A 72,089-nucleotide genomic window follows, 5' to 3' on the forward strand; every position below is an offset into this window, starting at 1 on the left:
GCAGTCGAATAAAATATAATAATACTAGCTGACCCGGCAAACGTTGTGTTGCCATATAAATAAAAAAATGTTAAGGGTGAACAACCCTTATCACTTAGGAGTGTAAAAAATAGATAGTAGCCGATACTCAGACCTACTGAATATGCATATAAAATTTGGTGAAAATCGGTAAAGCCGTTTCGGAGGAGTACGGTAACATTGTGACACGAGAATTTTATATATAAGTACTTTGCTAAAATAATTCTAGTATTACTATATTATTTGCAACTACATCAGAAAATAATGCTTAGTTAGGTAGTTAAAGATAGAGTCTATCTTTTATAGATAAGTCAACACTACCACTGTACCTATCTAAATATCTAACCCTAAATAAATAATCCTTAAGTGTTGATTACAAAAACTATTTTACACTGAAAGGGCCTCTGTTATACCAGATAAAGGTTTTCGCTTATTCAAATGCCCAAATTACAATTTTCAATGTTATTATGAAGGTAAAAAAGGGGTAAATTTATTTTCTAACGGTACATATTAAAGGTTGGTTAACGGTAAAGTCCGGTTTCATACTAGACTATTTTTAGGGTTCCGTACCCATAGGGTAAAAACGGAACCTTATTACTAAGGCTCTGCTGTCTGTCCGTCTGTCACAGGACTCTATCTCCAGAACCATACCAAATACCTACATAAATACTTGCACTTTTTAATTGTGTATTATCTATTGAACCCTAACAGGTAGACAGTTTAAATTTTCACAATGGATTTACTTCTATGGCTGCAATGATAACAAATATAATACTAAAATTAAACAAATGGAAATTTGGAGGTACGGAACCTTCTGTGTGCGAGTTAGACTGGCACTTAGCCAATTATATGATTATAATGTGTAACCAAAAACATATTAAAAATGAATTTTTCGATAACTTTATTTTTTAAGTAAATTACACTCGCTTAGACTTCTTTAAGATTTTTCTGTAACAGTTTTCCCCATATTTGCAGCCGTTCCAAAAATTAGGCCGACAGAAAAATTTCGAATCCGGTTTTATCTGGTATATTCCGGTTTCGTGTAAATGAGATAAAGTTAAACAGGATTTAAACAGACGGTCCAATTTGATGGAAAGAATTGGAAAATTCAATTATTTATTCTCCATTACGATAGTACTGAATACAGTTGAGTAAAGAAAGAATAAATGTAAAGAAAAAATAATAGAAAGAAACTCGAGTTTCAATAAGGAGGTCCAGAATTCGAATCTCAGACCTCTGATATTTCAAAGTTATGTGCGAATTTATTAATAATTAATTGTCATTTACTTTAACGGCGAAGGAAATCATCGTGAGGGTTATGACCTAAGGGTTATTTAAAAAAAAAAAACAATATATTTTTTTATAATATAGGAGTAGCAGAGGAGCATGCAGTCCACCTGATGGTAAGTGGCTACTCCCGCCCATGGACATCTGTAATCAACCCCAGATAGGATTAGATATTCCTATCCGAGGTCGGCCACAGATGTGCCGCTACCCCTGAGGACTAAGCTGGAACGCCTCGGAATAGTCTGTCTCCCTTACCACACCCTTCAAACCGGAACACAGCAGCGCCTAACACTGCTGTTATTAGGTAGAAATAGGTGTGGTAGTACCTACAAATTTGCGCTTAATCTAGAGAAGACCAGCAAACAGCATATCGGTTGACCTGCAGAGTGTTCCGGATTCGATCCTCGGCCAGCCAGATGATGATTACTCCTGATTGATTGTGTCGTCTTTATGTGGCTAAATGTTATCTACATAAAAAAATCCTAGATAGTCCTAGACTATGAGTGCAAAAAGCATTATAATTCAACAAATGTATTCAGTGTTGAATAAGCACGTTCGCGACTATTTTTGGAATGAACTCGGTTTGTGCATTCGACTGTGGTTGAAGCTTTGGAGAGCTTATAAAGTTCCCCGTTCGCTTTACCCACTGTGCATTGACAGCTTTTCAATTTTAACCCCAAAGCAGTGAATACACAAGCAAACAATTCACGGTGTAAATAAAATAATTTTGCCCGCGGTCACTTTTTATAAGCTTCTATTTAACTTGTAGTGTGTGTGTGTGTGTGTGTGTGTGTGCGCGCGCGCGCGCGCGCATGCGTGTGTGTGTGTGTGTGTGTGTGTGTGTGTGTGTTGGTGTGTGGTACGACTTTTTGTTAGTTCGCGTCAAACCTAAAATTAAATTTGACCCTCGACCCTCGTAAATCTGAAGACAAATGAATACTTGATTCGTATTAAGGTAAACAATACGAATGAAGTATTAAGGTAGGTAGGTAGATAAGGCCATAGTCCACCGCGCTGGCCAAGTCTCCTATGGTAGACGTCATATACCTTGAAATTAATAATTATCAAAAAAGTTAAAAAACAGCTTTTATTTACATTGAAAGAAAATTTATAATTTAATGGAACTTATCTTCTAGAATAAGAATATAAGCTTTACGTGTCTATACAGTATTACTTAACTATAAACTACTATAAGTTTTTTCCCTTCAAACACAATATTTCCTTTTATATTTGGACTTAGAATATTTACCCCTCCTGACCCAATGCAGTATTATCTCGGACTTGGTATAACTTTAACTGCAATAAATTATTCAAGAAGTCCGACTACTGTATTCTGAACCGAAAGTAAACAGGAAGTTTGTCTGCATTGTAAGAAATAGATATTGTACTGATCGCTTTGTTTCAAACTTTACCGTATCTTACTTTCTTATTTATGTAATTGTATTAACTTCTGCTTACAATTGGCGAATATACTTAATATTACATGATCAGTGGAATAAAAAAAATTATACGTTAATGATAATGTATCTACTGCCTTTAATTTGTAATCATCATCGTCAACCCATTACTGCTGGGTACGGGTCTCCTCTCTGAATGAAAAGGATTAGGCCATGGTCCACCGCGCTGGCCAAGTGCGTATTGGTAGACTTCACATACATTTGAGATTCTTTTTTATAAATCTCTTAGGTATGCAGGTTTCCTCACGATCTTTTCCTTCACCGCTTAGCAAGTGATCATTAATTTCTAATACGCACATAACTTTGAAAAATCAGAGGTGCCTGGGATTTGAACCTCGGACCCCTCGATCGAGAGGCCGAGTTTCTTAACCACTAGGTTATCACTGCCAATTTGTAATCAACACCAGATAAAATAAGATTCCTATCTTAGGTTGGCCTAAGATGCAAGCTAGAACGCCTCACATAAGTTCGTCTTATTTACCACACCCTTCAAACCAGAACACAGCAGCGCTGAACACCGTTGTTAACACGTTTTTATTAGCTTGGGTTGTATGTATGTATGCATGTATGTATGTATGTATGTATGTATGTATGTATGTATGTATGTATGTATTTATGTATGTATGTATGTATGTGTGTATGTATGTATGTATGTATGTATGCATGTATGTATATATGTGTAACGGAATCTTTGAACTCGATTTGTACCTACTTTAAAAAATTTTGAACAATTATCAAAAACCGACTATACACGATTTTCATATTTTATCCCTTTTTCCTTATCAGGATCGCCAGGAATCAGGATTAACGATTTTCCTTGTGCGATTTTGGCGTAGTTTAAAGTAGTAGTAAAAGTGTAGTTTTTTTTTATTATATAGGAGTAGCAGATGAGCATGCAGTCCACCTGATGGTAAGTGGCTATTGCCGCCCATGGACATCTGTAATCAACCCCAGATAGGATTAGATATTCCTACCTGAGGTCGGCCACAGATCCACCGCTACCCCTGAGGACTAAGCTGGAACGCCTCGGAAAAGTATGTCTCCCTTACCACACTCTTCAAAACACTGCACTGCAGCACCTAACACTGTTGTTTTATATTATAAAACCAACCATTAAAATGTATCAGAAAATTCAATTCAAATCATAAATCTAGCGAATATAAATACTATCGTATTCATAAATAAAAATCCTATTTGAACCCCATTACTTTCCACGGCTCACAATGAAAGGGGTATGAAACCCATAAAATGGGTCATAACGATCTCCGGAAGACCATAAATAACAAATTTCAACATGGTGTACAAATCATGTAATAACAAACGAGATTAAATATATTTATCGTATTTTGTATGATGTATAGCGAATTGTTTCTATTGTCTATTTGGGAAAACCAGTTAATTTTTAGGAAAGATAATGGAATATAACAATTTATAACAGAACAACTTTGATGAATTTTATGTTTTTACTAGCTGACCCGGCAAACGTTGTGTTGCCATATAAATAAAAAAATGTTAAGGGTGAACAACCTTATCACTTAGGGGTATGAAAAAGATAGTAGCCGATTTTCAGACCTACTGAATATGCTTATAAAATTTGGTGAAAATCGGTAAAGCCGTTTCGGTGGAGTACGGTAACTAACATTGTGACACGAGAATTTTATATATAAGATTTATGAGCGATGTGTACCGCTTTCACCTTCGTTTTAAAAGGCTACTGCAGAGATTTCATGGGTTTTTCATATTTTATGTGGAACCCTAATTCCTTTTCTTAAATAAATTTCGCTTGATAAAACACGTGGTGAAGCGGTCACCATACCGGTCTGACCCGCGGAGGGTTCTGAGTTCAATCCCCGGCCAGACAGATCTCTGAATGATGATTCTAGATTTCTGTTCTGGGTATTTATGTATTCGTCTATATATGAGTCCATGACACCCACGACACAGAGAATCCTAGTGTGGGGTTATAAGTGTAGAAGGCGTCTTTCTTTAAAGTTATTCTTTACCTTGAAGCTTTATACATAACAAAGTCGGTATCATATTATTATTCACTATTTTTTTAGCTCTTAAAAGCAAAAACATCAGTCGAGTGCTAAAAAATATAAAATATTTTGCTTAAAAATATCAGGTTTTGCTACAACAAACAACAACAACGACAACAAAACCCATTTCCGATTACCAACAAAAAACCCCGTACGGAAATTTTTTGAATACTTTGCGCATTGAATCAAGGCTTAAGGCGCTTGTTGTATCCTCCACTGGTAGCCACAAGCGATATACTCGTTCGATACCTACTTAATTCGCCAGAATCCTTACTAATATTATAAACCCGAAAGTAACTCTGTCTGTCTGTCTGTCTGGTTGTCTGTTCTTCACGCCTAAACCACTGAACCGATTTTAATTAAATTTTGTACAAAGATAGTCTGAGACCCGAGAACGGAATTAGGGATGGCGATCTAAGATCAATTAATCGGAGAATCGATCTTTTAGACCAAAAAGTCGATTATTTTAATCGATATCCTTATTAATCCTTACTAATATTATAAATGCGAAAGTAACTCTGTCTGTCTGTCTGTGTGTCTCTTCTTCACGCCTAAACCACTGAACCGATTTTCATGAAATTCTGTACAAAGGTAGTCTGAGAACCTAGAATGGACATAGGATAGTTTTTATCCCAGAAATCCCACAGGAACTAGGGATAGCCATCTTAGATCTATTAATCAGAGAAGCGATCTTTTTGACCAAAAAAGTCGATTACTTTAATCGGTCTCCGGTAATGGATTCTACCTACGTTTGTGGGTCTTTTGGCATACTCTAAATAACCATGAGTTTAATGAGTTCTTGCAATCGGAGACGGTTGCAACATTATATTTGTTTATATAGATTTATTGGGATTATAATAGGGGTGGCAATTCTTACCGAAAAAGATCGATGTTTGAATCGATTCGAATCGAAGTGCAATAAATCGATTCACAAAAAATCGAGGCCCTAAGAATCGTTCTATCTACGATATTTTTTCGAGGATAGCGAAAAAAAAGGTTATCAGGATCAAACAAGCACTGAAATTATGTATCCGTCAGCAAATCCTTACTTCCATACTAATCCTTACTAATATTATAAATGTGGAATTAACTCTGTCTGTCTGTCTCTTCTTCACGGCTACACCACTGAACCGATTTGAATGGAATTTTGTACAAAGATAGTCTGAGACCCGAGAAAGGACATATGATAGTTTTTATCTCGGAAATCCCACCAGAACGGACTCCAGTAATGGATCGATTCAGTGAATCGATCTTTCAACCCAGAAGATTGAAATTCGATTTTCGATTTTACCTACAGTTACTTTACTTATCCATTAGTTGATCATCTATCTATTTATATAAAAATGAATATTTGTCTATATACATTTTATAGAATCGGAAACTATGCATTTGATCAAGTGATGATCTTTTGCAGAGTTGTTGTCCAAGAGCCCACGAAGGTTTGGGAGTTGGTAAGACTAAATTTCGACAGATGGCACCACTGTCATTCCAATGAAAGTACGAATTTTCTGTTTTATGTATGTCATATTATATCTTTAAAATGCGGGCGAAGCCGCGGGCACCACTAGTTAAAAATAAGTTTTTTGTTCTTATTATACAATTCAAAAACAAAAACATTACAACAATTGAAATAAAATAAAAATTATAAATTATATAATATAACAAAACTTTAAAATTGCACATCCAAATTGTTATCCCTGGGATGACAAATAAAAGATTTGAACAAAAAAATACTGATTAAAATAATTAACTGAAAAGAAAAGTAATGTATGCCTCATATATTTAAAAAAATTGTCAAACCATTTGGTCTGTAGGGCATGCCAGAATATCCCTGTAGTTCCGGAATCAGAATAGGGCTACGGTATCTCCTGCCTGTCGTAGAAGGCGACTAAAAGGGGGCTTCCGGGATTGCGGGCGGCAAGAGTGGGAGCTCGAACCGTCCAGCAAGCAACCCCGGAAAGGAAACGCGGTGTGTATGGCCGCATTCCGTCGTATACACCCGACGGTGTGGTGATACAAACTCACCTGGGCGGAGCCCGACGGGGCAGTGTGCTGAGAGGACTCCGGTCGCCTTCCTTTGGAGATCCCGGAGTCCTCTACGTAGCGCCGAGGTCAGCCATCGGGGGGTTTTATTGCGGTAAAAGTCCCACATAACTCCGTGTCGGTCCCACGGCACCGGGTACCTTTTGAAGGTTCCCCCTCGAAAAAAGGGCATGCCAGAAAATGAAACATACATAATACACTCCAATAATATTGCCCTCCGCAGTTGTTTTTAAAAATTGTGTGTTGAGGATCAAATTTGAATTCACCATTGATCCGGTCCCATTGTTTAAAAAAGATTAACTGGATATTTCCTTGAAGTTAAGAAAGCTACGAAAATGACATAGTATAGGTAGCTGGTAGGTACTCTTTATTTTTGTGAAATGCGTTGCACGTTGAATAATTTCATTTAATAATTAACACGAAAAATATTTAGTGAATAGGAAATAAATTAAGTATTTCTACTGTCATTTTCAAGAGCGGGATAATCGCTTATCGTTTTTCGCTTGCAGTACGGCAAGCCATCAAGCTATATCCTGCGGAAAGGAAGGAACAGTAAATACTTTCCACATATTGAACTTCCAGCATTTTTTTTTAATTTAGAAAATACATCTACATTACTACTAAAATATTTCCATAATATGGTAGGTACATGTTGCTTATGTACCTAAAACCCTTTTCAGTTCGACTTCGAAGATACCACCGCTACACTGTTTTCTTCATAATAACAGTAGGTAAACGCTACAGTGTTCAGGTTTGAAGAGTGTAGTAAAAAAAAACTTGCAAAAGGGCATTAAAGGCCTTAGAATACCCTTCAGATTAGCGCCGCAATTGTAGCTGTATTTGGGCTTGATTACAGATGTCCATGGGTAGCAATGACCACTTACCATCAGATGGATTGTATTAATTACTAGTAATTTATAAAAAAAAGTAACTCTTCCTTATCACATTCAACCTGCTGCTAAAAGAGATAAGTTTTACGGTTCCTTTGCATTCGAAATATAATAATTTCAAAATTACCTGTAATTAATCAAAATTTAACTTTAGGGTTAAGATCCGTGAGCGTAAACAAAGTTTCCCCATTGTGAGGTCCATAAATCTCCCAAATAGGGGCCGACAACCTTTGGCATCTTTGGATCGTGTGAGGCTACGCACCTTGGAACAATGGAATCCATCCTGTGGGTCATAATGACCCATACACGATGCGTGAATTGTACAAAGTTGATAGAGACTGCAAGAAAATTCCTGGATTAATTGTTCGACATTTTTTGACCATCGAAGAGAAATAGTTGCATCCTACTCGTATTTATATCCCGCTGCTGGACTGGGTCTTTCCCTACAAATGGGGATCGGTTAGTAAAGGTATAGATTAGTAGCTTACTCATCAGATTTTTTATTAATAACATGATTTACTCAAAGGTTTTATTAGTCTTCTATTTAACCGTAGGGTTAAGTTCCGTTCATACTGTAAAGAAACTTTCTTCATTTTAAGGGCTATAAATCTCCCAAATAGAGGCCGACAACCTTTGGCACCTTTGAATCATGTGGGCGGGGTACGCACCTTGGAACAATGGAAGCCATCCTGTGGGTCATAATGACCCATAAACGGTACGTCATTTACATTATGATTGAGGCACAAGAAATTTCCGGGGTTAATTGACCCAGTTTTTTGATCATCGAAGTACAATGGGATGGGATCTCTCTTCATAAATGGGAGTGGTCGCAATCATTGCAGATTGGTAGAGGTTAGCTAATTTAACCAGTGTCAGATATTTTTAGAGTTTTTCCGAGTCAGATTCTAACCGTCCATAAGACCATGGAAAAAATGAACAGTTTCTATGCAATGACGAGCTTTTGCCCGCGGCTTCGCTCGCGTTACGAAGTAATATTTTCATCCCCTTGGGGGTAGAATTTATCAAAATCCTTTCTTAGCGGATGCTTACGTCATAACATCTACCTGTATGCCAAATTTCAGCCCGATCCGTCCAGTGGTTTGGGCTGTGCGTTGATTGATCACTATGTCAGTCAGTCGCCTTTAAGTTATATATATTTAGATAAGATAACAATCAGAAACGCTTAACGTATTCGCCAATTATGCACATGTTACGTCACTGACGGTCACCCATCCAATTAAGGACTACGGTTGACTTTTTAAATCATATTCGACAAACACAAGTTGAATGCAATCGAAGTAAATCTAGAATTGTTAATAACCCGCGTGGCGGAGCGGTCAGCATACCGGCTGACGTGCACAGAGTTCCGGGTTCGATCCCCGACCAGACAAATATCTGAATGAAATTAGATATCGGTTCTGGTTCTGGGTGTTTGTGTATTTGTCTTTATGTGTCCATGGTACCCACGATACAAGGAATCCTAGTGTAGGACTGTGAGTGTAGAAAGCGTTTATTTATTATTAACATATATTAAGAGGCTTAGATTGCGCTTTGTAAAGTGTTATTTGTTTCTGTAAAATAACTTTGGGTTTAAATATACATAGAATTAGGTATACTAACAACAGTCAAAAGCACTTCATTTACATACAGTAAAAATCGATTCGAAGGTACACATGCGGTCCTAAAAACCTTTCATTTGAATAAAATAAATAGAAAGCCCTTAACCTAAGTTATGAGGGTCACATCTGTTGAGATAAACACGATAACAGCGTTTGTTCTGGAAGTCGAAACGCTTGTTAAATGGAAAATGAACAGGTATTACTGGCTTATATTACGAAATTTGTAGGTTTGTAATTCGAATAGGAATGCCGGCCAAACAGAAACAGGTTTATTTCATTTGTCCCTGTAGTTCCGGGACTAGAATAGGGCTACGGTATCCCCTGCCTGTCGTAAGAGGCGACTAAAAGGGGCTTCCGGGGTTGCGGGCGGCAAGAGTGGGAGCTCGAACCGTCCAGTAAGCGATCCCGGGAAAGAAGGCGGTATGTGTGGTCGTATTCAGTCCTAAACACCAGATGGTGTGGGACGAGCGAAAACTGTTAAGTGCGCTAAAATCGCTAAAAATAAAAATTGTAGGTTCCCCCTCGTAAAGAAAATAGAAAAAAAGAATGAAAGAAAATATGAGACAAAATATTTATTTCGATGTAGATTGGATAAAAAAATACTATACAGTTCGGTACACAATAATGGGTTGACAAATGATCGATGGATCTTTCTACTAAAGAAGCCAAGAATTATTTCGACTACTTTGTTAAAAAAATTGACAAAACCTTCCACGGTTTAGCACAGTGGTGAAGCTGCGGAAAACTAAAAGTTAAATAAAACGAAAAGTTCTTCAAGAAAAGTAAATTTAACACAATTCGTTTTACTAGATTTTACGTGATAGACAATTTAAAGAGCACTTTCTTACTTAATGTATAGTCCGCGTAAAACTGCTAAGTAGTCTGCTCTGAATACAGAAATGCATCGCATCGCCATAGCGAATTGTATGACTACACCTGCTCGCAACAACTTCAGAGTGGACTAGCAGTTTGGCGCGAACTATACACTATTAAGTATACCTTTTGTAAATAAGTAATTTTAAATTAACTGCCATTTTTATCCCTCTGCGCATTTTAATGTTTTTTGAATCCACCCTACAATCCAAACGACTTCACGGATTTTAACATATGTGTCGTTGGATTTTTCTGAACTGTGGAGTGAGGCAGTTTTTATGTTTAAGCAAACTTTTTGTTTTTACACCAAATATCTATTTTATTGAATATGATTTATTTTTACGTATAGCGCCTACACAATTTTGAATTAAAATAATGTTACTGGTTTATACAAATCGAAATCATATACAAGAATTCCAACTGATTTTAAATACATATTCCAGTTAAATATACATCTGTATCAGTTAAACAATGTTATACAGACATACATACACCTATATATACATAAATACTCTCGATACATTACCCTCCGCAGTCAGGTAAAACAGTATAACATACCACATAGTTTCATAACAAAAAGGTAACGCCGAATCTAAGTTTCTATTCACTTCATTGCTTCGGACAGAAAAGAAATGGATGGGAAACTTCTGGAATTGAATCATTGTCACCGTTGAGCGAAATTCCGTAATTGAATTCCCAGTTGTATATGTTTAGTTGCAAAGTTTTGAGAAAGGTATTTTTATGTAACTTGTAGTTAACAGATCGATTTTAGTTTATTTTATCGATTTGTGCCTCAGTTGAAGCTTACCTCTTTAGGGGACAAACTTTCAAATTTTTTTTTAATAATTATAGAAAGGCATAGTCCGCGCCAAACTGCTAGTCCGCTCTGAATATAGAAATTAATCGCGTCGCCATAGCAAATTGTATGACTACACCTGCTCGCAACAACTTCAGAGCGGACTTGCAGTTTGGCGCGGATTATTCCCTTTGGGCTTTGTGATTTGAATCCAAAGACACTACTGCCGCAACTTCGTCTAATAACAGCAGTGTTAAGTGCTGCTGTGTATGCTTTGTAGTGGTAAAGAAGACTTATCCGAGGAGTTCCAACATAGTCTTTAAATGTAGCAACACCGCTGTGGCCAACCTCAGTAATCATTCTAATTTTACGTGGGGTTGATGCCATACCATCAGGTAAACGTGGTAAGCGTGCACGCTTCCTTGATATTTCTATATTATTGATTTCAGCCTTTATCCTTAAGTTTTAGAATTTTAGCTCTTTAGGGGATATACTTACATTAAAAAATATATTTTACCATTATTACCCACAACGCTTTATATCTAAATGTAGATGAACCCTTAATCTCGTGAATAATACTTGACATACTTTTCTTACTTGTGGTTAGTATAAGATAAATACGTTCCTACCACATCGTTACAAACTTACAAAAGCTAGCAGCTAGAACAGGAACTAATTAAGCTAAAGTGAGTGGATTGCAGCTAAAATGAGACTCTTAGTTTTAATAACACTTTCTGAGTCCACATTTATATCTCGTGGAAGTTAATTTAGTCTTTCTTCTGTCTTAGGACGACTTTGAGGACTAGTTCTAATTTTGTTTGAATTTAACAATTAATTATCATTTTAATTGTGTCTGTTTTGTTTCGTTTTCGTTCCCTTTCTAGTCTCTTTAAGTCCTTTATTAACCCATTGTCTACTATCACTTGAACGATAGTTGCTAAAGCTACCTTATTCTTTACTACTTTTAGTTAATTTGGAAACTTAAGCAACTGAATAGTTGCTTAAGCCGCTGCCGCTCAGGCTTCCAATTTGTTGTTTGAGCGACGATTACATTTGGACTACATTTTAAATTTGGGTTGAAGAGTGTGGATCACTTTTAGAACTCAAAGGTTTTAAATTACCTAAGAGTAAGTCACCTAATTAGGTTTCCTCACGATGTTCCTTCATCGTTAAAACATGTGAAAATTAATTTCTAACACGCCCATAATTTCGAAAAATCAGAAGTCTCTTGACCTTTTCCGGGGATATACCCTTATACATACCCTTGTTGGGGTTCAAGTGAAGTATACTTCATTACGCCTCAATGGGGTTGATTGGGGTAAGTACAACCTAATTGGAGTTTTGTGTTTTAACTAAAACACTCAGTTATTGAATAAATCCTTTAAACGCACTCAAAATGATTATTGCTTCAAAGTGGGTCAAGTTTTATTTTTCCAATCTTTTTCTAGGTTATGAAGCTCATACATAATGCAGGTGTATGAAGGACATACATACAATTTAGTGTCTGTGTACTGTACTGTCTCTTTTTATAATATATTAGTAGAAGAGCACGCATTCCACCTGACGGTATATAGCCTCTGCCGCCCATGGACATTTGTAATCGACCCCAGATAGGATTAGATATTCCTTCCTGAGGTCGACCAAGCTGCGCCGCTACCCCAAGGCCTAAACCGAAACGCCTCAGAAAATACCACACCCTTCAAATCCGAACACAGCAGCGTAAACACTACAGTCAATAGGCAAGAATACGAGTAGGTAGGTGTGACGGTGGTGCCGCCGGAGTCGAACTACAAAATGTTCTGCCACCTTCATGAACATGATTCTCTTTCCTTACGTTGATTTGTTTGTCCACCCAAAGTGTCCATCTGTCTGTCTATTGGTCTTTCATCACCGTCCGTTCTTTTGTCCATCTTTTCATCTTTCCATTTATTCCAACACAAATTTAGATTGTTATTTATTCGGGAATTTACCTATTTTTCTTGTGTTTATTCCTTATAAATATGATTTCTAAATTACTAATACAAAAAATTCCGAGCACTTGTAGCCTTAAAATAATAATTGCCCCAGTTTTTCAACAGCCTTACCTACATTTAAAGCACCAGTGGTATAGAGAGTGTCCAGTCATCCATTAATACAGATACTTAGCTTTAGGTAAAGCTTGGGTTACATAGCGCTGCATCCGGAATGATCCGATCTGGCTTTATTTTGCTGGATTAAAATCGGATCTTCAAAAACGATATCCGATATGCTATTTATTGATTTCCATTATTAATTCTCTATATATCCATTCTAATGAATATCTATCAATTATAATGCTTAACAAAAATCATATTAGTAATAAGGTAGGCAAAACATTGAATACATGGATTATTAATTACGACCGTTAAAAATATTAACCGAACATACAAACAACATAGCCAAAACTTATGTAGTACTTAGTTGAGAAACTACGAGAGACTCTTTAGTTACTTTGGAGAAGTTAAAATTTATCATACGTAACTAAGATAAACAATAAGAAGACATCTATTGAATTTCAGTCCCTTAGGGACCAAAAAAGTGAAGGAACATTTTGAAACGTGCGTTTCATAATTGGCCTCTTAAATTCACTAGTGGTTTGAATTAAAAAAAAAGTGTTAAATAATAAACCGATAAATTGTTCATGAAATTTAATTTTATATTATTAATTTTAATTTTATATTTTATAATTTCATTTAGAACGTGACATCGGTTCTCCATGTAAGCTGACTCTAATGCTTCAAGTTACAAACTTTTTGCCATATTCTCTTACTTAGTAAAAAGAAAGATGTTACGTGCCTACTCTAAGGTCGAGTGCTCTTTTGTTTACTGCAAAAAGTTTGACTAATGATAATTTATCTGTCTTCAACGAAACTATTTTTTGTAAAGTCAACAATGGGTGAATTGGATAAGATGGATAAATTAGCGAGTCCAAATCGTAATTAGTACGTGAAATGAATAAGGTTTGCCCTAATGAGTTTTGTTTGGTACCAATATGCTGCTTAGGTTAGGTTAGGTTAGTAACCTACGTGAAATGGTTTTGAGTAAGTTTTGATATTTTAAAAAATATATATATGTAAAAAAAAACAATAAAATTTTGCTATGTATGTAGTATAATATTTAAAAACAGCGTTATCATTATAATGATGTATTATTATTCTATTCTTTGTTTGTGCTTCTGAATTATCTCAGAAAATTTTGAAAATGTTAAATACTTTTTTATTTTATTTTATCATTACAATTTAAAGCGGGCCTCTTTGACAGACCTAGCCGCCATTTTGTAAAACTTTCGTTTTAGCAATTTGTTATCAAAATGGCGGACGGTTGAAATTGCTACTTTTATATAAAAAGTTGAAGCTTTTTCCTCGTTTTATTCTTTTTACATTTGACATATCTAAGAAACAAAAGCAATTCCAGATCCAAGAATTTTTAGGAATGACCAAATATATTTTTTTCATCAATAAGTCAGTTTCAGTTTCACGGAAAATACTTCCGGTAAGAATATATTTTGTTTCGGTCCACGAAGTAATAAACAGGGGCCACTAAAAAGGCTTAAGAAATTCCAAGTTAAAATATTTAAATTAAGACGGGTTAGGCCATAGTCCACTGCGCCAAGTTTTGGTAGACTGTGCAGTCTACCAAAACTCACACACACTTAAAAACTTTTTAAAACCTGTATTTCCGTTATCAAATCCTATATTTTCAATAAATAAAAGGTTCAGTCTTAGTATCCGAAGTGACTAAGAGGCCAAATTTAAGCTACTGCGCCATTATTGCTTAGTAAAATGAATCTTATAAATTAATATCATCACTAGCTTTTTTAACTATCAAATAAGTAACACATCTTAGATATTTTTTATGCCTGAGAATTTTCAAAATGTTTGTAACATCTATAAATCCGTACTTACATGGCATAAAGTCTATGATAGGGGATTTGTTTTATTAGTTCGCAGTGGTTTATTAGGGGTTGATACTGAATAAAGTTTTAGTACTCTAGTTTAAAATCATTTCGATTCAACAATCATGGCATTACTATGTAATTTATAGTCAACGCTTCTAACATATCGCTGTTTTCATGGCCTCATAGCTGTCACTACCCCGACTCACTTACAAGAAAGCTATTTGTTACCCGTCAATTTGTTCGACAATGTCACCGTTAAAGAATCTTTAGATAGTCTACTATTTTTCGTGGACTCTTGACGAGATATTTTATGGAAATAAGGAACAAAGGAGTGAGCAAATAGGCCAGTAAAATAGAAACAGGAAAGTTGTTTGAATACTATACTCCCACTCATTCTATACTAATATAATTAGGTACTTTGAAAAGGTACTATTCGGTTCTATATATAGTACTCTATGTACGGCGTATGTACTAAAATACAATTAAATCGACTGTATTTTTTTATGACAATACACGATTTTAATAATGTTGTCCCATTCATCAAGATTGTTAGGATTAACGATTTTCTTTGTGCGATTTTAGCGTGGTTTTTAGTTTTTTAACTAGGTATAATTATTGTTTAATATTTCTCTTTTTTTTTATTATTTAGTTAAATTTTCAGGCAGTCAGTGAGTCAGAAAGACAGTTCAGTAATTATTATTTTGTTTTATACTTTTACTTGACCGCAGAGGGTAATGTGATCTAGAGTATGTGCGAATATCTTCGACTATCGCATGTCAAACGGCTTGACAGATTTGAACACGTCATATGCTATCGTTGGATCCGTCTAAATTGTGAAATTGACATAGGCTACATACATAGATTATTAAAGATTACTCACTCCTTACAAGAAAATGTTCCCAGTTTTGAGAATTCAAATAGTTGCGTAAAAAAGTTTTGCCACGTCTCCGTGCGAAAATGTGCCTAAAATATTTGAAATAATTATTTATTTCAAACTCTGCGTATGTAAATTACGCAGTATTAGTTATTTATTCGTAAATTGTCTCTAAAATGTTTTTATTTGTCAAAAATTCAAAAAAAGAACTTACTAATAAGCCGTTTGTGGCTTCGTTCAATTTCAAGGCAGCAAGATCTTTACTAATCTATGGCTACATAACGCCCCTATAAATTCAATTATTTTCAAGCAACCAGGTATTTTCGTTTTGTTTTTAAAATAATTACTACTTATTATGATTTTCAGTTTATATACCTTAAATTTTCTGAATAACTCGAACAGTTACGGATCTAGCCAAAGCCCTTCATAATCCCAGCGATTACGAAAGTTCACGGTGACTTTAGTAATAAAATAATTATCTTGCCTTAATGATACCTAAAGGCTATAAAATTTACATTACTGGGAGCTCTATACTATTGCTAAGGCTATAATGAGACTATCTAACTCAGGTACAGTCCGCACCAAACTGCTAATCCGCTCTGAAGTTGTTGCGAGCAGGTGTAGTCATACAATTTGCTATGGCGACGCGATTATTTTCTACATTCAGAGCGGACTAGTGGTTTTAAGCGGACTATAGCAAATAACCATGCAACCTGATGGTAAGTAGCCACTGCCGCACATTTGCATCAGTAATCTTCACATAGGATTTGGAGTACTAAGATCAATTAATGATCTACGTCTGAAGACTAAGTTGAAACGCCTCGTACGCTCAAGCTGCGCCTCGTATATTATATTTTTAAACGAGAATAAATACAGAGTTTTTCTAACATTCCTATTATAAGGCAGAAATAGGTGTGTCTTCGTTGAACTACCCAAGGTACTACCACTAATACCTGGTCAGCTTAACAATAATGTTCTTTACACTCTATCATGCTATCTACGTTCATTGCCCCAAACTAGGATTTTCCTGTGTCGTGGATGCACTAGACGCACACATAGACAAATACACAAACATCTAGACCCAGAACAAAATCCTCATTTTAGATAATGTCTGTGCAGGGATCGAACCCGGAACCCTCTGCGTGTCAGACCTCTATGGCAACTGCTTTACCACGCGGCTCTTCTAATTACGGCTTTCCCCTTAACCCTTCTTAAAAATGTTTTTTCTACGAATATTAATTCGTAAGAACAATTCTTTAAATTAAGATTTGTAAGAAATTTTTCTTAACTAAAGCCAGCAATATACTCTTCTCTTTCTAATTATCCATTATCTTTTTCATTAGTTCACTTAATGAAACAATAAGAGACTTATCTTATGACAATACATGAATAAGAATAGAAGAAATAAACCTTATCTCCGTAATCAAGTATATGAAAAAGCGTATGGCTAACAGACTTGTCGTACTATAAGCGAATAAATAATCAAACGATTTACTCGCTGCATCTCTAGCTAAGGGGGCGGTGGAAGTGGCAGGCCGCCCCAGGCCTCCGATCCTGAGGGGCTCCCAAACAAAATTTTTAAAATCGTCGTAAGAACCAAACAAAATAAAAGATCACCGGTATCATACGTATTGTTTGGCCAATAAGTTTAAGACACATTTGTAATTTTACAAAATCAAATCAACTTTTTTCACTGGGGGGTCTCCATTCAAATTTTCACCCGGGCCTCTAACGAACTTAGTCCACCACTGCCCTGCATAAAACAAGTTGTTAGCCTGTGTATAATAAAAGAGAGGATAATAATCTATACTAATAATATAAAGAGGAAAACTATATTTGTTTGTTTGATTGTAATGAACAGGCTCAAAAGCTACTGGACCGGTTTTAAAAATTCTTTCACCATTCGAAAGCTACATTAACCACGAGTAACATAGGCTAAATTTTATATGAAATATATTTGATAAATAGATTTTGAGGCGGTACAAAGTTTGCCTGATCAGCTAGTTATTAATAATTGCACAAGTGCGACGAAATTTTCGATTTTTGTTTCAAGATTTTTTTATTACGGTAGTTATAGAATCAATAAATAAACCGAAAAACATTGAAAACTAATAGTTTTTGGTATTGTAACCACCGTTAATTTTTAACTTTAATATTTTTGTAGCTGCTGTTATCATACACTGTAAAAATATCAAATGTCTATTTTTTACGGTTCAATACATAGAGTAGACAGACGGACAGACAGCGTGGAGACAGTATTGGGGTCCTGTTTTTACACTTTGGGAATGAAATTCTTAAAATATATATACTCGAAAATTACCATAACGAATAAGTTAATATTGATTATTACTATTATAACATACGCATATCTATGACAACGACAGTATTATTATGTTTACTATCTCATGATTTTTTATCTGTACTTAATTCTAACAGAAATATCGCTTTACGATTTTCTCGCCACTAGTTGTCTCTGAAACAAGTGTCTTAATTCTCAGATAACTCAGCGTAAACCCTTAGGACATAAATAAGAATTTTGCTAATCTTCCTCTGAAATACATTCATTATTTACCTTTAAGGGCTTAGCTTTGAGAAGGCTTTATTAACGTTCTTTTCATAGGCGATAAATACAGGGGATTTATTCAGGCTTTCTCATCATTTTCACTATATTAAAGTGTTTAGCTATATTATATTAAGTAGAACCTTTGTGGCACCACCGTCACACCTATTTCGGCCTAATGATGACATTGTTAAGCGCTGCTGTGTGTTCTGGTTTGAAGGGTGTAAGGGAGAGTTATCCGAGGCGTACTTCAGCGCGTGGCTGACTTCAGATAGGACTCTTATCAAAATTTACCTCTTTTATGGGATTACTACTACTCTAATTTGTTCCACTCACGAAATATTACTATTATGCGCTAACAATAAAACCAACAGTATCAAAAACTAATCATTTTTAACCTAAGTAAAAATATATGTCCTATTTTTTATATTACAATATTATCTTATTATTAAACATAATATATAATACTATAATAGACTTTATTTAACAAACCAGGCGACCACAGATAAGAGCGGATTCTCCTACCACAGTTTTATAAAAACTTACTGGGAGAGATCCTATGTATTGTATTGTATTGTATTATATTGTAAATTACCTTAACTTTGTTTTAATAAAGGATTTTTTTTAATAATTTTAAATCTAAGTAAAAAAATATTTGACTTATTTTTATATTACAGTATTCTTGAAAGTAACCAAAAATCATCTTTGTTCCAGAAAATGACATCGCCCACCGATATCCGGAACCACCGACAAGTTTAGTCCTATGATCTCGACATCAGATATAGAATTGATAGACCAGTTACTAAAATGGAACACCACACAGCGAATACAAACAGAATTGTACATAGAAACTATAAGAGACGAAAACACAACGAACGATGTCTATCAAATATTCCCTACAGTAGATAAAAAGCCAGAGACAAAATGTGATGTAAATAGCAGTTTTCATAATTTGTCAATTAATAATTGTACAGTGACGGATTATGACGTGTTCGAAGTGTCTGTAGTGATAGTACTTTTCCTGTTAATAGTAGTGACGGTGATAGGGAACACGTTGATCATATCCGCGGTGCTTACGACGAAACGGCTGAGGACAGTGACGAACTGTTTCGTGACGAGTTTGGCAGTGGCGGACCTGCTCGTCGGGATATTTGTGATGCCCCCGGCTATTGCTGTTCATATTACTGGTAAGTTTGTATAAGGATTATTTTACGTGAGGAAACCGTTAACGTGTATAATCCGCGTCAAACTGCTAATCCGCTCTGAACGAGTCGCGAATAGCAAATTGTAGATATTAGCCGGACGAAGATAGCACGGGACCCTTCCTAGCATCCGTTCGTTGCCCGCTCTCGCCCACAGGTACATAACTGCATTAGCATGCTGTTACGTTGCTACGGAATATATACTTGTAGTTGTACGCAATAACTTTAGAGCGGAATAGCAGTTTACTAAGAGTCTTTATACTACATATCATTATCATCCATCTATTAATTTAAAGAGTTCTTCTTCATCCTCGTCAACCCCTTACTGTCCCACTGCTGGAAGGGTGTTTTTCCCATAGTGAGAGATTAGGCCGGAGTCCATAATAGTGGCCGAATGCGGATGTGTGGACTTTTGAGAAGAGTTTTAAAAGAACTGTCAGGCGTATAGGTTACTTCATGATGTTTTTTTTAACAATTAAAGCAATTGATAGTGAATTTAAATACAAACCTAACTTAACTTGACTAATTTATTTTTCAAAATAGACAAAAAAATTACAAAGTTCGATCTTTGATTACCAAAACAATGGATAGATAAGAAATAAAACGTAAGACAGAATTACAGATACTTCAATCTTGCGATATTCTCCAATCTCATAGCAAAATCGCGAATAATCTTCGACGAGGCGACGTAGAGAAAAAGTGCAAATAAAATATCGAGTTCTTTGCAAACTCTCGGAGCTATAAGAGGTTTTTATCTTCCATTCTTTAGAACTATTATGACGAGCCATAGTACATAGCTGTTCAACTGTCTTCTGATAAGTAATTACTTTGTTTTATGCAGAATATTTTTTAAAATGAAGTAACAAACAATAATGTCCTGATAGTACTTTGTTTTATCTAAAATATAAGCAGCATACTTTTTAACACGCTTTTATTAGCTGTATGTATGTGAATATTAGAACCCGATTTCTATCCACTTCGAACGTTCAGTTTAATTCAAAACTTTTTATAATAATAAAAACCTATGACAATACACGATTTCAATAATTTTGTACCATTGTCCTTATCAACATTAACGATTAACGATTTTCGAGACGAGATTGTTCGAGCGCCTTAGAGAAAGTTCATCGCAAAGTTACTAGATTGCAAACAATTATTGCTTTTTAGTTTCAATAACTGTTATAGCGTGATTTTTAGTTTTGAAAATAATAATGATATTTTAATTGTAGTAGCAAACGATGTCTTGATGGTAAGTGGCTTATGGACATCTGTAACCAACTCTTTATAAAATAGGTTTTACCTGAAGTCGATCACAGATGCCTTGCCACTTTTTCTTTGCGTCAATTATTTATAGACACTTATTGATACAATTTTGGTAATTACCATCATTTTAGTGTCCATATTTTTAAGTATAAAATAAGACCTACTTTGTGTTAGTGAGACTTCTATTTCCACTTTGATAACATAAAATCAAAATGGCTTCCATATTGTAATGGGTGGTGAAACATAACAAATAATTTGTCAATCAAATTTATTGTATTTTACCCTATTTTACCCCACTAAAAGCTCCAATGACCAGACAACCTGTATACAAGAACTTGAGAAAACCTCAATAGCGTGATTCAGGAACAACAACATCAGTTTCAATATTAAGGAAAATTCCTTAGCTACACGTAAATGATGATTTCCGTGGTCTTCGGATCTCGTAACTACACTTTTTCCGGGACCCTCTCATTTTCCGGGATAATATTTTCCCTAAATGTTAATAAGTAATATGAGGCAGCATAACTCAAGATCTTTCCTTATATTTTCGCACAAATAAATATACTTACATACATTTTTTGTAAGTGAAAACACAATACCCCTAACGATTTTTATACGCAATTGTCCGGGTTCGATCCCGGCTTGACTTGCCTGCAAATTATAAATAAACGCTTTCTACACTCACAGCCCCACACTAGGATTCCCTGTGTCGTGGGTGCCATGGACACACACATAGACAAATACACAAACACCCAGACCCAGAAACAGAAATCTAAATTCATCATTTAGATATCTGTCTGGCCGGGGATCGAACCCGGAACCCTTTGCGCGTCGGACCGGTATGGTGGCGGCTCCGCCACGCGGGTCGTCAAAAAAATATAAATAAAATATAAACAAAATAGAAATCAAAATCAGAAGTAGATTTCAATTCTGATTCTGTACATATTTTGATATTTAATAGCATCATTTTTTTTAGGAAATTTTGTGTAACATAGTTAGGCGTTCCAACTTAGTCCTCAAGGGTAGCAACGCATTTGCGGCTTTTGATCGGATTCTTATCTTATCTGAGATTGATTACAGACGCCCTGGGGTGGCAGTGGCAACTTACTATCAACTGCTTACGTTTAGGGCTGCATACTCGTTCGCTACTTTTTTATTACAAAAATATTCTTTTATGTATTAAGTCATATTTCCAGTAAAATTATTAACTAAAAAGTTATCAACAATGAACTTAGAACCTTGAACTAAATAAGAGACATTTCATTTAGTCACTACTAAGTTGTTATTGTTAGATGAGACAACTTTTACAAAGCAAAGTTTTACTAATTAAAACCCTTATTATTAAAACAATGACATATGTCCCACATTTTTTTCAAACGGTAGTAGGGTTGTATTGATATTTTCCCTGTAGTTCCAGGATTAGAATAGGGCTACAGTATCCCCTGCCTGTCGTAAGAGGCGACTAAAAGGGGCTTCCAGGGTTGCGGCAAGAGTGGGACCTCGAACTGTCTAGTAAGCGGCCCCTGGACGGACGGTGGTATGTGTTGTCGCATACCATCGTAATCACCAGATGTTGTGGAAGGAGCAAACACTCCCCCAGGGCAAAGCCCGATCGAGGCATCGCGCTTGGAGGACTCCGGTTGAGTTCTGTCGGAGATCCCAGAGTTCTCCAACAAGCGTTGAGGACGGCCATCTGGAGGGTTTAGTGCGGTAAAAATCCCACATAACCCGGCATCGTTCCCACGTCGTCGGATACCTTTTGAAGGTTTCCCCCTCGTAACAAAAAAAGTCAGAATGAGAATAAGATTGATTAGGCCGTAGTCCACCGCGCTGGCCAAGTACGAATAGGTAGACTTCACATACTTCCAGTACTTCTTTATGATCTCTGGGATATGAATTTACTCACGATGTTTTCCTTCACCGTTTACGCAAGTGACAATTAATAATATGCACATAACTTTTGAAAAACAGTGCGTTCCTGGGATTCAAACCTCGGACACTTCGATTAAGAGGCCGCGTTTCCTTAAGCTATCACTACTGTTATAATAAATTTAAGTAATTTGGACACGAAAACTAACTGACCCAACAAATCACTGGAATCAGGGTCTAGTCGTGACCCGTAAAGAGGCATCAGTAACAAGGTCAGATGGAAATCGTTAACGAAACCTAATGCAGTAACCTTAGACCAAAATGATAGACGAGGCTTCCAGATCGAAGTGTTGAAGTTTACACCAGTACGTTATGAAATTGTGTACTAGAAATTTTACATGTATCGTTTTGCTCTTCAACATTAAACACTTGAGAAATAAACACAGTAGTGTGGCATTAACACGAGGTATCAATAAATAATCGGTATTTTCATATTTTTTTCTACCAAAAATCGTCATCTGTTACATATAATATATGAAAGCTTATGTAAGTGATATTGATATCACTTACATAAGCTTTCATTGCATCAACGTAATTTCATATGAGGCGTTGTCTATCTTTTTTGGTCTGAGGCCAGTACGGGGAAACGAGAGCCGACACGAGATTCGATAATCAAATCCATAACGAAACTAATGAAAACTAAAAGTAGTCTATAAAGAAACTAAAAATAGTATATAAAGGAACTAAAGAAAACCTATAAGCTGTTGCTTACAACTCTAGTATCATAAATTCGGTCAAATATGAGTAACGTGTGGGGTAAGGTAGTGCAGGGTAGTGGAGGACATATGCATAAAGTAATAATAAAATTTAAAATATGATAAGTACAGATTATCCTACCTGAGATGGTCTCAGATGCGTTGTTTTCCCTGAGAACTAACATGTAACGGCTCGGATAAGTATGTCTCCTTTACCACACTTGAAACCGAGACAGCAGCGCTTAACACTGCTGTTATTAGGCAGAAATTGGTGCAGCAGTGGTGCCTCCTTAGTCGAACCATTCTACCACCTTAAACTAATAATAACGGATTAACCAAACCGACCAGAATAATGATATTGTAGCAAACATTGCATTAGAAATTTATTATCACTTGCTAAACGGTGAAGGAAAACATCGTGAGGAAACCTGCACACGTGAGAGATTTATAAAAAAAAGAAATCTCGAAGGTATGTGAAGTCTACCAATACGCATTTGGCCAGCGCGGTGGACGATGGCCTAATCCGTCTCATTCTGAGAGGAGACCCGTGCCCAGCAGTGGAACAGTAATGGGTTGATGATGATGATAAAGATTATCCTACCTGAGATGGCCTCAAATGTTTTCCTTGAGAAATAACATATATTGACTCGGATAAGTATAAGTACGAGTATGTCTTCTTTATTTATCTACATGCTGTTATTAGGCAGAAATAGGTGAAGCAGTGGTGCCTCCTTAGTCGAACCACATTCTACCACCTGCAACTAATACTAACGGATTAGCCAAACCGACCAGAATAATGATATTGTAATAACATTGCAATATAATGGAATACTTAAGACGCCAATACTCCCGATAAGGGCACTAATGTAATAATGGCTTAGGCTTTATTGGGAAGCTAATCTGTCAGGTGATTAAGGTTGAATATTGCAATAGTAAGCAGTGATGGCCTACTTGTTAAGAAACTCGTCCTCTCGATCGAGAGGTCCGAGGTTCAAATCCCAGGCACGCACCTCTGATTTTCAATGTTACGTGCGTATTAGAAACTAATTATCACTTCCTTAAACGGTGAAGGAAAACATGGTGAGGTAACCTGCATACCTGAGATATTTATAAAAAAATAAATGTCAAAGGTATGTGAAGTCTACCGATACGCAAAAGGCCAGCGCGTGGACTATGGCCTAATTCTTCTCATTATGAGAGAAAACCGGTGCCCAGCAGTGGGCCGATAATGAGTTGTTGATGATGATGATGATTGCAATAGTGTAAATAAGAGTTGTAGAGAAAATACTAAAATTACATTAAATTTATACCAAATTAATTAGAAAATTCTGATACTATACCAAAATACACATACCCATGTGTCCGTGAAACTGCCTCACTACCTCTGAAAAGTAGTGCAATAGCTTACGTACTATTAAAATATATAAGAACAAATAAGTTTTAATTAATTTTAGTATTAAGGTTATTGAACGGCCGCGTACGATGTTCATTTGTATAGTCCGCGTAAAACTGCTAGTCCGCTCTGAATATAGAAATGAATCGCGTCGCCATAGCAAATTGTATGACTACACCTGCTCGCAACAACTTCAGAGCGGACTAGCAGTTTGGCGCGGACTGTACAAATTTTAGTAAGCATACGCACACACTTTTTTTTTTTTATAATATAAGAGTAGCAGACGAGCATGCAGTCCACCTGATGGTAAGTGGCTACTGCCGCCCATGGACATCTGTAATCAACCCCAGATAGGATTAGATAGTCCCACCCGAGGTCGGCCACAGACGCGCCGCTACTCCTGAGGACTAAGCTAGAACGCCTCGGAAAAGTATGTCTCCCTTACCACACCCTTCAAAACGGAACACAGCAGCGCATAACACTGCTGTTATTAGGCAGAAATAGGTGTGGCGGTGGTGCCGACGGAGTCGAACCACAAAGGGTTACTACCACCTTTTTATGTACTTATATTGAGAAAGAGATAAAAAATCGCAATTACCATTCCCACCACCACTCCCATCACTATAAGGAATTACGTAATATTTTCTAACTGTTTCGAATTCTCCTTTTGATCTAAATATAACTTTAGAAAAAATAAATAGATATTAATCTTATTTAAATTCTAAGCTAAATACAGGCCATAATAAAATTAATGATCGGGTTAATCCCATAACGGAAATTACGTTTTATGTTTAAATGACAATACTCTTTAAAATGATTGATTACGTTCTATTCATAAACTTCTGGAAAATGATACTTAAACATCACAATATAAATAAATAATGGTATTAGAACTGTTTTAAAATAAACCAGAGTACGGATGGACATGTCACTCTTGAAAAAGAAGATAGGAAAGAAAAGAAGTGAACGATAGAAATATTTGAAGGTGTTGGAACCCTCTGTCGTTTGACTTTGGCGGCACCACCGCCACATCTATGAGTACCTAATAACAGCAGTGTTACGCGCTGCTGTGTTCTGGTTTTAAGGGTGTGGTAAGGGAGACATACTTTTCCGAACCATTACAGCTTAGTCCTCAGGGGCGCACCTTTGGCCGACCTCAGGTATCTTATCAGGTATCAGGTAGATTTCCATGGATGACAGTAGCCTTACCATCAGATGGAATGTTTGCGTTTGTCATTTTAATTTTATACAACAAATTATTAAACAGACCTAAAGTTTATTTTAGAAAGTAATAAATTCGTACCAGTCGTAGATTTAAAAAGAATATTAATGCAAATCTCTTAATTCATAATTTTACTTACTTTCGCATTTTCTTTTATTCTTTCTCTAACTGAAACATAAATGAAATTGACATAAGGGACCAAAAGTTAATAAGTCAATGAATTCAGGTGTCCCCAGAGAAATTATTGCCGAAATAAAAGTAATGGTAAAGGGTTATATTTCTCTCGAGTATCATCGTCTGAAAGTACTTTAATGTTTAACGTTCCTAGGTACTTACGAGTTTCAGTAACATCTTGCTAACTACATACATAGTTTTAGTTTTATATGATTTTAGACTAAAATTAGTCATTTTACGATGTGACGGGTACTCACGATATCATCAGCAACCCATTACTGTCCCACTGCTGGGCACGGGTCTCCTCTCATAATGAGAAGGATTAGGCCATAGTCCACCGCGCTGACCAAGTGCGTATTGGTAGACTTCACATACCTTTGAGATTTTTTTTTTATAAATCTCTCAGGTATGCAGGTTTCCTCACGATGTTTTTCTTCACCGTTTAGCAAGCGATAATTAAATTCTAATACGCACATAACTTTGAAAAATCAGAGGTGCCTGGGAATTGGACCTCGGACCTCTCGTTCGAGCGGCCGAGTTTCTTAACCATTAGGCTATCACTGCTCACACGATATGCGGTTTTTTTAACTTCTTTATTGCCGATATTTCGACATATCTGATACATTAGGGCAAGTGTAAATTAAATGTAACTTTTATGATGTCGTCTTCAACTCATTACTGTCCCACTGGGCACGGGTCTCCTTTTAGAGTGAGGAGTTTAGGCCATACACCAAACTGGCTATGTGCGGATTGATTGACAACTTTAGGTTTTTTATGAACTCTCAGGCATCATGTTTTCATATTTTCCTTCGCCGTTAAAACAAATAATAATTAATTCCTTTCTTCTAAAATTATTCTACATTTATTATATGTTTTTGCCTTTTTACTTACACTGTTTTTCTGTGTTTTTGAAATTAAGAAATATTTTTTCTATCTTGAAAGTGTCGTGTTAAAACTGAGTACCTAAAATCATTAGGTACTCAGTTTTAACACGAAAAAAGCTAAGAATACCTTTGAAACTCAAGGATAATTATTTAAATGTTAGGAACCACTCAGTGGCACTTACTTTTACATAAAACATTCTCTTTGGCGTAAGTTTTGTTTTGTGTAAAGTTGGGTACTTAGAATGGATGGACCAAGTTAGGTCGCCAGGAGAACATTTTTTGTAATTTAGAAATAGTAAAGGAGCCCACCTGATGTTAAGTGTCATTTGTAATCAACTTAAATTATATACAGTAAATACATATTTGATCATTTACAAATCAATGATCTAATTTTAAATATCATATCAAAACTAGCTGACCCGGCAAACGTTGTGTTGCCATATAAATAAAAAAATGTTAAGGGTGAACAACCCTTATCACTTAGGGGTATGGAAAATAGATAGTAGCCGATTCTCAGACCTACTGAATATGCATATAAAATTTGGTGGAGATCGGTAAAGCCGTTTCGGAGGAGTGCGGTAACTAACATTGTGACACGAGAATTTTATATATAAGATTTAGAAGGTGGTTAGGAATCCTCTTTGGTTCATTCCAGTTTAAAGTTGTGGCACGAAAAACATACTTATCTGAGGCGTTCCAATTTAGTTTATAGAAATCCTTTGCAATGCATAGGTGACCGATCTCATGTAGGACTCCAATTTTATCTAAGATTGATTCTATATGTTCATGAACTCATTTCCTTCTTCTATATTATAAACTAGCTGACCCGTCAAACTTTGTACCGCCTCAAAATCTTTTTATCAAATATATTTCATATAAAATATAGCCTATGTTACTCGTGGATAATGTAGCTTTCGAATGGTGAAAGAATTTTAAAATCGGTCCAGTACTTTTTGAGCCTATTCATTACAACCAAACAAACAAACAAAGTTTTCCTCTTTATAATATTAGTATAGAAAAGTGTTAGATTAATTTCCATACCATTCATTAAATACGTTAGTTAAAAAACGCTTGTAGAAAAAACTCAAATCTCATTAGAATTTTTCGTCCTTTGCCGACATTTTACGTAACGCCCTTGTGAAAGCCCACCTTTAATCATTCTACGTAAGTTTTATTTCGACAAGACATAATTTCCATGTCAAATTAGGTTTTTCTAGTGAAAGTTTATTCAGAAAATGTTCAAAATGTAAATGGGTGTTGGCTAATTCTCACGAAACGTGCTAATGTTACGTAATATTACGTCTTTGATTTATAACTAGAAAGTTTTTTCGCTTCGCTATATATTTACGACAATAATATTTCTAAACTATAAGTTTTGCGTTTTCGTTTTTATTTATAGTAAAACTAGCTGACCCGGCAAACATTGTGTTGTCATATAAATAAAAATAAATTAAGGGTGAATAACCCTTATCACTTAGGGGTATGAAAAATAGATAGTAGCCGATTCTCAGACCTACTGAATACGCATTTAACAGTTGGTGAAAATCGGTAAAGCCGTTTCGGAGGAGTACCGTAACTAACATTGTGACAGGAGAATTTTATATACAAGATATAACAGATTTTCTGTGTCCACAGTCCAAGCTTGACAACGATATTACCTATTTGATATTATGAATTATATAACGCATTTGGACGTATTTTAACATTTTTTTTAACATTGTACTACAATGTAACTATTATTTTGTTCGAATTTAAACCGAAGGGTATTGTTCGTTGGGAATTGGGATTTGTAGAAATTATGCGTGATATTACGTCAATCGGTTGAATTTTGTAGGTTTCAATATTTGTTTAAAAGCCTTTGCCTATCTTTTATATGAGGCCTATATTCCCATGACACATTTTTTTTATCCTATAACCTAACGATTAAAATAGGCAGACGTGCTACCTGATGGAAAGTAGTCAACGCCGCCTATGGACATTTGCAACACCAGAGGAGTCGCCAATGCATCGCCGGCTTTGTATGAGAGCTCTTTTTGCACCTTTTTTGAAGATATATATTTTTAACACATATATATTTTTAACTTATTTAATATTATTATTTAAGTACATTAAAATTACAAACAAATATATATTTCTATTTTCAGTCTTATGAAGGTTAAACACCAAATTTATTGTCCTAAAGGTAAATGGGAGTTTGTCTGATTTTCACGTCAGGTGCCTAGTATTGCGTAATATCACGTCTTTGATTTACAACTTAAAGTTTTAATGTTAGGGATAAAACTATTAATTCAGTAGTTTGCGGTGTATTATTGTTTACAGGAAAATAGAATAGAATGGTTCTGTTCTTGTAAGGTTATTTATCATTTTAATGTTGTTTTACATATAAGGTATTTATGTGATATATTCAGTATTCTCTATATTTAAAAGCGGTAGTACTTCTAAAGTTCGACAAGGGAGGTACTACCAAATCTATTTCTTGTATGAAGCAGTTCAGGTAGAATACCTTTTTTTGTTACTAATTTATTGTTACTAGTTACTATTTTTTTGTTACTAGTTAATGTTACACTAATAGTTACCCCTTCGACTCTTATGCTCCCAACTTTGTTTAACTTTATAGATTAGATTTTTTTGAAAAACCCTGTTCCTCGACCGAGCTATCGAAATCCAAAAATTCCATGACATCATTTTTTCTCCAGGTAAATGGGAGCTAGGCTGGATCCTCTGCGACATCTGGATCAGTCTGGACATCCTGCTCTGCACAGCGTCCATCCTGTCTCTGTGCGCGATCAGCGTCGACAGGTACCTGGCTGTGACCAGGCCACTCACCTACTCCAGGAGACGAAGGTCGAAGAAGCTGGCGCTGACCATGATCCTCTTCGTCTGGATCGCCGCTGGGGCGATCACGTGCCCTCCTATGTTCGGGTGGTAAGTATTGCTTCTAAAGAAATCTTATAAAAACAAAAAATCGACTGCTTAAAAATTATATAACTCGCACAATTCTGGCGAAGTCAACAACACCAAGGGAGTGCACTTACACCCCGGAAAGTACATAGACGAAGAAATCTCTGAAATAGCGCTATAGAGCGATACAAAAACACGCCAGGACCATATTTGTAGAATTCAATCAACTTTTTAGACTCGGTCCTATTAAACTTTCCGCCCAGGCCTTATTCAACCTCCCTCAAAATGATCCTGGCGGCGTTAAAATCCAACAAATAATACATGCATACATACTTACAATTGTATATTTAAAAGAGCTTATCTCTCTCTCTTCTTCTTATGTCTTTATCTGACATGAAAAAATTCATGTCAGATATGTCGACCAAGCTTGTAACTGCTTCCGGGGACCAAAAAGCTGGCGGCTACTTTGCTCAAAGGCTAAGCCTTGCCGTTCAACAAGGAAACGCCGCCAGCGTTTTGGGAACCATGCCTCACACGGCAATTTTAGATGGTTTATTTTATTTATGATTTTATCTTTTTTACTCTTGATTGTATATATTGTTAGTTAGAAATATTTTGTATATATTTTAGCTTTAATAATTTCTTGTTATTTAGTAATAAAATTTACTGTAAATGATATAAATAAAACTGAAAACGAATACCAAAAAAAAAAAAAAAAAAGAGCTTTTCAAAACGTATTAAGTAGTAACGTCATTATGTTTTTCGAATTTACAAAAATGCCTTTCATTTGATACTCATCGCATAGAGTGCATACAAAATAATTGGTTCGCCAATTTGGAGGACCATATTGGATTTAGAATGACGTCACGAAACTAATCATGCATTGTCCAAACCGAACGTGGAAGCCTAATTTCAGCTCAATCAGTTGAGGTTAACTGATTTAAAATTCAGTGGACATATTTGAGTTATCTCACAGACAGACAAACTAAGTAAACAAGTTAAATAAATATTTAAAAAAGAAAAATTGACAAAAATTTAAATAATTGGCCAAGTGCGAGTTGAACTCGTACACGGAGAGTTCCACATTTATTTTTTATTTTTTAGAAGTAAATCCATTATGAATTTTTAACTCATTAGAAATTTGAACTGTTTATCTATTATGATTCAACAGATTATAGCGACCCCCGTTTATTTTCAAGATATGTATTTTAGTACTTTCTGTTACAGCGGCAACTGTTGTACATACTCTGTAAAAAATTCAAGTTTCTATCTAGTACGGTTCATAAGATAGTCCTGTGACAAACAGACAGACAGCGGAGGCTTACTGATTCAGTTTGGATACAGCACCCTAAAAATGTTATTTATTTTTATTGAGCTTTGTTTTTAGCGTGTTTACAACATAACATTCGCATTTATTCAAAAATATTAGACATAGAAATAGCTTTTTCATGATTTATTTGTATGTGGATGTAGTTTTAGGTTTAAAGAACCCTTTAGTTTGTCTGCGACGGCTCTAGCGTTACAGCAATATTAATCTTACAACAGGATTCGAGGATCACAAAGTTTATTATTTTTAGTCTCATAGAACAAGGAATTTATTTGTAAATGACAAAAGGGTACTTTAATATTATTATCTAGGCTCTCATGTGATAAGAATAAATATAATCTATTGATTCTTATCACATAATAAATAAACTGTCAATAAATTGGACGGTGGTAGAACCCTTTATGGTTCGACTCCGGTGGCACCACCGCCACACCTATTTCTATCTAATAACATCAGAGCCCTACTGTGTTCTGGTTTAAATGGTGTGGTAAGGGAGACATATATTCCGAGGCATTCCAGCTTATTGCTCAGTGGTAGCGCGTCTGTGGACGTCCTCAGATTGGAAACTAATCTTATCTGGGGTTAATTGCAAATGTCCATAAACGATATAGCGAATAGTCTCTTAACATTAGGTGGACTGCATGCTCGTCTGCTACTCCTATATTACATAAAATATCTTTTGTCACATATACAATATTAAATCTGCACGTTTTAGATCTAAATGATCTAAAGGGTAAATTACCCTTTTCAAAGTTATTTCTATGTTTTGAATGATAACCAGCTGTATGAGGCAATGTCGACTATTTATAGAAAACCGATTCAAATTCGGGTTATGACAAAGTTATATTAAAGTTATTCGAGCCAGTTAAAATTTAATTCGGTTAGTTTAAACTATTTATACGAATGAACTGTGTGAAAACAAAACATTTTAGAGAATGATAATAGTATTTATTTTACGCAAACATTGCAATAACTAAAGTTATAATATATGATGTATTTTTAACCGACTTCAAAAAGGAGGTGGTTATATGAAATGTTTTGCAACATAAATATTTTATTTTTAAATTATAATAATAATAAAAACTGAAATATATGATATTATGTAAAGTAATTTGTATTATTATTACGTAAAGTAGAGAAGAACAATTTAATATATGGTAAAGTCAAAAAAGGTAAAGTGGTATTATTACTAAACTAAGAAATAATAAATACATATATATTTTAATAAGAAACTTGATTAAAATAACCTGCTTTGATATATATTTTTCAAAAATGCATAAAAAAATCAATCGGTCGACAGAGATGGTTCGACTCCGAAGATACAGCAGTGTTAAGCGCTGCTGTGTTCTGGTTTGAAGAGTATGGTAAGATATACTTATCCGAGGCGTTCCAACTTAGTCCTCAAGGATAGCAACGCATCAGTGGCCGACCTCAGATAGGAATCTAATCTTACCTGGGGTTGATTAAAAACGTTTATGGAAGTAGCTACTTACCATCAGGTCATGCTGGTTTTCTTTTATATATAAAAAATAAAAGCAAAAGAATTAAAATTTTATGATGAAATATGAATAATGAAGGCTCTAAATGCTCATAAAAGCTCAATTAAGCTTATTTTCTACTTGAAACTTAAGCCTTGAAACTTTACGCTTGAGCCCTTGTTATGCACTCAATCTTCTTTTAAATAGCACTTATTTAAAATTATAGAAAACTGAATAGAAATTTCATTGAAATCTAAAGAATGCTTATTTTTTTTTAGTAGAATATTGGTTTCTTATTATTTAGGCTAAGAAATAAGTGTCAAATTTTGAACTCAATTGGGTAAGATTGATTTTATTACTTGAATATTGATTATTTAGACATCATCATCAACTCATTACTGCTGCTGGGCACGGGTCTCCTCTCAGAATGAGAAGGATTACGCCATGCTCTACCGTGCTGGCCAAGTGCGTATTGGTAGACGTCTATATACCTTTGAAAACTTTTTTTTCTCCCAGGTATGCAGGTTTCCTAACGATGTTTTCCTTCACCAATTCAAGTGATAATTAATTTCTAATACGCACATAACTTTGAAAAGTGAGGTACGTGCCTGGGATTTGAACCTAGGACCCCTTGATCAAGAAGCAGAGTTTCTTAACCACTAGGCTATCACTGCCCTTAAACACTAAGGTTCAGAATTATATGAACTCTAGATACTGTAACACAAGGTATTTGACCCAAGAATTGGGAGAAAAAGGTCATTTAATCCTTCGAAAAATAAGAGTATGTTGCAAATTTGTTACTATATTTTAGTACTGCTGTAAGTGTAGCAATGTAAATGTTTAATTTATATTCGGATACTTTTTATTAGGGTTCCGTACCCAAAGGGTAAAAGCGGAACCCTATTACTAAGACTTCGCTATCTGTCCGTCTGTCCGTCTGTCACAGGGCTCTATCTCTGGAACCGTAATAGATAGACACTTGAAATTTTACACGATGCACAACGGTAGCCGCTATAACAACAAATACTAAAAATAAAAAAGTTGAATACAAAAAGTGATCAACAACAAACTGCTATTCGATATTTTTCCAAGTAACTTTTGAACCGTTATAGGTAGACAGTTCAAATTTTCACAATGTATACTTCAATAGCTGTTATAATAGTAAATACTAGAAAATAAAAAAGAAAGAAAATTTTGGTTGTACGGAACCCTCCAGGTGCAGGTTTAACTTGCACTTGGCCAATTGTTATTATTATTATACATATTTTTATTACCGTACCAATAATAATATTTTTAAAAGAAACAGACACTCCAATTTTATTTTATCGTATACATTATTTTGAATCAATATCAGGTCAACTGAGTTCAAGTTTTAACTGAACAAATTATATTCTTTACCTATCTAGTCCTGAAATTGTATTTTCAAAAATAGTTCACACAAGAGAATTAAAAGTAAATATATTTTAGGTTTTGTGTATTTATTATTTAGAGAGCAAATGGGCTTTTAACAAAAGATATTCGAAAAATGTTTATCTTTTGAGTATACAAATAATTTATTCCCGTATTTACGGTAAAAATATTTTCATGAAATACTGTTATCTTCTTTAATTTGAACTTTTTACGCAGAGATGTGGTTTTGGGGTTTGAAACCGAAAGCTCATCCATAGAAACACATATTTGAAGTTTGTTGATTAAATGGAAACTTTTGAACTTAATAAATAAAACACTTCTATGTACAATACTAGCTGACCCGGCAAACGTTGTGTTGCCATATAAATAAAAAATGTTAAGGGTGAACAACCCTTATCGCTTAGGGGTATAAAAAATAGATAGTAGCCGATTCTCAGACTACTGAATATGCATATAAAATTCGGTGAAAATCGGTAAAGCCGTTTCGGAGGAGTACGATAACTAACATTGTGACACGAGAATTTTATATATACAATATATAACACTGAAGTACCAAACGCGCATGTAGACCACCTGATGGTAAGTGGCTACTACCACCCATAATCACCTGAAATCAACCCCAGATGAAACTAGATTTCTACCTTAGGTTGATCATACGTTGCGGCCACTGAAGACCAAAAAAGTATGTCTCCGTTACCCCAGTCAAACCCGAACACAGTGGCATTTAACACAACTGTTATTGGACAGAAATATTCCGTACAGACATATCCCGTCCAAAAAAATGTTTTGATTATCTACTCGTTCAGTTTTGTAACTACTTAATTCAAAACGATCGTACTGATTTGAACAATTTTACGAAACGAATACAATAATTACAGGGAAAATGTATCCTATACATAAATTTCTATATATAGAATACATATATCTGAAAATATTTCAGATTCTTCCAAAATCCAAGAGAATCCCACGTCAAAAAATTACTTGTTTTAAACAAATTCCTCTTCATCAGGTACGAACCCGACCACAACCAGGGCGGGGTCTGCCGTTACAACCAGAACCCTGGGTACGTGGTCTTCTCTGCGATGGGGTCGTTCTTCCTGCCGATGATCGTGATGGTCTACGTGTACGCGAGGATATCCTGCGTGGTGGCCAGACGGCATCAGCAACTAGCGAGCAGCGCTACTAAATGTGGAAAGGTATGTTCTTTCACCATTTCTTCATATACGAAGATATATTGAAGCGGATGATCTTTATTGATGTTTCGAAATATTTCTGTAAAGAATCTTTTCTGAATTATTTTTTATTTTTATTTCTGAATTAAATGCAAAATATTTCACGGGTACCAGTGTCATACCTATTTCTGCTCTAGACACTATTGGTCCTAATATTTCGTAGTATGAAATGTGTATGTATGTTAAGAGAAGCAATCAGGTACCTAGGAATCTCATACCGTTAAAACTGTAAAGTGTATACCATACCAAAGTATACAGTAAGCACATTTTATACCCTGCATTAAATTCACAACAGTATTTGAATATATATTCTTGTTTCAGAGAGGAAAGCTATCATGCATCAGAACTGAATCAGACTCCGGTTCCGACAAGCTATCTTTACGGCAGAGCGCCTCAAAACAACCCTCCAAGAACTCAGCACCAAGCGAGAACTCCTCACAAGACCACAAATGCCCTTGCTGCTTCAAATCGGAAAAACCAAAAAAACCAAAACATCGAAACAGCAACGAAAGAGAATCTAGGTTCTATGAAGTCACTTTCAAAGCCAACTTTAAGTATAAAGGCTCTGGGAGACACAGGACTCATTCAGTGAAAGAACATATGGAGAATAATAGAGTCTCGTCGTTAAGACGAGAGACAAAAACTGCTCAAACATTAAGTCTTGTTGTAGGAGGATTCGTCGCCTGTTGGTTGCCGTTTTTCCTCTACTACCTCCTCACTCCTTTCATTCCGAGCAATTATGTTAACCCCGTCCTAATGTATATACTCACTTGGTTAGGATGGTTCAATTCTGCGATCAATCCCTTCATCTACGCTTTCTATTCTCCTGAATTTAGATTGGCTTTTTGGAGGCTGACGATACGAAAATGCCAAAAGACTAGACGTTAGTTTTATTTCAGGAATGTCATGAATTACGATTTCGATTTTAAGTTCAGATGCCTTTGCTGCTACCTTATTTCATTTTATTTTTATTCAAACCTTTTTAATGCTGTTTAAAGAAATGATCGGTGAAAAATTCTGTATACTTTAATGTTATGGAGCGTTTTTACTGCATCTTTCTCAATTTATTTGTCACTTAAATTTTTATAACATTTAGAATATTTTCATTGCATCTATTTCTATTTTCCTTTCATATCATCTTTATTATTATTACTATTTCTACATTTTCTTTTATTACTAGATTTGAAATCTATCCCATGTCCACTTTATATGAAAGCTATTTTATTTCTACTATTATATTCGTTTTTACTTTTACTAATTTGGTTACTAATTCTTGACATTCTTAGGTACCTATTTATCCATATTCATTAGACGACATTATTTGCAATGTAGAGCAAAGCGATAGATTCCTCATATAAAATAAATAGGTGGCTAATCACAGTTAAAATTTGGAAAACTTTTATTCACGAAACATCTGGATTTCTTCACTCGACTATCAATTGGTTTTCTTTTTTTCTATATACATTTTGTCTTTTTTTTCTACTTTTATTTGAAAAAATATAACAGAAATAACGATTTAAAAATTAAATTAAAATTATAATTCAAGATTGCGTAGCCTACACATGCGATTACCTACATTTATTTGTCAATGTTAAAATGAATATTATAAAAGAAAATATAATCAATCATTATGTAAAATTGGCTTCATTTTAGGACTACCAGTAACAAAGTTATCGAACCTGTGGTTTCATGAAAATTAGGATCCGACCTAACCGCGTCTGAGTGCTTTTAATAGTATCTATAATATCTAACTACATTATACGTAATAACATTACGAAATAGCCAATCTATTGATTAACAACATTTAATTGCAAAATATTTCTATTACAATATATGTATAAAATAGTTTGATATATAATATATCAGAATAATGTTTATTCGAATATATTTTCTTTTATATAATATGAAACATTTTGACAGGATTTTGTTAAATATTTTTAACTAAAATCAATTTCAAGGTACTATTAAATAGTTAAACAAATATGTTAAGTTTATTGTTTGTTAAGTTTGAACTTACTAAACGCACTTTATAAACAATGTTAATAAACTTAATGATAGAGAAATAGATAATTAATTTCTAAAAGCATTGAAGTAAAACAGTTATGTTAAAAACGTTTAACCAGTAAAGTGGAGAGTCAATACATATTACATACCCACAGAAATGAGTCTATGCCCACTTATAACTGTTTTTTGCTACTACCAATAGTACAGGTAAACAATATTATTTTCATGAAGTTTTGAGCAGCAAACACGCGGGCAGGTCACTTTATGGTAAATAATTACAGCTCATGGACAGAAACAGACAACCCCTATATATAATTAAAGTCCTACCTGACGTCTACCACTGAGGTTTTGAGTTGAGTTGAAAGTTGTATCACTTCGAATAAGTATCTTCAATTTACTACAATCCTTCAATCAATTAATTTTTCGGATGGGGATAAATAGATGTGTCCTTGTTCCTATCCAGAAAGCTAAATACAAAATTTTGTAGCGGTTGCTTCAAAATTAAAGGATTTCAAAAAAACCATTTTCCCCTATTTTACCCTCTTAGGGGTAGAATTTCCAAACGGCCTTTCTTAGTACTTTTTTACGCTATATAGTGAACCTTTGTGCAAAATTTCAGAACTCTAAGTTAAGCGGTTTTGGCTGTAGTTTGATTTCTATAAACTGAAAAAGTAATTTAATTAGTCTGTCAGTCAGTCATCTTGCAGTTTTATATATATACAAATATGTTTTTATAATCTACGTTTAATTTACTTTCATTTGATACCCCACTCGATAGGTTCCGTTAACTTTTTTTTTTAAATGTGTCACTATTTCGCGCCATAAATTCGCCCTTTTGATTTTATTTTTCTAACACCTATCTAAGGACACTCGGGTCATTGAGACGAATATAATGACACCTTAACTGTCGAAATTTATCCAGCCGTTCGTAAGATCGGATCAAATAAAGAAAGACAAACATACAAGATACGCGCGAAAAACATAACCCTTCCTTGGCAGTCGGGTAAAAAACAAACAACTTAATACTACTATTAAAGAAATAAGCGTGTTATGGTCAACTCACAAACAAGGTTTGAGAAGTAGAAACCACGTCTCTGTTCTATATAGAGTTGGTTAAAGATGTCCATTGGCGGCGGAGACCATTTACCTCTTTCATCAGTTTTTTTTTTTAATATAGGAGTAGCAGAGCAGCCAGCCGTCCACTTGATGGTAAGTGGTAACAGCCGCCCATGGACCGTAATCAACCCCAGATAGGATTAGATACTCCTACCTTAGGTTGGCCACAGATGCGCCGCTACCCATGAGGACTAAGCTGGAACGGCTCAGAAAAGCATGTCTCCCCTACCACACCCTTCAGACCAGAACTTAACAGCGCTTAACATTGTTGTTATGAGGTAGAAATAGGTGTGGCGGTGGTGCTGCCGGAGTCGCACCACAATAGGTTCTACCACCTTCAAAGTTGTTACAGAATAGGTTACAGATGGTCATTAGCGGCAGGGGCCACTTACCACCAAGTGGACTTCAGACTCGTTTCCTATTTCAATACTTTTACATACCTTTTTTTAATATCACATATTTATTAACTATAATATAAAGGATAGATCGATATTACATATAACTTATCTGCTTTATTGAATGAACGAGCACCACGCATGGCCGGTCGGCATGATTGTGGCTAAAATTACTTTTTTGCTTCGGATATGAGATTTTTAAGCCGGGATCAAAATTCATATATTTTTCGCCACAGAATTTTCATTTGGATTTTCTGCATGTTTATTAAGTAACAAAGAAATTACAATGATCAATTTATTCATAAAAATGAAAGTTTAAAAGTTAAATAACTTAAATTTAATATTTTAAAATAGAAATTCATTTCGCATTTTTTAACTTTTAATTTAAATTTTATTTAGTATTCATTCTGTTATTGTTCGTTCAATATTAATCCTAGAATGGATAGTAATTTACTGTAGGAATAGATAGCAATTTATATGAAAATGTTTTGTGTATGATGCTGTTGGTGTCTTAATAAATAAATTAAATAGCATAAGTAAATTAATTAAATAGCATTTATAGAAAAAAGTATTATTAAGTGTAATTCAGCAGTATTAATAATAATTAATCAACACATTGTAAAATATACACAGTATTTGTAAATAGCTATTTTATTGTAAAGTTAGATATATTTAATGTACTTTTTTATATTTCGTTGTTAGATTAGGACTACGAGTATTATTATCTGATATTTCGCGAAAAAAATAGTTTTCACTTTTATTTATATCTCGCAAATTAATAGCAACGAAAAATTAATTAATTTATTAATATAATATGGTTATCGCAAAAAATAATATATTTGATAAATAATACAAGTATTTTACTAATAACATTTTGTTATGGAAATTTCTTTAGACTTAATTATAATAATTCAAAAATTAAACGCAACGAAATATGTATGTCGTTTTATGTTTATTTTGCAAAAGTAATCTAATATTTATCGTGAATAACATTAAGCGATGTATAGAGTGTATTATTAAATATTACTTAATATTGTTAATATGTAGGCATAGATTAGTAAAGATTACTCACTCCTAACTAGAAAATGTACCCAGTTTTGAGAATTGAAATACTTGCGTAAAAAAGTTTTGCCACGTCTCCGTGCTAAAGTATCCCTAAAATATTAGAAATAATTCTTTATTTATTATATAAATTCATGTAAATTACGCAGTATTAGTTATTTATTCGTAAATTTTCTCTAAAAATGTTTTTATTTGTCAAGAATTCAAAAAAAGAACTTACGATAATAAGCCATTTGTGACTTCATTCAATTTCAAGGCGGCGAAGAATCTTTACTAATCTATGTATGTAGGTAATAAATTTTTGTAATACTTATAATATGTATGAGTGAATAAATACAATTTATCCATGTAAATATCATTATCCGATATATATTTTAATTACCAGATCTACCTATTAATCATATTAATCATTAATGACAGGGAAACTAGCTCACTCAATAAATTTATTGCTTGGACGAAATAAAATACAACTATTTCATTGTAATGTGGATTTTTAATTTGAATACTGTATTGTATTAATGTATTTGTATATTTTTACGCATAAATTCGGACAAAGTTTCACAGATACAAAATAAAATCCGTTACTTAAGAAATTTCTTCGAACAAACCGCGAGGAAACCACATTTCTGATTTGGTAGATTCAGGTAATAACCACTTAACTATTTTCTGCACTGTACCCTTACCATGAGTTTTTACGTTTTGACAAATATGACTGTTTTGGTATATGTTTATGTATTTGCCAATACAAATTCCAATCAGCGCCCCTAGCGGGTTGTATCAGAACTATAGTGTCAGTAACGTAACATTAAATGTCTAAATTGACAAAATGGCGCTTTATGTTTTGTCTCTCTGTTTGCAAACATGTGAGGCAGACAAAAAGACTTGAGCAATTACTTATTGTTACGTTTACTCAGTCTACTGAAGCAAACGGAACAGAATAATGGATTGAGTAAACGTAACGTAAAATTGTGGGATGTTTGAAAACTTATGGTAAGGGTACTGAGTATATAAATTTACAAGACGTGTAACAGATAGATACATAGGTTCATAGGGATCACAGTGTAAAGGTTGCCTTTTTGTAAAAGCAAAAATATTGAATGGATTCATTAAGTCATTTGTTTTTCATTAGGGGTTGAAACCCTTTCAGATTAGTTAGACAAAATTACACTTATCCGTCATCCTAAACTCTATGTTCTTCAATAAGTAGAGACGGTACCATATATACAAATTAAATTCACTTAGAAAGGAGAGTTCTTCAAAACAAAATATATCTCACATATAGGATCTCTATAAAGACATTTCTGTATCCTTAGTATGGGGTTTTACAAAAAATACTGTTTTTGTATTTGTTTACGTATTTCCCATATATTTCCAATCAGTGCCCCTAGCGGACTGTGTCAGAACTGGAAATATGTAGGAAATACGTAAACAGTAATTATTGTAAAAACGTAAAAACTCATACTAAAGGTACTGAACGAGTCTTAGTATTTTATGACGTCATTTATAAGTAAATAGTATACGTACGATGGTCAATTAGGACTGCGAGTTTTGTGATAAATTGTAACTAAATAAATGTTTAAATTATTACATTGAATTTTATTTCAATAATGAAATTCCCAACTTTTTAGAACCCTTTAAATTCCGTGGAGACTGTGGCTACATCATTTTACCTACTTCTGGCTTATAAGAGCAATTTTTATCCAACAGTTCCACATCCTTTAAACTAGAATACACCACGGCATACCTTGTATTGCGTAAAGTACTGTTCCCGACGAATATACCTTTTTTTATAATAATATAGGAGTAGCAGACGAGCATGCAGTCCTCCTGATGGTATGTGGCTACTGCCGCCCATGGACATCTGTAATCAACCTCAGATAGGATTAGATATTCCTACCTGAGGTCAGCCACAGATGCGCCGCTACCCCTGAAGACTAGTTTATTCTTTTTTTATTCTTTGTTTATTCTTTTTTTTTCTATAATATATTTTGTATCGTCCATAATTGTATGTTTTGTTTTGTGTTCTTCTTTTGGGTACAATTAAGAATATTACTATTATTGTTAATATTATTAATATAGGAGTAGCAGACGAGCATGCAGTCCACCTGATGGTAAGTGGCTACTGCCGCTCATGGACACCTGTAATCAACCCCCGGTAGGATTAGATATTCCTACCTGAGGTCGACCACAGATGCACCGCTACCCCTGAGGACTAAGCTGGAACGCCCCAGAAAAGTATGTCTCCCTTACCACACCCTTCATCCCTACACCTACACCTATAAAACCTATAAACATGAGCGAAGCTACGGGTATAAGAAAATATCTTATAAAAATATCATCAAATTACTCAAATCATTGATTACAAGCACATATATTGATTATAATAAAACAAAAGAAAAGAAAAGATAAAATCCAAGAAGCCTGAGACATTTATTACGAAAGAAATGAACCACACAATTTCCGATTTCCGCAATCCGAGATCGTTTTCTCTGAATAGGAAAATCTCGTGAGCGGAAATCCTTAATGTAATAGCCGTATACAGTTTCTGATCAGTAAAATCTAGATCTGAGCGAATATTTTTGAAGATGGAACTTTAGAGTTAGTTGTTGTCCGTTCGTCTTAGATAAAAAAGACAGACTACGCCGATTAGTAATAATAATGAGTTTTAACCAGATTTTCTAGAAAATTATAGACGAAAATTGGTCAAGATTAAATTAAGTTTCACGATACCTGGAAACATTCAGTCTTATAAAGGTTAGATAATAGTCCTATCTTAGACCAGATAGTCTTTTCAATTAAAATTACGCTAAACGTCATTAACGGAAATGGAAGTTGTGCTTCATGCAATATTTAGCTTACATCCATAGATTAGTAAAGATACTTCGCCGCCTTGAAATTGAATGAAGCCACAAACGGCTTATTAGTAAGTTCTTTTTTTGAATTCTTGACAAATAAAAACATTTTTAGAGAAAATTTACGAATAAATAACTAATACTGCGTAATTTACATAATAAATAAATAATTATTTCAAATATTTTAGGGATATTTTAGCACGGAGACGTGGCAAATCTTTTTTACACAACTATTTAAATTCTCAAAACTGGGTACATTTTCTTGTTAGGAGTGAGTAATCTTTACTTATCTATGCTTTCATCATTCAATTCATCATTTAATCACGACCCGCGTGGCGGACCGGTGACCATGCCGGTCTGACGCGCAGAGGGTCCCGGGTTCGATCCCCGGCCAGACAGATTTCTAAATGATGAATTTAGATTTCTGTTTCTGGGTCTGGGTGTTTGTGTATTTGTCTATGTGTGTGTCCATAGCACCCACGATACAGGGAATCCTAGTGTAGGGCTGTGAGTATAGAAAGCGTTTATAATTCAAAGTCAGTAAGGAAATACAAGTTATGCTTCATGCAATACTTAGCGATGTGTTATCTATTTTTTTTTTATCTACGCCTTTCAATTATCGTAATAAAATAATTCAAATTAGACAGACATCTATATAGTAATCGAACTCAAATGTATTCAGCAAATTTAATATTTAGAGTTTCATAGTTCAATAGGTATATAGAACACATTTGTTCTCCAAGTCAACTTTAAAATAAATATTCTCCGGAATAACAAGTGTCAAAGGAATTTGAATGAAAAGTTCGTTTCACCTATTTACATACACTTGAAACTTTATGATAATTCAAGATTTCTCACAATGTAAGTGCACCATAATTTGAATTGTAAAATAGGTTTTGTGTCTGTCCTCTTTTCGTAAAAATGAATCACTTGCATGATTTTGTTATTTGCAGAAGCCCCAGATAACTATTTATTAGCTACAAAATCCTCTACTTACTTATGTGTATAAAATTATTTTTTGAAGGTGGTAGAACCCTTTGTGGTTCGACTCCGGCGGCACCACCGCCACACCTATTTCTGCCTAATAACAGCAGTGTTAAGCGTTACTGTGTTCCGTTTTGAAGGGCGTGGTAAAGGAGACCTACTCTTCCGAGGCGTTCCAGCTTAGTCCTCAGGGGTAGCGGTGCATCTGTGGTCGACCTCAGGTAGGAATATCTAATCCTACCGGGGGTTGATTACAGGTGTCCATGAGCGGCAGTAGCCACTTACCATCAGGTGGACTGCATGCTCGTCTGCTACTCCTATATTAATAATATTAACAATAATAGTAATATTCTTAATTGTACCCAAAAGAAGAACACAAAACAAAACATACAATTATGGACGATACAAAATATATTATAGAAAAAAAAAGAATAAACACAACACATAGCTACTTTTCCGGTGTTCTAATGAAGTTCTTTAAAACAGCATCACATCTACCGACCCGCGTAGCTGAGCGGTCTCCATACCGGTCTAAACATAGAAACGCACAAAGGGTCCCGGGTTCGATCCCCGGCCAGACAGATATCTGAAGGATGAATTTACATGTCTGTTTCTGGGCTTGGCTGCTTGTGTATTTGTCTGTATGTGTGTCCATGGCACCCATGTCTGTGTGCCATGTGGGGCTGTTAGCGTAGAAAGCGGATCCGTCCGACTTCATTTGGATAACATAAGTCATATCAGATTGATTGCAAATTCAAAGTATTGATCAAGTCGAAGGTTCTCAAATATGTGTTCGCGTTTATTTTATAGGGTCTGAAATTGATCGTCTCATCCCAAGAATACGGTCGGGTCAAGCCATTTAACAGGAAAGATGAACGTACTAGACCTCCAAGGTCAGAACAAATACTCTAAGGCAGTGTTTTTCAAAGTATGACGACCCCCTCGGGGCAATCTTAGTAAAGAGAAAAAATGTAAACTTCAAAATTATATTTTTACTAAACAACAAGTGAATAAACCAAAGAAGGAATAAATAATAAGATTTAAAACTATGTTCTCGCGTAAGTGATGTTAAAAATAAATCTAAATAAAAAGTTTTAAATAAACAAATTTCCTTTTTTACTTGAATTAAAATGATTATCATTTAGGCAATTAATATAAAAAAAAAAAAATATTTGTAATTATTTTTTTTTACATTAATTGTATACAATATTATATCCAGTAAAAAAAGGAAAAAAATACAATATTATAAGGATTTGATATCTTAAACATAGTAAGTAAATAAAATACAAGTTTGTACTAGCGGACGGTAGGGGGTCGTAAAATATTTTTACATACCAAGGGGGTCATGCGATGAAACTTTGAAAACCACTGGTCTAAAATAACGAATAAAATAAAGTAGGCCCTTCGAGGTTAATGGAAACAATTGAACCCTGATCTTTGAAACACTTTAGAAGTAGACCTTCGTATACCATTGTGTGGTGAATCTTGTAGGAACCGATTTAGAGGCATCTAGTCTTTACATATAAAACTACAGATACAGATAAAAAAGATTGAGTGTTAAGTAATAAACTGCTATCTCATTTTTTGAAAATTTTGACTACGTGTATAGTTTCATGTCCATGCAGTCTACCTAATGGTATGTGGTTGTTGCCACCTATGGACATGTGCAATCAACGCCAGATAAGATTTGATTCCTATCTGTGGTCGGCCACAGATGCGCCGCTACCCCTCAGGACTATACTGGAATGCCTCGGAGAAGTATGGCTTCCATTGCAACACCATTGAAACCAGATCTTAGCAGCGCTTAAACTACTGTTCTTAGGTAGAAATAGGTGTGGCGGTAGTGCCCTAGAGTCGAACCACCTTTAAATACTAGGTATAGTTGTTTTTATACGACGGAAATAGTCATTGAGCATGCAGACCACCGATTATGTGGTCACTACGATAGAGATCTGTAACTCCATATAGTGCAGGGGTTCTCCTGGAGCTGATCACAGATGTGTTGCCAATGTTGAGGTCTAAAATGGTCGCGCCATATGTAAGTCAGCCGTCATCCACACCCGCACACCGAAATGCAGAACTGCTTTACACTAGAAATAAGTTTGGCGGTGGTAAGCAAATAGACAGGTCTTAACAACCGACCTTTTCTATATCTAATGTTATTAAATTTCATTCAAATATCCCTTTTATACCTATAAAGTAATTTCTTATCTAACTTTGAATACATTATTCGAGAAATAACTTTTAATTTCATTCATTAAGTGGCCGTTAAAAGAAATTTAAGGACCCAATACCTATAAACTTCGATCCTTTCTTAATCTTTTAAGAGTTCGAGCATAGAAATTACCTAATAAAGGTCGGATTGGCTATTTCATAAATCTTTAAAACGGTTCTTTAAGGGAAATTTCTTGTCACGCGGGTTTAAGTGTACGCGTGTCTGGCCTACATGCGTGCTATTCGTAATTAATCTTTTAGGACACTTTACCTCTCACGCGTGTTTACGCCCTCACGCGTGTACTGTCTGCATGTATGCTTCTTGCGTCCTATCGTGTCATACACGCACGCACACGCCGCGATGAAACCGCAGCTAGTTTATTCACGTTGCGGTCCCGCTAGCTGACGTCAGCACACGTGACAGGAAAAGCGCCCGTATTTACTTTTCACACCTGTACCCTTACCAGGAGTTTTCAAAACATCCCACATTTTTACGTTACGTTTGCTTAATCCATTATTCTGTTCCGTTTGATTCAGTAGACTGAGTAAACGTAACAATAAGTAAGTGCTAAGTCGTTTTGTCTGCCATAAAGCGCCATTTGTCAATTTAGACATTTAATGTTACGTTACTGACACTATAGTTCTGATAAGATCCGCTAGGGGCGCTGATTGGAATTTGTATGGGCAAATACGTAAACAAATACCAAAACAGTAATATTTGTCAAAACGTAAAAACTCATGGTAAGGGTACTGAGTACGCGTGGCTTACATGACAAAAATAGAATAGTATCCATGACACAGTAGGATTCAAGGCACGCATGCGGACTAGTTCTGCACGCGTGAGATAACCCGCGTGATAGGAAAAAGGTGTTACATCATATAAAGTCAGAACATCTGGTGTAACTTTAACGACGGATTTTATAAAGGAACGCTACATAACCTCTGAATAAAAATGTAATTTATGTTCCTGTCAAGCATGAAAGCTTGATCCAAATCGGTATCATGACAAAAAAAAACATTTTGAAAATTTTAATAATCCATATAAATAGGGTAATTGATATAATTATAAACAACTAAATGATAATAATTTATACCATAGAAAATTTGTAGTTATAGACAGGCGCTTCAATTTTATATATTTTATAGGTCGTAGGATTTTAGGTTAAAGAACTTCGTAACACGATAGTTCGAAAGTTCACTGAGTTCGAAAATTAATATAAGTCTAATAAAATTAGACTTCCCAATTTTAACACCACTCAACTAGACTTTCTGAAGTTATGTACTTACGTGTTCAAAATAATTATAACTTTCTTCAACTGTTGGAAATATTTTTAGGACATCTAATTTATTAGAAGTTCTACATAAACTTTTTTTAGAAAATAATTTTATAAGTATGAATTTCGATTATCAGGAAGCCTTCTTTGTTATACATATTCGTATAATATACTGATGGTAAGTGGCCACTGCCGCCCATGTACATCTGTTATCAACCTCAGATAGGATTAGATATTCCTACCTGAGGTCGGCCACAAATGCGCCGCTACCCCTGACGACTAAGTTGGAACGCCTCGGAAAAGTATGTCTCCCTTACCACACCCTTCAAACCAGAACACAGCACCGCTTAACACTGCTGTTAATTGGCAGAAATAGATGTGGCGGTGGTGCCGCTGGAATCGAACAATAAAGGGTTAATTTCTGTAAATGTAATGTAAAATCTCTAGCTGTATACTAGAGATTTTACAGAAGATTTTACAGAAATATGTATGTAGATGTAAATAAACCCTTACACGTAAAACATTTCGTATTCCCATCCCAGATTACCAGTTAACTAAGATAGAACGCCTCGCACGCATAACACTCATTCATCATTGTCATAATGCAATAAAGTATTTTCAAAACGGAACACACGAGTACGAAATAGAATGATAAGCTTACGTGACGTGTACGATCTCCGAATTTTCCCAAAAAACTGGCCAAGTGTGAGTTGAAAGCTCGCTAGGGTTCCGTACCAACATTTGTTTGTTTGTTTTTAGTATTTTTCATCATAGTAAATCATAGTAAAGATACTTCACCGCCTTGAAATTGAATGAAGCCACAAACGGCTTATTTTAGTAAGGTCTTTTTTTTATTCTTAACAAATAAAAACATTTTTAGAGAAAATTTACGAATAAATAACTAATACTGCGTAATTTAAGTAATAAATAAATAATTATTTCAAATATTTTAGGGACATTTTAGCACGGAGACGTGGCAAAACTTTTTTACGCAACTATTTCAATTCTCAAAACTGGGTACATTTTCTTGTTAGGAGTGAGTAATCTTTACTAATCTATGTAGCAGCCATAGACGTAAATTCTTTGCGAAAATTTGAACTGTCTACGTATTACGGTTTAATAGATAAAGCGAAAAATAGCGGATACTTGTATGGCGACCCCATTTATTATCAAGATTTTTAGCATTAGTAGTTATAGTAGCCGTTATAGTTATACATACTCTGTAAAAAAATCAAGTATTTATTAAGCTCCAAGACATATCAGATGGACAGATAGCAGCATAATCGGATTCCGTTTTTACCCCTTTGAGTACGGAACCCTAAAAATAACTCAGAATGATATATTTCAGACAATCTAGGCTTGAGTAGACGGCCGCGAGACATATATTAATTATACGAAACGAATGTGGGCTCAAAATAATTTTGCCGCCGAAATCGTTCAATCGTAAAGCGTAAGTAATGGTCGCAATGGTTCTCTACGCACTTTGGTGAAATAATTATTAATTAATGTAACTTAGAAATAACATACATTTTTGTGTTGCTAGTGAAGATTTAGAGAATCTTTCACCTATTCACATATTATTATATAATTAGTAGTGCAGGTAGTGATATAAAATAAAATTGAAAGAAATTTAACGATATGCAAAGAGCTAGTGACTGAACAGCAGTGATAGCCTAGTGGTTAAGAAACAAGGCGTCTCGATCGACGGGTCCGAGGTTCAAATCCCAGGCACGCACCTCTGATTTTCAAATTTATGTGTGTAGTAGAAATTAATTATCACTTGCTTAAAACGGTGAAGGAAAAACATCGTGAGGAAACCTGCATACCTGAGAGATTTAAAAACAAAAAAATCCCAAAGGTATGTGAAGTCTACCAATACGCACTTGGCCAGCGCGGTGGACTATGGCCTAATCCTTCTCATTCTGAGAGGAGCCCCGTTCCCAGCAGTGGGACAGTAATGGGTTGATGATGATGAAAGAGCTAATGACATAATGAAATGAAATGAAATAAAAGGAAATGGAACAAAATGAAATGGAACGGAACGGAACGACACGCGGTATTGTGGCGTCCTAAATTTGACTTGAAATGTGGTAGAGTCAGTGAAGATTAACTTTTGGGGTATCACACCTATTTCTAGCCTAAAACAAAGCGTTTCGACGAAAGGGTGTGGATGTCTTACTTACATACGAGGCAGTCATCTTTACGACAACTGTGATCGACTTCAGTACCCTTACCATGAGTTTTCAAAAATCCCACAATTTTACGTTACGTTTACTCAATCCATTATTCTGTTCCGTTTGCTTAGTAGACTGAGAAAACGTAACAATAAATAAGTGCTCAAGTCTTTTTATCTGTTTGTCACATGTTTGCAAAAAAGAGAGACAAAACATAAAGCGCCATTTTGTAAATTTAGACATTTAATGTAATTGCTGTCACTATAGTTCTGATACAATCCGCTAGGGGCGCTGATTGGAATTTGTTTGCGCAAATACGTAAACAAATACCAAAACAGTCATATTTGTCAAAACGTAAAAACTCATGGTAAGCGTACAGGTAGAACCTCTGTTTTATACGGACAGTGACCAAATACCATCCAGTAGACAGAATTAGAGTCTATATCGAGTTCAGAAGGTTGTTACACCTTCCTTGAATGTGTTACACATTCAATCAGCTACAATGATCGTCAAAATCAAATGTGCCTATTAAAATAATAATAGCAATAAAATAATAGAATTATTAGTCTCATAATCTAATATTTCGTTTTACCACTCCATAGATACATTATATGTTTGTATATACACGAGAAATAAAAATAAATGTATCTTGCTGGAGCCCTTTTCGGAGAACGGTAATCCATTAATTAAATTCGCGTCAAACGAGATAATCAGTTAATTGGCTAATCCCAAAGGAATTAAATAAATCCTGAGGATCACTTATATAGATACTGATTGGAGAAGTTAAAAACTCACATCAGTCACATGCCAAAATAGACAAAAAAAAATCTGTCGTGAATAAGTACGGTTGTGTATTCGATTTCCATTAAATGAAGAATTGGTCTAAAATAAATAAAATCAAATAGTTTATTTGTCAATAGATATAGGTACAACAAGGTGGTTTACATATAACTGATAGTTCCATTATATCTAGTCATATTATCATGAGATACAAATATTCATATAATTATTTATACAGAAGATTACAAAATTGAATTAAATTGAAACATAATATAAGTCAGCCCAATTTCAGTATAATAAATAGATAAGTAAAATTTTCATTATGTCATCATGTCGCTGTTCATATTCAATAAAAATATTATTATGTGTATACATTACTATTATTATTATTATTATATCGCGTAGCATTTTATTACATATAATGTCAATTTGTCATTATTATTTTGAGGCCAATTTAAATATTCGGTAATGGAATAGAACGTTTTACCCATAGAGTTTTTATTAATAGCTTTATAACTGTTAAAGTATTACTTAAGTACTTAGTTTTAATTATTTTCTTTGTTATATTTGTATGTCTTATACAACTTCGATTATGAGCGATGGTATGCACGTTTTGTCTTGTCTTAGTTCAACAAAATTAAGGTTTAAGGACGATAAGACAATATTCAAAGCACACATACTATCAGAAACAGCTAAAGCAGGTTATTCATATGGTTTAAGATTCTTCATTTCTCAAAAAGATTTACAATCACTTACTGAGAAATGAGGTTTAAGAATAATTGTCGTATTTAATTTTGTGAGCAAAAGAGTGGGTAGGCGGATATTTTTTGCTTACAAACGTTAGCCGAGTCAGAAGTAATTAACAGAACGCGCCCAGTTACACAATGTAATTAATTATTTGATTAATGTTCATATTTTACGATTTGATTTTGAGTGTGTTTACGTTTTCATGAAATTATTTATATTTGTATTCATCTAAAACCAACTAGGCAAATATCTACTATAAAATCGGCGTCTCTATAAACGCACCCAAAGCTAATATAATTGCGTTTTAAATGAATAGAAACAGCTGTATGCTGTAATGAAGATTTATTTAACCCTATTAGCGGAAATTAATATGAGCATGGGTTTTATTATGATGAACAACGTAAACATTGTATTGAATGTAATTTTAGACATCGAATTCAATTTTATACTTTGTAGAACCAGATTAGGTAAGTAGAATACGATGTTGAAGATATATAAACTCAATGTAAATTATTTACTTTTAACGAATTACATTTTATACTATCTATGCTTTTAAGTATATGTGCCAATTTGATATGATCTATCCGTAACGCTAATGTGTTATGTATTGTACTGTACATATTCCACGAAATATATATCTGCAAATCTGTTTAATTTATCTAATAACTCCATCATATCGCCCTATTAGAGTACAGTATCCTTTCGGACTACGAATTTTTGTTTTGAGTGTGTGTGTTATATATTTTGTGTATCAATAGTACCCACAGATATTTTTTTTATAATATAGGAAACAAGCAAGCAGTAAGTTGGTACTGCCGCCTATGGACATCTGGGGGGCTAGCCATGTTACAAACTTTGCATTCTATTCGTTTTCTATTCTATTCGTTAGCAAATGTCATTGTACATATACGATAAGTCTATGGTTAGCGATCAATTTATATCAATTAGCCGTCAAATACAATATCGTCTAGTTTCTACACTACCAAAAATACCTCGATGGTACTGATTAATTATTTAATAGTAATATTACAATAAAACATTATAAAATACATAAAAAATATACCATATTTTATAGTACATTTATTTTACTAATTACAATTATTTGCAAAAACTAGACTTAATAATGTGTCTATGAACGGTAACTATGGTGATTGGTGATTGTTTACAAAGAGTATACAAATTGTTTATAGAGATATTACTAATGACAGTAACAGCGATTGCATGTATTTTATATAAAATTATTACTTCAACTGAGGATACTTATTCGTACCTCGTACTAAAAGAAAATATCTGGACGTAAGATTTACTGGCTCATGGCACGAAAGTCTTTCAGCAACATCAAGCAACAAAGCCATACTAAAACCAATATGGTCATATGGATCTAAACGTTGCGGAACCGCATCCAACTCAAACTTGGACATCATACAACGCTTCCAATCGAAGATGCTTCACATGGTAGCTGATGCCACAGAGACAACAGTGAAAGAGGAAGTGACAAATAAACTAAAATCATATACTCGTCCATAGGGGTAACCTATCATTGTATTCGTCATATAAAGACACTCCAATGAAGTTACTACTGAGCTTATGAAATCCACCCGCACTTTTAAACTCATCAAAAGTAGAGCTACTCAGGATCTTCTTCCATCGTAGGAGCGGCTTCCAAGGAGGCAATAATTATAAATGGTTACGCCACTGGGTGTATACTATACATGCCATGCCAACAAATGAAACCTCATAACCACCAGCTTTTTGCCTAGACAGGGAAATTGCAGGGAAACTGGAGATAATAATGAAAAAAAAGGATACGGATATTAATATTATTTTTTTCTATTAAGGTTTTAATAAATTGTTTTGTTACAAGTAAAGATAATATGAGAAGCATTAATATAATGATGCAATAAAACAGTTAAACTGAGACAATGCTTTTATTTAAATACTGGAATAACTCTAAGTTCTATTTTATCTATCTTTATGTATATATATAATATGTTGGATGATACGGGGAGCAAAAACGCACAATTTGATTTATCTAAAAATAGAAACATTTAATGTTATTTAAATTTACAATATTCAAATGAATTGAAATTTTAGACTAAATGGTTACACACGCAATATACTAACCTAAAAATAGAAAAATCGACAATTAAAGGTTTTTACTTCCAACATTTTTGTAGATCGATACTATTATTAAACTTAATGAATTTATATGATTTACTTATATTTCTTACAACCACAGTTAGCTATTTAAATCACTTTACGAGCAGGCTTTTATTCTACTCCACTCATAACCCTCTTAAATCTCCTGTCAGTGTCGCTACGTCAAACTTTTAAGGCGGCGTACACACGGTATAAATATTAGGCCGCGTACACAGCAGACAGTATACAAAGCTTACATCTCCCCCCCAGAAATGTGCAAATTGACTGAGGTTAATTTGAATAATCAAACTGAGGAATGAGCTTTGTTACATGATAAAGTCCCAAGGACTTTTTACTTTTCCCAGTGTTGATTCTGCATAGCGAATTTGATATCATTTCTTGTATCTCAAAAGGACCAATTCTAATTTCATCCATTTTAGATCTATTCAACTTATTACAGTCCATTATGTAGACCAGGGTTGTTGCTGATGCAGGTTTTTACTAGATCAGCGGATGCTGATGCTGATGCTGATATTTTCAGATTAATATCAGCTGATGCTGATGCTGATGCTGATATTTAAAAATATTAATATAAATATATTTTATACTGAGGTATTTGTACGTCCCTTACGAGAATAGTATTTTTTAACCAACTTCACAAAATGAGGCGGTTTCTCAATTCTACCGTATACATGTCTTTTTTATGTTTGTTCGCGGATAACTTCGTCGTTTATGAAGCGAACTGGATGATTTTTATTTTGTTGGAAAAAAGATATTTCCAAAGTAGTTCTATTATAAGAAAATAAGGGTCTGATGATGGCAGACCAGATAAATCGAGGGGAACTTTCAAATCGTAGGAAAAACCGTAAGGGCGACTAGTGCATTTGTAAGATTTTTAGTATGTCATCACTAAAAAAGGTGAAAAAAAAATTTATTAAAAAACACAATCGACTTCCATGTCACTACAAAGCAAAAATCAACTGAAACAAATTTTGGCTCAGCACATATCTCCGAAGCCGGCGCTCATATTGAACACGCTGTTTACGCCGTTATCCAACGAAATATATTTAGCACTGACTTCAGAACCAAACCAACATCCACTTCAGCTACCCTCCACTCTGCAGTGACACAGAAGTCGGCATTTATTTGTTATTTTTTTTACAAAAACTACACTGTGTCGTATCTTTGTTTAATAACGAAATATTTGGTCTTATTGCACTTTTCACTGGATGTGGCATTATGAATTGAATACATAATTCTGTTATTGATTGATTGAACTATGATCGAAAGTTATTGATGTCTGACCAAATTACGTTGTCAATACAATCGAATGATTGTTTGATGACAACTTGTGTTTATAATTTTCTGTGATTGGCTAAAACTCCACGTGATTTAAGCTCGGTCCCGCCTTCAACGAACACGTTACAATTTCAATATCAGCATTAAATATCAGCATCTTTTGTTGCGGATGCGGATGCTGATGCTGATATGTAAAAGAAAGCTGATAATCAGCGGATGCTGATGCTGATGCTGATATTCGCAACAACCCTAATGTAGACCATATCACCTTTTTTAAACTTGTAATCTATTCTATTTTTGTCAAAAATGGCTTTGTTCAATTCATGACATTTTTTTGATCGGAGAAATGCTATTTTTCGGTCTTTTTCCAGTTCTCCGGGTTCAATTTGTCTTCTTTTTAGGTTCATTGGTAGTAAATCTGTTGGTTCTCCACTTAACAGGTATAGAGGCGAATAACCTGTCACTGTGTGATTTGTTGAGTTATAGGCTTTTACACAATCCTTTGCCACGGTTGTCCAAGAATTTTTTTTTTCTTGGCTATTCAGGGTACACCTAATCCTATTCACCAGCGTCTGGTTCAACCTTTCATTATGACCATTAGAAAAAGGAGCATCCACAGCCGTAAAGATCAAGTCAACAGAGTGATCCCTTAAATATTTTTTAAATTCCTCTGAATTCAGTGCTGGATATTGATCTGAAAGCATTATCTCCACTTTATTGTCCTTAATCACTTGGTCTATCAATTTTATAAAGTCCTTAGCCAGTTGTGTCTTTGAACATGAAATATAAGCATAACGTGTGAAATGATCCATTAACAAGTGTAGATACCTTTTTGAAGACCTGTTACCACCAAATCCTCCTACTGTATCTATGGACATAATTTGGAAAGGTTTTTCTGCCGGTCCTAATTGTGACATAAGTCCATACTTTCTATTCAATCGTGTTTTATTTTTTATACAAACTTCACATTGATGGCAGATCAACTTTATATTATCCAGTAGGTTTGGTGCTGTGTAGAAAGGTCTTATTTTTGATTCGATCTGATTTATTCCTATATGACAGAAATGCTCATGCACTTTTTTTATTAATGCCTTACTATAGTCTTCAGACAAAACGATTTTTTTTTTCTTGTTGTTCCACTTGTAATAAATATCATTCTCTTTAATATAAATATGCTTATTCTTTAAATTTGAATTTTTGGAATTTATTAAAGTTATATTTGATCCAGGGTCATAAATACCTGTGCATTTCAGTTTCTCATTCAATATTACTTCAACTTCTATTAGTGGGGGAATATTTAGTTTTTTGTATCCTGAAATTGATCGATCTCTAATGTCAAGTTTTTGCAGTGTTTGACACTGTTATTACTGTTCTTGTCTTCTTTGAACCAGCACAAATCCTCAGAGTGAAATCTGTTTTTCTTTCCAATCTTGTGACATATCTGACATGGTGTTTTTTTTCGCCATTCTAATTCTGATTTAGTAGATATGTTTTTGTCAGTAACTTTTCTTTTTATATTGTTATTTTGATCTTCATGCATTCGTAAGGCACTAAATAAAAGAGTTGGGTTTGTCATTTCCTGTCTATCTAGTTTGCTTCTAACATATGTTGGTAATCCTGTGACAATTAAGTCAGTGAGAGTTCTGTTATCAATATCACTGTTATACTCCAGTAACAGTCTCTGCTTTTTCAATGCATATTCCAGTAGAGAGCCACTTAAATGTTTGTATGTCAATGCATAGATCACCGAGGACCAGCTTTTGTCCGCAAATGTGTTTAGAAAACTTGCTTGCCATATCTCCCACAGTGAGTTAAAGCTGTGTTTAATTAACATAGACTCATACCAGTCGCTTTCTGAGTCATTCAAAAATAATCTCAAAGCACTAATTTTCTCTGTATTACAATTTAAATCAAATCTTTTACACTCACTCTCAAAACACTGCAACCATTGCTTAGCGTTAGTGATCTTGTTGTCAAACTTTATCAAAACAAATTTTTCAGTTAATCTGCTCAAATTGTTATGTTGTTCTTTGTTAGTATTGCATTTATCACTTAATTTCTCTAAAATTTCCAATAATCTTTCATCTGTAGTAGCGGGTTGGCTTGCAGTTTGAGTCAATTCTTCTAATAAATAATCATTAAACATGATATTTCCAGTATTATCTTTGTATAGTTCTAGCACATCAGTTGGCATAGATATCCACACTTTTCTATAATGACCTCTTCTCTGTAATGTTTTTTTTATTTGTACAAATTCCGGTAGCTTAGTCAATTGAAGGTGATGTTTTGCCGCTTGAAAACATGGCGGAATGAGATATGTTATTCCCTCTTCTGTTGTAATTGACTTTATGGTTATGATGTTATTCTTCGGATCTTCGTCCGCTGCCAGCTCAACCTCAAATTGTAATCTTGCCATGATCTACTATTATCCAATCAAACTCTGACAATTGTCGATTTATAATATGTTGGATGATACGGGGAGCAAAAACGCACAATTTGATTTATCTAAAAATAGAAACATTTAATGTTATTTAAATTTACAATATTCAAATGAATTGAAATTTTAGACTAAATGGTTACACACGCAATATACTAACCTAAAAATAGAAAAATCGACAATTAAAGGTTTTTACTTCCAACATTTTTGTAGATCGATACTATTATTAAACTTAATGAATTTATATGATTTACTTATATTTCTTACAACCACAGTTAGCTATTTAAATCACTTTACGAGCAGGCTTTTATTCTACTCCACTCATAACCCTCTTAAATCTCCTGTCAGTGTCGCTACGTCAAACTTTTAAGGCGGCGTACACACGGTATAAATATTAGGCCGCGTACACAGCAGACAGTATACAAAGCTTACATATATATATATATATATATTTCTTATGTGCGTGTGTATGTCACTGAACTCTTCCTAAACGACTGGACTTTGATGGAATTTGATGAAGGATTTTGATGAAATTTGTTGTGTGTGTTCAAGGGGACTTGAGAATGGTTTAGATTCACAATTTAGTCCGTGGGAAACGGTTTTTTTAATTAATTTTTAATTCGTAAGTAGTTGTTGATTTTGGAATGTTTCACATTGGATTCCACAGACTTCGCTACCATCGCAGTTTCAAATATTAAATAATAATCTATTTTAATGATAGTTTTTACCAACAGTTGGCGCTGCAATCGAATTGAAAAAAAAATTTTGTTTTCATTGAGTTACATTCGAACACGTGTTGAATCAATATCTATATATAAAAAATAAAGTCGTGTTAGTTACACTATAACTCCAGAATGGCTGAACCGAGTTGGCTGAAATTTGGTGGAGAGGTAGCTTAGAACCAGGAAAAGGACATAGGATACTTTTTATCCCGTTCGACCGCGTTTCCGTGAAGTATTTTATAACTCGAGCACGGCTGAACCGATTTGGCTGAAAATTGGTGGAGAGGTAGCTTAGAACCAGGAGACGGACATAGGATACTTTTTATCCTGTTCGACCGCGTTTCCATGAATAAATAAGGGGAGAAAGGTTGTATTAAAGTCGCCCAGTTTTGATGCAAAACTATATGAATATTGGTATTTGGGATTTCGATAGAAAGTAATTAAATATCTATTTTACGATATTTGGAAAATCAACCCTAAGTTGGTTAAAAAGGGGTTGGAATTTTATTTTAAAACCCGTTAATTTGGAAGCAAAGGCTGTAAAAAATTGCATTTGGCTTTAAAAGGCACTTCGTTTAGAAGTCGGCAGATTTTGAAGCAAAGTCTATGAAAATTAGAATTTAGCTTTTATATTGAAAATAATAGAACACATATTTCACCGTTTCTGGAAAATCAACTCTTACGGTCGTTTAATCGGGTATGGAACTTTAATTTAAAATCCGTTAATTTGGAGCACTAAGAAAATGATCATAAGACATAATGAAGCATCTGAGTCACTGTTTGTTTGTTTAGATCAACCCTTAAGACTGTTACACGAGTGAAACTACGGGGTACAGATAGTCACTCATAATTAGGTGGTACGAAGTTCACCGGGTCATCTAGTTATATTATATGCTCATATTAATTTAAAATAGAAAAACGGCTTTGCAATTCATTTCTATAATATTTTAGGTTACACTAGTTATAGAGAGCCATATTCAAATTTCAACACATTTAAAGTATACATTTTCAAATGATCAAAAGTAATTAAAGTCTATAATGCAGTGATAGCGCGTAGTGAAGTGACAAACAGCTGATACAGAATCCACCATTTTATTAGCGTTTACGTTTTCTACAGGGTCGGCGCGATCGCTCACTATGATATTTATCTTAGAATACGCTTCGCTAACAAATTTGACAAAAAAGTCAAAAGGTTATCAAAAGGTTGTCAAAGGTTGTCATTTGTATGGAAAAAAGAAATGACATGGGCATTGTAGAATCGCTAGCGTTCTATTCTATCGTGTACGTTAGCCCCCCAGGGGGGCTAGCCAAGTTGACATTCTACAGTCGCTTGCGCTGTAGAAACGCTATAGAAACGCTAAAATGTATGAAAATATCAATGATCACGTGATCAAAATAGCGAAGTAGAAAAGTCGTAGCCAAGTTACACGATAGAATAGAACGCTAGCGATTCTACAATGCTCATGTCATTGCTTTTTTTCATACAAATGACAACCTTTGACAACCTTTGACAACCTTTGACAACCTTTTGACAACCTTTAGACTTTTTTGTCAACGCCGTATTCTAAGATAAATGTCATAGTGAGCGATCGCGCCGACCCTGTAGAAAACGTAAACGCTAATAAAATGGCGGATTCTGTATCAGCTGTTTGTCACTTCACTACGCGCTATCACTGCATTAAAGACTTTAATTACTTTTGATACTACTTACTCTCTATAACTAGAGTACCCTAAAATATTATAGAAATGAATTACACGGTCGTTTTTCTATTTTAAATTAATAGGAGCATATAATATAATAGATAGATACGATATAACTTAGAGTTATTCCAGTGTTTAAATAAAAATATTGTCTCAGTTTAACTGTTTTATTGCATCATTATTAATTCTTCTCATATTAGCTTTCCTTGTAACTAAACCATTTATTTACACCTTAAAAGAAAATATAATATTAATATCTGTATCCTTTTTTTCATTATTATCTCCTCTTTCCCAGCAATCTCCGTGTCTAGGCATAAAGCTGGTGGTTATGAGGTTTCATTTGTTGGCATGGCATGTATGGTATACACCCAGTGGCATTTTCATTTATAATAATTGCCTCCTTGGAATCCCCTCCTACGATGGAAGAAGATCCCGAGTAGCTCTCCTTTTCCCAGTAAATGCACTCGCACTTTAAAGCTCATCGCTTTAAAGTGCGGGTGGATTTCATAAGTTCACTAGCAAGTTCATTGGAGTCATATGTACGAGTATATGATTTTAGTTTATTTGTCACTTTCTCTCTCACTGTTGTCTCTGTGGCATCAGCTATCATGCGAAGCATTTTCGATTGGAAGCGCTGTATGAATTGTATGATGTCCAAGTTTGAGTTGGATGCGGTTCCCCAAAGTTCGGATCCATATAAGCACATCGGTTTTAGTATGGATTTGTAGTGGACAAGTTTGTTGCTGAGAGACTTTCGTGCCATGAGCCAGTAAATCTTAACAAGTTGGACGTCCAGATATTTTCTTTTGGTCATACGAGTACGTATTCTAAGTTGAAGTAGGTAATTTTATACAAAATACATGCAATGGCTGTTACTGTCATTAGTAATATCGCTATGAACAATTTGTATACTCTTTGTAAACAATCACTAATCACCGTAGTTACCGTCCATAAACACATTATTAAGTTTAGTTTTTGCAAATAATTTTAAATAATAATATACATGTGCTGTAAAATATGGTATATTTTTTATTTATATTATGATGATATATTGTAATATTACTATTAAATAATTAATCATTACCATGTAGCTATTTTGGCTGGTGTAGAAACCAGACGATATTGTATTTGACGCCTAATTGATGTAAATGTGATAGCTAACCATAGACTTATCGTATATATAGAATGGCATTAGCTAACGAATAGAATAGAAATCGAATAGAATGCAAAGTTTGTAGCATGGCTAGCCCCCCTGAAATCGACAGAGAAGATTAAATTCCTAAGGTGAGCCAAAGATGCGCCGCTACCCCTGAGGACTAATATGGAGTGTAAAGTAAAATACTACACCCTAGAAACCAGAATCCACCAGAGCTTAACACACTGTAGTGTGGAGCTAAGGCACGTGTGATATTGAAAGGCGTCTTGATGGAATGTATAACTAACTTAATATTACTCTTTTTTTATAATATAGGAGTAGCAGACGAGCATGCAGTCCACCTGATGGTAAGTGGCTACTGCCGCCCATGGGCATCTGTATTCAACTCCATATAGGATTAGATATTCCTACCTGAGGTCAGCCACAGATGCGCCGCTACCTCTGAGGACTAAGCTGGAACGCCCAACACTGCTGTTATTAGGCTCAAATCGGTGTGGCGGTGGTGCCGCCAGAGTCGAACCACAAAGGGTTCTACCCCTTTGACCACTCTAAACTTGTTTTATATTAGGAAGCCTTAGGTCCACACTACAATTCCTCTTACTAGGCAGAAATATGTGTGGTGTGGTGCCGCTACATATATCTCTGCACACATATTACCTTCAATCTAAATGTAGAGCTCGAATGTAAAACATTTCATGGAATGCCATGGAATCAGCCTTTATTTAATCTGTGTCAACTAAAGCACACGAATACCGTTTGTGTATTCAAAACTGGAATAGTTTCGTTCGAAAGCACGAAAATAGCGTTGTCGTGTATAAAGGTTAAGTTATTGCATAAGCGAACGGAAGCGGTAGCGGAAAGACCCTTTTTTATAATACAGGAGTAGCAGACGAGCATGCAGTCCACCTGATGATAAGTAACCACTGCTGCTCATGGACATCTAGAATCAACACCAGATAGAATTAGATTCCTACCTTGAGGTCGGCCACAGATGCGCTAATCTAACGACTAAGCTGGAATGCCACAGCGTTTTCACCAGTACACATCTCCATCCGACGGCATGAAATGATGCATCTGGAAATGTATTCATAAAATGACATGCAAGCGGTACGCATGAGAACCAGAACTCCATGCGGACTAACCCGCGTGACAAGAAAAATAGCTCATTAAGACGCGAAAGGAGTGATTCCCATTCGACTCGTATTTTGATGTTGAGGTTGTCGAAATCTTTATTACATACATGATCATGACATTTATTCTGTCTTATAGCAACGGGGTTGGCTTCATTCGAGTATAAACGATCATACCTTGGGACAAATTAGGAAATGTTTACAAGTTTTTATCTTGTTTTCATCTACAAGGATGAAAACGAGACCAATTATTAGCACTATTTCTTATGTCTAAATTTTACAATTATTTTGAAATATTTTTAGAAATAATACGACCTCACCCTTATGTAGACCGTATTGATTCAGTTAAAACCGTCGCAGTCTGCAGATTCATTCAGATTTGCCTTTGAATGAATGATATACTCTCGGTATTTTCGACTTAAACCTTCTATTTTCATCTCTTGCGGGTCACCTGATACTAACTTTTACTCTAATACTCCAGGTAGATTGGAGTGTCTACAGTTAATCTTTGTGTACAGTCATCTGTTGAGTGTTGATGTTTGTTGTCTGTTGTGTTTACAGTTTTGAATGTGGTAGAACCCTTTGTGGTTCGACTCCGGTGGCACCGTCGCCACACCTATTTCTGCCTTATAACAGCGGCGTTAGGCCCTGCTGTGTTCTGGTTTGAAGGGACATACTTTTCCGAAGCGTTCCAGCTTAATCCTCAAGGGCAGCGACGTATCTGTGGCTGACCTCGGGTAGGAATATCTTATCCTATTTGGGGTTGATTACAGGTGACCATGGGCGGCAGTAGCCACTTACCATCAGGTGGACTGCTTGCTCGTCTGCTACTCCTATATTATAAAAAATATATATATTATAATTTTTGTAAAATTGTAGGACCAAACGAGCATACAGACCTGATGGTGAGTGATCATAGATGGACATCTGTAACCAACTCTATATAGTACAGAGTTTCTACCTGAAACCAATATTATATGGGTAGCTACTGACGGCTAAGATATCATCTCTTTTTTATTTATTTATTTACTTTATTATACCTTAACTAACACTGGTATAAAAGGCGGACTTAATGCTAGAAGCATTCTCTGCCAGTCTACCTTTAGGCTAAGCAGAAAACGTGCAAGGCGGTATTCAAATGTCTAGGAAGAGTATACGTATATAATTATATATGTAAGTATATACAATAACTATACAAACAATAGGTTACATAACAAACACGCACATAATATAATATATATAATTATACATACAATAGGGTACACTATAAGAAAAATGATGAACCGTAAATATAAGCACTATAATTTCTGTAGAAAATATAATTAAATTATCTTTTTAAAAGTCTGTCTCTTATGTAAGCCAACCAGCATCCACATCTTCATCGCAACACAAAAACTTATGGGCCCTAGAAATAGATATGAAGGCGGTACCTCCCTGGTTGAATCATACTGGTTTTATCATTCGCTATTTGTTATTGATGATTTATTTATTTATTTATTTATTTATTTATTTATTTATTTATTTATTTATTTATTTGGTTTACCAACAATTGTTACATTCTTACAATAACTTCTTACAACATAACCTATAATATAGCTAAATGCACAATCACTTATAGGTAAACACTGCATGCAATGAACATAATACCTAAGTAACAGAGGCGCTTGACTTAAAACAATGTTTTACTAATTTAATAACTATATTAATGTAGGGTAATTCTGATTTAATAGCAATGGTGGAATTTAATTTGGGATTTTCTTGAGCAAATGATGTCGAAACTGGTGAAGCTTGAGTGAGAATAAATCAATTTGTCCGTCAATGGACCAATCATTAAAGGTTTTACTTAAACGAGGTATTGGAGAATTGCTACCTAAGACTGTTAATCTTAGCGGCGGAACAAAAAGTGAAGTTGGATGGCGCGGGGCGGTTCGGGGTATTCTAAATTTAAAGTTGCTAAGTAGTTGTGGACAATCTATGATGTTATTATGAATTTTGTAAAGGAATGTCAAGTCCAGAAGTATTCTTCGCTTATTCAAAGAAGACATATTAAAGTGTTCAAGTTTTTCAGAGTATGTGCGCATTCTTTTTGAAATATTAGCAGAGTGTGATAAATGCCATAAGAACCTTTTCTGGACACGTTCAATTCTAAGAATATGAGCCGCATAATGAGGCCTCCAAACTACAGGACAATACTCCAACACACTTCGTACTAAAGTATTATACAAAAGGATTCTAGTCTCTGGTTTTTTTAAGATTTTACTGTTTCTTATGACGAACCCCAGCATATTGGATGCACGTTTGATTATATTATCTATATGAGGCAAAAATGTTAACTTTTTATCTAATGTAACCCCCAAGTCTCTAATACTAATTTCCTCTTGTAAACGCGTTCCTTGAATATAATATTTTGAATCAACAGTATTATATTTTTTTGTGAATTTTATAAAAAAAACATTTATCTATATTTAGATTCATGCCATTAACGCAACACCATTGACACAACCTATCCAGGTCTTGTTGGAGCATAGAGACGTCTAACTGTGATTTAACTTTCCGAATAACTTTAAGATCATCAGCAAACAAGAATGGGACAGATGAAAGGAAGCAGTTGGGCATATCGTTTACAAATATGTTGAAGAGAATTGGTCCCAGATGTGAACCCTGAGGAATCCCCGATATTATTTTATGCGATTTAGAGTTGTATCCATTTACTACCACAAAGAAAGAGCGATTTGTTAAATAAGATCTTATCCAATCAATTAAATTTCCTGTAAAACCATAGGTTTTGAGTTTATCAATAAGCAATAAGTGTGGTACACTGTCGAAAGCCTTGCTAAAGTCAGTGTAAATGACATCTACTTCTTCCTGTTTATCAATGCTTTCAGCAAGACTTTCCACAAAAGAAACTAAGTTTGTGCTTGTGGATCGAGCTTTAACAAACCCATGTTGATGATCTGTAACATATTGCTGAAAGTGACTTTGGATAGATGGGCATACAAGTGATTCAAAAATTTTAGCCATTGTCGATAGAATTGAAATTGGCCTATAATTTTTTACAGAATTTCTATCGCCAGATTTATAGACTGGGACTATTTTTGCTATCTTCCACTCATTTGGAAAAGTTCCGGAGGTAATAGATTTTTGGAATATATGATACAAGGGTGTTGCTAACTGATTTGCACAATTTCTAATGAATACTGGTGGTATACCATCGTGACCCGCACCTTTCGATGTATCGACAGTCTTTAGTTTTTTCAATAATAATTCGCGAGATATTTCTAATACCCCAATACTAGAGCTATTCTGTTCTATGACATTTAAATAATTAGATGTTGGATTAATCATATTCTTATTAATAGAGTCTGACGTATATATTTTTGAAAATGACTCTGCAAATAAGTTACAAATTTCATTTCCATCTGTTTTTTCATTCACTCCATCCGTCATCATACTTGGATAAGAATTATTTTCACTTCTTTTTGATTTAATAAAAGACCAAAAGTATTTGGGGTTGTCACATATTCTTTGTTCGGCTACTTGTATATAATTATTGTACTGATTCTCTGCTAACTTTTCACATCTTTTGCTTATTAATTTAAATTCAATTTCATCCATTGGATTTTTATATTTTTTAAACCTGACACGTAATTTTTCTTTTTCTCGTAGTAACTTAACGAGAGATTGCCCAAACCATGGAGGATACTTTCCATTCCTTCGTTTGAGAAGTGGTGTATATTTTTTAATTAAGTCTTTAAGTACTCTATAAAATATGTTAATCATTTCATTAACGTCTTTGCATTCAGAGAATAATTTATTCCAATTCGTATTGTTCAGAATTTTATTAATAGCATCAAAATCTGTTTTGTAATAATTATATATGAGATTTTCCGAATTATTTGTAAGACTGTAGTCCTTTTTTAACATAATTTCAATTTCTAACGGTGGATGTTGAGGATCGATTAAAGAAAGGGCATTCGTTGATTGTAAAACACTACAGTTTGGTACGTCTGAGAATACAAGGTCTAGAATCCTTTTGTTAATATTGGCTATGGAGTTACATTGTTTAAGATCAAATACGTAGCTAAAGTCTATTAACATAGTATTCACAGAGGAATTTTGTGATGACGCCTTATTATTACTACTATTCACATCCCAGTGGATATTACCTAAATTGAAATCTCCTATTAAGCAAGTATGACCATCAAATTTGTCTAAAATTAAATTACAGTTGTCTATGTAATGCTCTAATAAGGGTTTCTGAACTGGAGGAGGGAGGTAGACGGCACAGATGGCTATTTGTTTATTGAAGTTCTTATTGGGTACATTTATAACCACCCACAAATCTTCACATTTACTTTCCCAGTCAAACATTCTTTTAGAAGAAATTTTCTTAGAAATCGCCACTAACACCCCTCCTCCCTCTTTCGTCCTGTTAAACCCAGAAGAACACCTATCTCTTCTATAGACTACGTAACGGTCGTCAAAAAGCTCGGTGCTTAATACGCTGACATTTAACCAAGTCTCGCTCAATACAATTATATCATAATGAGTAATCGCTAATTTTTGGTAGAATGATTGCGTTTTTGTTCTTAAGCCACGCGTATTTTGATAATATATTGTAATACTATCCACTATGATGTAAATGATACTGACAATATTGATGATGTTTTAGCGTTGTATTCATAAACTAAACATAATATGAATACACGCGAACTAACATCGGTTTTAGCAAACATGGTTGATTAAACACTATCGGATGAGTATCTACTAATTAGTCTTTACACAGGTGATATTGATATTTGCTATCGGATAAACGTATTATTATAATATTTGAACAATTGTGTGTTGTTCATGTCAAAACATACAATTTGATCTTATATATAAAATTTTCGTATCACAGTGTTAGTTACCGTGCTCCTCCGAAACGACTTTACCGATTTTCTCAAATTTTATATGCCTGTCTGATGCAGGTCTGAGAATCTACTGCTACTATCTATTTTTCATACCGCTAGGTGATAAGGGTTGTTCACCCTTAACATTTTTTTATTTATATGCTAGTAGTTTATAATCAATATAATCCATTTACACGTGTAGCAGTAGATACACGTATTGCAGTGATAGCCTAGTGGTTAAGAAACTCTGCCTCTCGATTAAGGGGTACGAGGTTCAAATCCCACCTCGGAATTTTCGAAGTTACTTGCATATTAGAAAAGAAATTATCACTTGCTATACGGTGAAGGAAAACATCGTGAAGAAACCTGCACACCTGAGAGATTTTATAAAAAAAAATCTCAAAGGTGTGTGAAGTCTACCAATACGTACTTAGCCAGCGCGGTGGACTATGGCATGATCCTTCTCATTCTGAGAGGAGACCCCGTGATGATTTGTAATTCATTACAATTAATTCCTCAGATGCAAATGCTTCTAAGAATTGATTACACATATACAGCAGTTAATAGGCTTCTTATTTACTATTTCAAATTCATTAAAAAATAACCGTTATAATTTAAAAAGATACATATCAGCGTTTTACGTAACGTTACGTAATGTTACATTACATCACGTCACCTCAGGTCCCGACACGTCTCACTTCATCCCATTACGTTTCGTTTCTATTGTCATATTTTTAGAATATCATCTCATCTCATTACTTCATCACAGTTCCGTAGAACATAGTTTCATGCTAGTATTATCTGCGAAAATGTTTTCAGTACCCTTACCATGAGTTTTTACGTACAAAGGTACAAAACACCGCATAATTTCCATTTAACCAGATGAGATGCTGGGAAAATAAAACCTGGTTTCTATTTGCTACACGTCGAATTGTCAGTTGCACTTAATGAGAACTTGTATATCATGAAATGTAGGCGGAATGTGGAATAAATGTCTGTAAATGTATTGTTATGAGAAATTGTTCCGAGTCATGTGAAGATATGTATATATGCAATTTATGCTTCAAATGCTATCACTATAACAGGTTAGAAACTTGATTTCAAAATTGGGAGTTCCGAGATTCGAATCCCAGGCACAACACGATTTTTGAAAATATTAGACGTATTAGAAATTAATTATTTATTGCTTAAGCTGTGAAGATAAACATCGTGAAACCTGCACACCTAAAAAATCTCAAAAAAATTGAAGGGTTTCTTAAGTCTGCAAATACGCAATTCACCAGCGGAGACCATAGCCTAAACTTGTTTTACTTTGAGAGGAAATCCATGGCACAGTAATGTGACCGTAATGGTTTGACCGTATTAGTGATCGAAGCCGTAATGAGTTAAAAACAGTAAGCATATAGTTGAGTAGCACAAAAAAGGAATAAATACCGAAGTACAGTCGGGTGCAAAAACTTGTCTGCCATACATATGTACGTAACAGACAGATTTAAGACATATTCCAGGAAGTTCGCAAGTAGCTGATTAGGTGCCGCCCAAGTTATCTCAGGCAGTTTCACAACACGCGAGAAATACCTTCAAACGACTTCCACAAGTCCTATAAAGGTCTGGTTAGAATGTCAGTTCGTATTAGCTCCATTCAGCTACTTATTTTTGAAGTTATGAGTACTCAACGATTCAGCTACTTACAGGAGTATTTTTGAATTGATAAGTACTTCTTTTAGCACGTTTCGGAAAAAAATATATTATGTAATGTAATGTGGTAGGTAAGTTAAGGCAAGATAAGCTATTATAAGATCATCATCAAAATCACTGTCCCTTTGCTGGGCATGGGTCTCCTTTCAGAGTGAGAAGGATTAAGCCATAATCCACCACGTTGACCTAGTGCGAATTGGGCGCCTTCAAATATTTAAAAAAAAGTTCTTAAAGATCTTTCAGGTCCACAGATTTCTTAATGATGTTTTTCGTCAACGTTAAAAAAAGTGATAATTAACTTATGGGTTCCTGCGATTTGAACCTCAAACCCCACGATTGAAAGGCCACATTTCAACATTCTCGTGTGACAATGTTAGTTACCGTACTCCTCCGAAACGGCTTTACTGATTTTCACCAAATTTTATATGCATATTCAGTAGGTCTGAGAATCGGCTACTATCTATTTTTCATACCCTTAAGTGATAAGGGTTGTTCACCCGTAACATTTTTTTATTTATATGGCATCACAACGATTGCCTGGTCAGCTAGTAATGATGTAATTTAGTATACTCATTACGCCTCATCTTTCAATAAGCTCGTTAAGTCTATCCTCATTTAAGTGAATTGTAATATTTTGATAATACATGAGGTACATGATACCATATGTGATGTAAGGTAAGGTAACACAGAAATAAACATAACATAACATGCTCATTTATTTTATTTATTATAGTTTTAGTTATTTTTTGATTAGTGTAAATATTTTTATTTCTATTTGTTTTAAATTTAGCTTAAGTTATTATAATATAGTTGTGATATATGAAGAAATGTTTTATGACAGATGTCGAGTTGGTTGTCAAGGATTAAAGAATTATAATGTGTTCGCTGTGTTTTCCTGAGTTTATAGCTTCCCAATATATAATAATTGGCGACGAGTATTAATTCACGCGTGATTTATGAAGCTTAGCAGCAGTTATGTTATAAACAATGGCTAAAGAATGCACAAAAATTATGTTCGGTGGCAACCTCTCCTATGATCACCGCACACAAGAGTGGAGCATTTTTAGCAGCCGTTTCAAGCAATACTGCGCGGCCAACGATATCGGCGATGCCAATGATAAAGCTGGTAAGAGAAGGCGAGCTCTATTACTCACTGCGTTGGTGGAAGACACTTATCGTGTTACGAGAGATTTGGTTTTTCCTGAAGATTTGGACAGTATCGCATACAACGTACTGCTAGAGAAGTTGGATAATCATTTTCAACCAAAGAAGAGTACTTTTGCAGAAAGGTATTGTTTTTATAAGGCTGAACAACGTCCAGGGGAGGATTTAGCCGAATGGGCAGCACGAGTGCGTAATTTGGCGCAATTTTGTGGCTTTAAAGCAGAGTTAGATATGGCTTTGCGTGATAGGTTTGTATTGGGATTAGAGAATTCTAAAGAAAAAGAAAAATTGTTTGCCGAGAGCATCAACGATTTGACTTTCAGTAAAGCATTGGAATTGGCACAGAGCGTGAGGTGTGCGCGTCTCGCGCTGCAGACATCGCGAGCAGGCAGCGACGCGGTCGGAGCGGCGTGCGCTGGTGAGAGCTCGAGGAACTCGGCGATGGCACAACCCATGTTTGCTATGCAACGGAAGGTCGTAAGCGTACCGGACACATGCAATGATAATTCTCGAACGTCAAGATGCTGTGAGGTATGCGGTTATAAAAATCATTCTAAAGAAAAATGTCGTTTTGTAAATTATACCTGTCAAAAGTGTAACAAAAAGGGTCATTTAAAAAGAATGTGTAAGACTAGAGTAAGTAATAGTAATTTTGTTGGCACGGATGACGATGGCGCTGATGTGGGTTACAATTTATTTAACATGATAAATTCGATAGTAGATGAACCGTTTACCCGGAAAGTTCTGTTAGATAATGTAGAAGTAATTTGTGAGGTTGATTGTGGCAGTGCTGTTTCGGTTTTACCGGAAATTATTTATCAGCAACTGTTTGGATGTAATAAGAATTATTATAGGATTCAACAATGTAAAGAGGTTTTTAATTTTTATACAGGTATGAAAATTATACCTATAGGTTGTTTAACTTTGTCAGTAACTTTTGAAAGCTACGTAAAACCGATAGTATTTTTTGTTATAAAAACCAAAGGGAAGCGTTTGCCTCTGTTAGGACGTGATTTTATGAAACAATTTAATTTGCAATTATGCAGCTTTAACTGTCATAATGTGTCAGTGAATAAAGATGCAGGTGAGTTACTGATGAATAAATATTCAAAATTATTTTCTGACGAATTAGGTAGGTTTAATAAATATAAAATTAATTTAAAAATTAAACCTGACGCACAATTAAAATTTTTCAAACCTCGACCAGTACCATTGGCTCTAAAACCTAAAATAGAACAGGAATTAAATAGATTAGTTGACTTGGGTGTTTTAGAGAAAATAGATCATTCTGATGTCGCTACGCCAATTGTTCCGGTTTTACGACCAGATGGTGACGTTAGGATTTGTGGGGATTTTTCAGTTACTTTAAATAAAGTGCTGTATGTAGACAATTATACACTGCCACGAATCGAAGATTTGTTTGCTAAACTTCATGATGGTGTTGAATTTAGCAAGTTAGATTTAAAATTAGCTTATCTTCAGTTGGAGCTGGATGATTCAAAGAAATGGTGTTGTATTAATACACACAAAGGCTTGTATAGGTATACACGTCTCGTGTTTGGATTAACGAATGCGCCATTTATATTTCAGCGTACTATGGAACAATTATTAGGTGATATAGATGGTGTATGTATTTATTTGGACGATATATTAGTAACAGCTCCTAATAGAGTTTTACATTTGGAACGCTTAGAATCAGTTCTAAAGAGATTGCAAGACGCAGGTTTACGTGTTAAACGCGATAAATGTGAATTATTTAAAAAATCTGTAGAGTATCTAGGTTATGTTATTGATAAAGACGGTTTACATAAATCTAATGATAAAATCTTGGCTATTTTGAATTGTCAAGCTCCGAAGAACGTTAGTGAATTAAAGTCCTTTTTAGGTATGGTAAATTACTACCGTTGTTTCGTTCCAAATTCGTCCTCGATATTGTGCCCTTTAAATAACTTATTAAAGAAGGGTATTAAATGGGTGTGGGATAAAAGTGAGCAAGATTCATTCGAATGTATTAAGCGAGAACTTGCGTCGGATCGTGTGTTAGCCCACTATAATCCGGAGTATCCCACGTATGTAACGTGCGACGCGGGCCCGGCCGGGCTGGGCGCCGTGCTCGCGCAGCGACAATCGGACGGCACTGAGCGAGTGGTGGCTTACGCTTCTCGTTCGTTATCTAAGGCGGAGTTGAACTACGCGCAAATACAGAAAGAAGCTACTTCTATCATATTCGCTATAAAAAAATTCAATCATTATTTGTACGGTCGAACAGTTCCTTTCACATTACGTACTGATCACAAGCCGTTGTTGTCAATTTTTGGAAATAAGAAGGGCGTTCCGGTTTTAGCGGCAAACAGATTGCAAAGATATGCTTTGTTTTTATCCGCATATAATTTTAATATTGAATATGTAAAGAGCGATAATAATGTAGCCGATTTCCTGTCTAGATCAGTTAATACTCAATTTAGGAATGAAGTAGAAGAAATAGATCGTTCGTTATATTTGAATTTTATTGGTGAATCTGTGTTACCCATAACTTCTGGCGATATCAGATTAGAAACGGCTCGGGATGAAATTTTGCAACAAGTTGTAGGATTTATTAAGAAGGGTTGGCCTATTAAGGTATCTAACATGGCACTGCGTCCCTACTTTCTGTGTCGTCTCGATCTT

At 34.7% G+C, this 72,089-nt stretch overlaps 2 protein-coding genes across 2 annotated transcripts; one reads left to right on the top strand and one right to left on the bottom strand.

Moving 5' to 3' along the window:
• The first annotated feature begins 19,092 nt into the window (after window positions 1-19,092).
• Window positions 19,093-36,375, top strand: TAR2 (tyramine receptor). Its single transcript, XM_073076560.1, has 4 exons — window positions 19,093-19,559; window positions 29,831-30,059; window positions 35,260-35,446; window positions 35,804-36,375. Exons 1-4 carry the CDS (start codon window positions 19,136-19,138, stop codon window positions 36,368-36,370), a joined length of 1,407 nt encoding a protein of 468 aa, XP_072932661.1. The 5' UTR covers window positions 19,093-19,135; the 3' UTR covers window positions 36,371-36,375.
• A 19,370-nt stretch (window positions 36,376-55,745) lies between these two features.
• LOC140746039 (uncharacterized) lies at window positions 55,746-57,395 on the bottom strand. The gene is made up of 2 exons (XM_073078023.1): window positions 57,120-57,395; window positions 55,746-57,027 (listed from the first exon to the last, which is right to left on the bottom strand). Exon 2 carries the CDS (start codon window positions 56,936-56,938, stop codon window positions 55,820-55,822), a length of 1,119 nt encoding a protein of 372 aa, XP_072934124.1. The 5' UTR covers window positions 56,939-57,027; window positions 57,120-57,395; the 3' UTR covers window positions 55,746-55,819.
• Between the last annotated feature and the right edge of the window lie 14,694 nt (window positions 57,396-72,089).

Source organism: Epargyreus clarus, unplaced genomic scaffold (assembly GCF_041222505.1).
Source record: "Epargyreus clarus isolate Ecla_fem2 unplaced genomic scaffold, WU_Ecla_fem_2.2 ptg000002l, whole genome shotgun sequence".
Classification (NCBI taxonomy): Eukaryota; Metazoa; Arthropoda; class Insecta; order Lepidoptera; family Hesperiidae; genus Epargyreus; species Epargyreus clarus.

Bases quoted from the DNA above. Each gene is read 5' to 3' on its own strand.
- TAR2 (XM_073076560.1), top strand. From the start codon at position 19,136: ATGATCTCGACATCAGATATAGAATTGATAGACCAGTTACTAAAATGG. The intron at 19,560-29,830 runs GTAAGTTTGTAT...TTTTTTCTCCAG, and splicing joins TATTGCTGTTCATATTACTG to GTAAATGGGAGCTAGGCTGG. The intron at 35,447-35,803 runs GTATGTTCTTTC...TTCTTGTTTCAG, and splicing joins GCGCTACTAAATGTGGAAAG to AGAGGAAAGCTATCATGCAT.
- LOC140746039 (XM_073078023.1), bottom strand. From the start codon at position 56,938: ATGGCAAGATTACAATTTGAGGTTGAGCTGGCAGCGGACGAAGATCCG.